The sequence below is a fragment of the Polistes fuscatus genome, unplaced genomic scaffold, assembly GCF_010416935.1.
Source record: "Polistes fuscatus isolate 324 unplaced genomic scaffold, CU_Pfus_HIC Scaffold5, whole genome shotgun sequence".
NCBI classification, from domain to species: Eukaryota; Metazoa; Arthropoda; class Insecta; order Hymenoptera; family Vespidae; genus Polistes; species Polistes fuscatus.
Window position 1 is genome coordinate 164,642 of NW_025113129.1, and position 72,089 is coordinate 236,730.

Here is a 72,089-nt window from a genome sequence, read left to right on the forward strand (position 1 = left end):
AAGAAAATAAAACTGGTGTGTGTACTTATGTACGCACGTAAGAAGGTATACTTCTTTGCCGTATCAAAACGAATATAACCTCAATAACCTTAAAAATAACTTCAAAAAAAAAACTTCAAAGAAAAAAATAACTTAAAAGAAAAAAATAATTATTATTATATATATAAGAAAGAATAAAAAAAAGAAAAAAAATATCAAAATATATATCAGTCCAAACTAAATATAAGAGAGATATATCGAGTTACTTCACGCGTCAACAGTCTTTGCGCTGTTACAGCATTAGTTCTCGCTCGATCATTTAAGTATAGCAGCGCTGAGTACGACTAGTATTTGGATGGGTGACCCGCTTGAGAAAAAAAGGGGAAGAAAAAGAAAAGAGAAGACAACTTCATGCCGTATACTTGAAATCGCTTTGCCATGCGTCGTTAAAACCGACAAACTTCATGGTGTCGTTTCTCCAGACGCTCCGAACAAAAGCACTCCCAACTACATTTCTCCCAACGCGCCAAAAGAAGTATACCTTCAAAAAGAATATTATACGTAAGTGTATTGCTATTTACGTCTTTTCTACAGATTTATAAGGTCTTGAAAAAATGTTGTAATCATGGAAGTATTACATGTTCTTAAATTTAAAAGAATTAAATATTTCGAATCGTTTATCCTGCAGTTCAAACGGAAATATATTTCTTATATAACAAACAATTAGAAGTCAAAGGTCATCGGATGCCGTGGGAAAGATTTCTTTTAAATGAAAGTACAATGACAATGCTTCATACGTAAAAGCATTTAATTTGCTAATTCAATGGCATAAATTAATATTTAAGCATAATTTAACAGTGCAGTTAAACCAAGAAAATTTTAAATAAACATTTTTTCGAGTTACAAAGAGTACTTGGTTTGAAATAGTTTTATCTTGTTCATTCTATGAGATTTCTATTAACCAATAGTTATTCTTACTCTTTGAAAATCTCATACGTATCTTGAATCGTTCTAATGCAACCTTCTCCTTACCATCTAAATTAATTATTGTTAAAGTGCCTTATGCGTGCAATATTACAAACTGGAAATATTTTTTTAAGTATTGCTATGTTATTAGATTAATGACTGGTATAATTTTTTTTTTAAAAAGAATAATAATTAAAATGTTGAATAAAATATTTTACTTGTAATTAAATTCTTTTAAATGTTATACATTGTTAATATTCTGTAATATTAAACTTTGATCTTGCATTAAGAATGCTCGAGAAGTATTTCTAAAGAACTATATTAGATAGAAGTATATTGCTATTTACGTCTATTTTACGGATTTATTAAATCTTGAAAAAATTTTCAAGTCATGCTAATAATAAATGTTCTTTAGAATATAATAAAAAAAGTATCTTGAATCGTTTACCCTATAGATCATACGGAAATATATTTCTTATATAGAAAACAATTAGAAGTCAAAGGTCATCGGATTCCGTGGGAAAGATTTCTTTTAAATGAAAGTACAATGACAATGTTTCATACGTAAAAGCATTTAATTTGCTAATTCAATGGCATAAATAAATATTTAAGCATAATTTAACAGTGCAGGTAAACCAAGAAAATTTTAAATAAAAATCTCTCGAGTTATAAAGAGTAATTGTTTTGAAATTGTTTCATCTTGTTCTTTTTATGAGATTTCCATTAACCAATTGTTATTCTTACTTTTTGAAAATCTCATACGTATCCTGAGTCGTTCTAATGCAACCTTCTCCTTACAATCTAATTAATTATTGTTAAGATCTTGAAAAAATCTTCAAGTCAAGCTAGTAATAAATGTTCTTTAGAATATAATGAAATAGGTACCTGAAATCGTTTATCCTGTAGTTTAAATGGAAATATATTTCTTATATAAAAAACAATTAGAAGTCAAAGGTCATCGGATTCCGTGGGAAAGATTTCTTTTAAATTAAAGTACAATGACAATGCTTGATACGTAAAGCATTTAATTTGCTAATTCAATGGCATAAATAAATATTTAAGCATAATTTAAAAATGCTGTTAAACCAAGAAAATTTTAAATAAAAATTTTTTCGAGTTACAAATAGTACTCGTGTTGAAATAGTTTTATCTTGTTCATTCTATGAGATTTCCATTAAACAATAGTTATTCTTACTCTTTGAAAATCTCATACGTATCTTGAATCGTTCTAATGCAACCTTTTCCTTACCATCTAATTTAATTATTGTTTAAATCTAGAAAAAATTTTTAAATCAAGCTAGTAATAAATGTTCTTTAGAATATAATGAAATAGGTATCTCGAATCGTTTACCTAATAGATCATACGGAAATATCTTTTTTATATAAAAAAAATTAGAAATCAAAAGTCATCGGAAGCCGTGGGAAAGATTTCTTTTAAATGAAAGTACAATGACAATGCTTCATACGTAAAAGCATTTAATTTGCTAATTCAATGGCATAAATAAATATTTAAGCATAATTTAAAAATGCTGTTAAACCAAGAAAATTTTAAATAAAAATTTTTTCGAGTTACAAATAGTACTCGTGTTGAAATAGTTTTATCTTGTTCATTCTATGAGATTTCCATTAAACAATAGTTATTCTTACTCTTTGAAAATCTCATACGTATCCTGAATCGTTCTAATGCAACCTTCTCCTTACAATATAATTAATTATTGTTAAGATCTTGAAAAAATCTTCAAGTCAAGCTAGTAATAAATGTTCTTTAGAATATAATGAAATAGGTACCTGAAATCGTTTATCCTGTAGTTTAAATGGAAATATATTTCTTATATAAAAAACAATTAGAAGTCAAAGGTCATCGGATTCCGTGGGAAAGATTTCTTTTAAATTAAAGTACAATGACAATGCTTCATACGTAAAAGCATTTAATTTGCTAATTCAATGGCATAAATAAATATTTAAGCATAATTTAAAAATGCTGTTAAACCAAGAAAATTTTAAATAAAAATTTTTTCGAGTTACAAATAGTACTCGTGTTGAAATAGTTTTATCTTGTTCATTCTATGAGATTTCCATTAAACAATAGTTATTCTTACTCTTTGAAAATCTCATACGTATCTTGAATCGTTCTAATGCAACCTTTTCCTTACCATCTAATTTAATTATTGTTTAAATCTAGAAAAAATTTTTAAATCAAGCTAGTAATAAATGTTCTTTAGAATATAATGAAATAGGTATCTCGAATCGTTTACCTAATAGATCATACGGAAATATTTTTTTATATAAAAAAAATTAGAAATCAAAAGTCATCGGAAGCCGTGGGAAAGATTTCTTTTAAATGAAAGTACAATGACAATGCTTCATACGTAAAAGCATTTAATTTGCTAATTCAATGGCATAAATAAATATTTAAGCATAATTTAAAAATGCTGTTAAACCAAGAAAATTTTAAATAAAAATTTTTTCGAGTTACAAATAGTACTCGTGTTGAAATAGTTTTATCTTGTTCATTCTATGAGATTTCCATTAAACAATAGTTATTCTTACTCTTTGAAAATCTCATACGTATCCTGAATCGTTCTAATGCAACCTTCTCCTTACAATATAATTAATTATTGTTAAGATCTTGAAAAAATCTTCAAGTCAAGCTAGTAATAAATGTTCTTTAGAATATAATGAAATAGGTACCTGAAATCGTTTATCCTGTAGTTTAAATGGAAATATATTCTTATATAAAAAACAATTAGAAGTCAAAGGTCATCGGATTCCGTGGGAAAGATTTCTTTTAAATTAAAGTACAATGACAATGCTTCATACGTAAAAGCATTTAATTTGCTAATTCAATGGCATAAATAAATATTTAAGCATAATTTAAAAATGCTGTTAAACCAAGAAAATTTTAAATAAAAATTTTTTCGAGTTACAAATAGTACTCGTGTTGAAATAGTTTTATCTTGTTCATTCTATGAGATTTCCATTAAACAATAGTTATTCTTACTCTTTGAAAATCTCATACGTATCTGAATCGTTCTAATGCAACCTTTTCCTTACCATCTAATTTAATTATTGTTTAAATCTAGAAAAAATTTTTAAATCAAGCTAGTAATAAATGTTCTTTAGAATATAATGAAATAGGTATCTCGAATCGTTTACCTAATAGATCATACGGAAATATCTTTTTATATAAAAAAAATTAGAAATCAAAAGTCATCGGATTCCGTGGGAAAGATTTCTTTTAAATTAAAGTACAATGACAATGCTTCATACGTAAAAGCATTTAATTTGCTAATTCAATGGCATAAATAAATATTTAAGCATAATTTAAAAATGCTGTTAAACCAAGAAAATTTTAAATAAAAATTTTTTCGAGTTACAAATAGTACTCGTGTTGAAATAGTTTTATCTTGTTCATTCTATGAGATTTCCATTAAACAATAGTTATTCTTACTCTTTGAAAATCTCATACGTATCTTGAATCGTTCTAATGCAACCTTTTCCTTACCATCTAATTTAATTATTGTTTAAATCTAGAAAAAATTTTTAAATCAAGCTAGTAATAAATGTTCTTTAGAATATAATGAAATAGGTATCTCGAATCGTTTACCTAATAGATCATACGGAAATATCTTTTTTATATAAAAAAAATTAGAAATCAAAAGTCATCGGAAGCCGTGGGAAAGATTTCTTTTAAATGAAAGTACAATGACAATGCTTCATACGTAAAAGCATTTAATTTGCTAATTCAATGGCATAAATAAATATTTAAGCATAATTTAAAAATGCTGTTAAACCAAGAAAATTTTAAATAAAAATTTTTTCGAGTTACAAATAGTACTCGTGTTGAAATAGTTTTATCTTGTTCATTCTATGAGATTTCCATTAAACAATAGTTATTCTTACTCTTTGAAAATCTCATACGTATCCTGAATCGTTCTAATGCAACCTTCTCCTTACAATATAATTAATTATTGTTAAGATCTTGAAAAAATCTTCAAGTCAAGCTAGTAATAAATGTTCTTTAGAATATAATGAAATAGGTACCTGAAATCGTTTATCCTGTAGTTTAAATGGAAATATATTTCTTATATAAAAAACAATTAGAAGTCAAAGGTCATCGGATTCCGTGGGAAAGATTTCTTTTAAATTAAAGTACAATGACAATGCTTCATACGTAAAAGCATTTAATTTGCTAATTCAATGGCATAAATAAATATTTAAGCATAATTTAAAAATGCTGTTAAACCAAGAAAATTTTAAATAAAAATTTTTTCGAGTTACAAATAGTACTCGTGTTGAAATAGTTTTATCTTGTTCATTCTATGAGATTTCCATTAAACAATAGTTATTCTTACTCTTTGAAAATCTCATACGTATCTTGAATCGTTCTAATGCAACCTTTTCCTTACCATCTAATTTAATTATTGTTTAAATCTAGAAAAAATTTTTAAATCAAGCTAGTAATAAATGTTCTTTAGAATATAATGAAATAGGTATCTCGAATCGTTTACCTAATAGATCATACGGAAATATCTTTTTTATATAAAAAAAATTAGAAATCAAAAGTCATCGGAAGCCGTGGGAAAGATTTCTTTTAAATGAAAGTACAATGACAATGCTTCATACGTAAAAGCATTTAATTTGCTAATTCAATGGCATAAATAAATATTTAAGCATAATTTAAAAATGCTGTTAAACCAAGAAAATTTTAAATAAAAATTTTTTCGAGTTACAAATAGTACTCGTGTTGAAATAGTTTTATCTTGTTCATTCTATGAGATTTCCATTAAACAATAGTTATTCTTACTCTTTGAAAATCTCATACGTATCCTGAATCGTTCTAATGCAACCTTCTCCTTACAATATAATTAATTATTGTTAAGATCTTGAAAAAATCTTCAAGTCAAGCTAGTAATAAATGTTCTTTAGAATATAATGAAATAGGTACCTGAAATCGTTTATCCTGTAGTTTAAATGGAAATATATTTCTTATATAAAAAACAATTAGAAGTCAAAGGTCATCGGATTCCGTGGGAAAGATTTCTTTTAAATTAAAGTACAATGACAATGCTTCATACGTAAAAGCATTTAATTTGCTAATTCAATGGCATAAATAAATATTTAAGCATAATTTAAAAATGCTGTTAAACCAAGAAAATTTTAAATAAAAATTTTTTCGAGTTACAAATAGTACTCGTGTTGAAATAGTTTTATCTTGTTCATTCTATGAGATTTCCATTAAACAATAGTTATTCTTACTCTTTGAAAATCTCATACGTATCTTGAATCGTTCTAATGCAACCTTTTCCTTACCATCTAATTTAATTATTGTTTAAATCTAGAAAAAATTTTTAAATCAAGCTAGTAATAAATGTTCTTTAGAATATAATGAAATAGGTATCTCGAATCGTTTACCTAATAGATCATACGGAAATATCTTTTTTATATAAAAAAAATTAGAAATCAAAAGTCATCGGATTCCGTGGGAAAGATTTCTTTTAAATTAAAGTACAATGACAATGCTTCATACGTAAAAGCATTTAATTTGCTAATTCAATGGCATAAATAAATATTTAAGCATAATTTAAAAATGCTGTTAAACCAAGAAAATTTTAAATAAAAATTTTTTCGAGTTACAAATAGTACTCGTGTTGAAATAGTTTTATCTTGTTCATTCTATGAGATTTCCATTAAACAATAGTTATTCTTACTCTTTGAAAATCTCATACGTATCTTGAATCGTTCTAATGCAACCTTTTCCTTACCATCTAATTTAATTATTGTTTAAATCTAGAAAAAATTTTTAAATCAAGCTAGTAATAAATGTTCTTTAGAATATAATGAAATAGGTATCTCGAATCGTTTACCTAATAGATCATACGGAAATATCTTTTTTATATAAAAAAAATTAGAAATCAAAAGTCATCGGAAGCCGTGGGAAAGATTTCTTTTAAATGAAAGTACAATGACAATGCTTCATACGTAAAAGCATTTAATTTGCTAATTCAATGGCATAAATAAATATTTAAGCATAATTTAAAAATGCTGTTAAACCAAGAAAATTTTAAATAAAAATTTTTTCGAGTTACAAATAGTACTCGTGTTGAAATAGTTTTATCTTGTTCATTCTATGAGATTTCCATTAAACAATAGTTATTCTTACTCTTTGAAAATCTCATACGTATCCTGAATCGTTCTAATGCAACCTTCTCCTTACAATATAATTAATTATTGTTAAGATCTTGAAAAAATCTTCAAGTCAAGCTAGTAATAAATGTTCTTTAGAATATAATGAAATAGGTACCTGAAATCGTTTATCCTGTAGTTTAAATGGAAATATATTTCTTATATAAAAAACAATTAGAAGTCAAAGGTCATCGGATTCCGTGGGAAAGATTTCTTTTAAATTAAAGTACAATGACAATGCTTCATACGTAAAAGCATTTAATTTGCTAATTCAATGGCATAAATAAATATTTAAGCATAATTTAAAAATGCTGTTAAACCAAGAAAATTTTAAATAAAAATTTTTTCGAGTTACAAATAGTACTCGTGTTGAAATAGTTTTATCTTGTTCATTCTATGAGATTTCCATTAAACAATAGTTATTCTTACTCTTTGAAAATCTCATACGTATCTTGAATCGTTCTAATGCAACCTTTTCCTTACCATCTAATTTAATTATTGTTTAAATCTAGAAAAAATTTTTAAATCAAGCTAGTAATAAATGTTCTTTAGAATATAATGAAATAGGTATCTCGAATCGTTTACCTAATAGATCATACGGAAATATCTTTTTTATATAAAAAAATTAGAAATCAAAAGTCATCGGAAGCCGTGGGAAAGATTTCTTTTAAATGAAAGTACAATGACAATGCTTCATACGTAAAAGCATTTAATTTGCTAATTCAATGGCATAAATAAATATTTAAGCATAATTTAAAAATGCTGTTAAACCAAGAAAATTTTAAATAAAAATTTTTTCGAGTTACAAATAGTACTCGTGTTGAAATAGTTTTATCTTGTTCATTCTATGAGATTTCCATTAAACAATAGTTATTCTTACTCTTTGAAAATCTCATACGTATCCTGAATCGTTCTAATGCAACCTTCTCCTTACAATATAATTAATTATTGTTAAGATCTTGAAAAAATCTTCAAGTCAAGCTAGTAATAAATGTTCTTTAGAATATAATGAAATAGGTACCTGAAATCGTTTATCCTGTAGTTTAAATGGAAATATATTTCTTATATAAAAAACAATTAGAAGTCAAAGGTCATCGGATTCCGTGGGAAAGATTTCTTTTAAATTAAAGTACAATGACAATGCTTCATACGTAAAAGCATTTAATTTGCTAATTCAATGGCATAAATAAATATTTAAGCATAATTTAAAAATGCTGTTAAACCAAGAAAATTTTAAATAAAAATTTTTTCGAGTTACAAATAGTACTCGTGTTGAAATAGTTTTATCTTGTTCATTCTATGAGATTTCCATTAAACAATAGTTATTCTTACTCTTTGAAAATCTCATACGTATCTTGAATCGTTCTAATGCAACCTTTTCCTTACCATCTAATTTAATTATTGTTTAAATCTAGAAAAAATTTTTAAATCAAGCTAGTAATAAATGTTCTTTAGAATATAATGAAATAGGTATCTCGAATCGTTTACCTAATAGATCATACGGAAATATCTTTTTTATATAAAAAAAATTAGAAATCAAAAGTCATCGGAAGCCTTAGGAAAGATTTCTTTTATACAATACGGCATTGACAATGCAGCATAATGCATAGTAAACGCATTTAAATTTCATAACTAAATCGCATAATTAACAATTTAAATTAGACTTACTTGATTGGCTATATAAAGAGCGATTTCAATGAATAGCTTTATTTGCCATACGAATTAGTGGTTGATTGTGTTGCTCGTGCTGATACATATTGCAAATATGAATTTAGAAGGCTTGGACGATAGTGCAGTTGTCATCTCTGGAATATCGGGAAAATTTCCAAAGAGTAACAATATCAATGATTTAAGGGAAAATCTAATAAATGGAGAAGACTGCGTATCTGCGGATCATACAAGATTTAAATTAGGTAAGAATATTCTTAATTTGTTTTTATACAGAATAAAATGTAATAATGTGCGTTATTTTTGATTCATTAAATTATTATTTATTAGGTCATTTGTGTAAGTATCATCGCGTTTAGGACTCATTTCTAATTTAACGAAATTCGATAACTTTTTTTTTGGAATTAATGCAATTCAAGCAAAATTTATGGCGCCAGAAATAAAAATGGCATTGGAAGTTACGTTTGAAGCGATCATTGATGCTGGAATAAATCCTGTAGAGTTACGGAACAAGAAAACCAATGTTTACGGAGTATTGGGTTTATATGAGTCAGATAGTTATACAATGAAAGATAAAACTCAAGTAAGTAAATAGAATGATCTAATGGATTTCATTTAAAGGTAAAATCATTTAATGTGCAATTGTTTTTATTTTCATTATAGGAGAATGGATATAGTCTACTGGGGTATTGTCGTGGTTTGCTAGCAAACCGGATCTCGTTTTGTATGGGTTTAACTGGCTCAAGCTGCACTATCGATTCAAGCAGCATATCAAGTTCATTAGCAATTCAAAAAGCTTACGATGCTATAAAAGCTGGAGATTGCGATTACGCGATTGTTAGTGGGGGAATCTTAAGCTTACTTCCCCAAACATCTTACCAACTGTATGAATTAGGTAAAATAAGAGTATACTAGGTATAATAAATTCCAATTCTTGCATGTAAAGACAAAAAGGCAGTTTTTTTATATTTTTTTCTTTCAATGGTAATTAAAATTCTTAGAACATCAAGTTAAATATTTTCTTCTTTCTTCTTCTTCATTTTCTAGTTTAGGATAATTGCCTGTTTCGTAACGACGTTTTTTTTTTTCTGCCTATTGCACTGTTAAATTGTCGCACCATCGTTTTCGTGGGCGCCCCGTGCTTCTGCGGCCAACCGGTGACTTATCCCGTGCAATTCTGACAATTCTTCCGTTGTCCATTCTGTTGATATGTTCGTTCCATTCTTTTTTCCTTTTTAGTATCCATTCGTTAATGTTTTCCACTTTGCATGTTCTTCTTATATCTTCACTTCTCTCTCGATCCAGTAGTGTTTTTCCAGCAATTCTGCGAAGAACTCTCATTTCGGTTGTCTCTAGTAACTGTTTCGTTTTCGCCGTGTCTGGTCGAGTTTCTGCGGTATGTGACATAATAGGTCTTATCATTGCCTTGTAGATTCTTGCTTTGGTCTCTATGTCCATGTTTTTGTTTCGCCATATTGTGTCATTCAAACAGCCCGCTATTCTGAATGCCTTCATTGTCTGTTCTCTTACCTCTGCTTCAACATCACCATATCCTGAGATTTCTATTCTAGGTACTTAAATCTCATTTCCTGCTGAATAATCTTCCCTTCAATTTCCAGTTTGCATCTTAACGGTGTCTTTGATGTTGTCATGCATTTAGTTTTCTGGGCCGATATTTTCATATTGAATGATTTGGCTATGCAGTTAAATCGGTGTAGTAGACGTTGTAGATCATCCTCATTTTCGGCCACTAATACAGCGTCATCAGCATAGCATAGATGGTTATTTTTCGCTGCCCATTTTATATCCTTTTAGCAGTCTTACGTTTCTTATTATTTCGTCCATAATGATGTTAAAAAGCAGGGGACTTAGGGAATCCCCTTGTCGGATACCACGACCTGCATCAATCGGTTCAGTCAAGGCGCCATTTATCTTTGCTTGGATCTTATTGTTTCTATAGATGTCCTCTATGGTCTTGATAAGATTATTCGGAATTTGCCGGTTATAGAGGAGGTGTATAACATCCTTTAACTGCACTCGGTCGAATGCCTTTTCCAAATCAATGAAACACATATATGCTAGTCTGTTGTATTCAATAGATTTTTCTGTTATCTGTCTTATGATGAAAACCGCGTCTGTGCACGATCTGCCTGATCTGAATCCCTGTTGTTCGTCTTCTAGATTCGTTAAGCTGTTAATTTTATTCGTTATAATCTTTGTTGTTAGTTGTAATGAAGTGTTTAAAAGATTTATTCCCCTGTAATTTGTAGGCAGCTTTTTGTCTCCTTTTTTAAACATAACTATAGTTGTACTAGTTCGCCATTCGTCAGGTATTTTGTGTTGGCATAGTATTTTTGGGATTAGGAATGTTAATTGTTGTGTGAGACGTTGGCCACCATATTTTAGTAACTCGTTTGGGATGCCATCTTGCCCTGAGCTCTTCCTATTCTTTAGTCTTCGAATAGCTGTTTCTACATCACTGGACTCAATTTGTATGTCACTTTTAGTTATTATTTCTGGCTTATTTAGTTCCGTTTGAGGTTCTTCTGATTTATAGAGCTCTGTTAGATAGGTAATCCAATTTTCTTTTGTGATCTGGTTTGTTTCGATCATTTCATTGACCTCCTTTCTTTGATTTCTAATAAATCGCCAGATTTGTTTTTGGAGTCCATAGAAGTCACTCTCCATTCTTTTCGAAAAAATCTCCCAATAATGTTGCTTTGTTTGCCTTACTAATGTCGCTGTTTGATTCCGGATTCGTCTATACGTTTCGTATGATTCAGGTGTTCTTAATGTCCTATAGTTAAGGTATGCTATTTTCTTTTTTTTGCATATTTCCTTAATCTCTGGGCGGAACCAAGGAATTTTGATCATTCTAGCCCGGTTTTTTACAGTTCGTGTTCCCAGGGCTTCATATGCAGCTTCTAAGATGTTAGTTTTTAGTTTCTTCCAGGCCGTGTTTGTATTATCTTCTTCTTTTATTGGGTTTATTTCGATTTTATCCTTTAACCTGTTCTCATTTAGTTTTTTTGTTTGTAAGTTCCATAGTGACTCGATGTTTATTTTCGATTCTTGAGTTGCTCGGGCAAGATTTCTTTGGGGTTTAAACATCATTCTTATCTTTGCTAATAGCAGGCTATGATCGCTTCCTACATTCGCGGAATTTAACGTCCTGATATCTAATATTTGGTTTGGTTGGACGTATCTGTTGGTAACAATATAATCAATTGTAGACCTGAAGCCTCTGGTGTTGCTGTATGTAAATTTATAGTGTTCCTTATGATTGTAAAATGTATTATTAATCCTTAGCTCGTTAAATGTGCATAACTGTGTCATTAGTTCTCCATTGTCATTTAACACGTTTTAGTTGAACCTTTGTTTTATTCCAGGTATTATTTCGTTTCCGATGAGGGCGTTAAAATCTCCAAGGATTATCATTTGTTGGTTACTTGGTAATGATCCGACTAAATTTTGTAGTTGGTCGTAGAAGGCTTCTCTTTCTTCTTTTTTATTATCTTCGGGTGCATAAATTGACACTATATTTAATTTTTGATTTTCCGCTTCCATTTTTAAAACCAAGATTCGTGAAGATACGTAGTTACATTCTTGTATGTTATTTTGATACTTCTTAGACACTGCGATGGCTACCCCTTCCTTTGCCCTGATTTGTTTTTCGACTCCACTATAGATCATTAAGTAGTCGTCGTACTGTATTTGTCCTTTGCCTTTCTTTTTGGTTTCTTGTAAGGCGCATATATCGATGTTATTATCTTTCAGTTCTTTCAGGGTTTCTTGATCTTTATTATTAAATGATTTGATGTTCCAGGTAGCCAGACGTATTATGTGTTCTTTTTTCCAATTCGTTGTCCTTTTCGTCGTCCTTTTCCTTGCATGTGTCGTCATCTATAGATCAATCCTATTCCGAGGCAGAGTGTCGGTTCTATGAGCCATAATCGTTTTTTTACGTTGGGTAGGGAGCTAACCTGATCCAACAACCTTCCTCCTTTTCCCGGGCTTAGGACATGATCGCTGATGTGCGATCATGCAGGCGGAGTTAAAAAATATTTTCGTAATTTATAAATAATTTTCTGTCTTATGCATTCCATTATTTAGGTTTATTGTCAGCAGACGGAGTAAATAGATCTTTTGATAAGAAAGCGTCTGGATTCACGAGAAGCGACTCGATAGGAACAATTTTCCTTCAAAGAGCCGAAAATGCAAAGCGAGTTTATGCCGAGGTCGTTAATCTTTCTGTTAAGTACACTGAAGCAATTCCAAGAAACACGTGTCTATTTCCCAAAGCCGAATTTCAGACTCAAATAATGAAACAGACATTGAAACACTGCGGTCTAAAACCAAGCGACGTAACTTACATCGAGGCCGATGGTACAGCAATCAAATCAATGGATCTCGAAGAATTAAAGGCAATAGATCTTGTTTATGGTCAAGATCGAAGTCTTTCTAATCCTCTTTTAATAGGATCTGTTAAGTCAAACATTGGTAACGCTTATAATAATAATGCAATAAATTCGATAATCAAGGTAAATTTACTGAAAAGACAAAATTAAATATAAATCAACGCAAATTTGGTTTAATATTTCACATTTGTTTATTTTTTATTTCTAGGTACTAATTGCTATGGAGACCGGAGTTATACCTCCGAATCTTCATTATTCCGAGCCTCCAGAAGAGGCCCAATGTCTTCGGGATGGACGCGTAAAAGTAATTAAAGAACCAACACCTTGGACGGATTGCTACGCTGCTGTTAACACAGCTGCTTTAAACGGTTCCTTCTCTCACATTATCCTAAAACGTCATTCAAAAAAGAAGCAAAGGAGAAAACTTTCACCATATAATATGCCACGACTTTTTGTAGCTTCTTGTCGAACTCAGGAAATGATATCGTCGATCTTTGATATTGTAAGATATTTATTTTACGACCGAACAGATTAAGCAAAATGATCGTGAATATATTCTATTTGTGTTTAGTTAAATTCGAACAGAGGAGATGATGAATTGGCTCAATTAATTACTGATATTACTGAGAAACCATTTTCCAATTCTCTGTATTCTGGGTATACAGTAATTCCAAATTTTGAAGCAGCTGTTCAGAGCAATTGATAGAAATGGTTCAAGCTAATTTGTCAGTTCAATCTCGAGAATCTGGTTCGTTTTTTCGGGGATGGGATCACAATGGACGGAATGGGTACTACAAATATTATATTTAAATAATTAAAAAATGTTACATCTCTCTCCCTCTCTCTCTCTCTTTCTCGTATATATTAAATGTAAAATTCTCTTTTAGGTGAATCACTAATGAAAATACCAATCTTTGCCGAAGCAATAAAAAAATGTGATGTAGTTTTAAGACCTCGAGGTTACGATATTGTGCATATTATATGCGATAAAAATCCAACAATATACGATAATATTATAAACTGCTTTCTGGGAATAGCAGCAATACAAGTAATAATATATCTAATGTTTCCCCTTCAGCAGTGTTTATTTTTTCTTTTTTTTAAATGAATAATTTCGGATAATTGTTACGTAGATTGGTCTGGTAGATACTCTATATGCTGTTGGTGTGAAACCGAATTACATGATCGGGCATTCTGTTGGTGAGCTGGGTTGTTCTTACGCAGATGGTTGCTTTACTGCTGAGGAAATGATTTTAAGCGCTCTTTCTCGTGGTTTGGCTTCAGTAGAAAGTGATTTGATACACGGAACGATGGCCGCAGTAGGTCTCGGTTACAAACAGTTGCGACATTTCTGTCCTGAAGACATTGATATTGCTTGTCATAATGGACCCGACAGTTCTACCATAAGTGGACCTACCGAGTCCATAAAAGCTTTTGTAAAAGAATTACAGGTAATGCTTAGGAGATATTTTCGATAGACATTAAAATATTAAAATTTTGAAACTATACTTATTTTTTCTTTAGTGTAAAGGAATTTTGCTAAAACCGTGCCGACTAGTAATATTGCTTTTCATAGTCGGTACATTTCTCCAGCTGGTCCAAAGTTGTTAGAATATTTAAAAAAAGTCATCTCTCAACCAAAAAATCGCAGTAAACGTTGGCTATGCACGTCTATTCCGAAAAATGAGTGGCATTTAATGAAAGCTCACCTTTCTTCACCAGAATATCATACGAATAATCTCCTTTCTCCTGTCTTATTCGAAGAAATATTAACAATGTTACCAAAAAACGCTATAACGATTGAAATTTCTCCCCATGGACTTTTACAGGTTTATTTGTTGGAATTAATATTTTATACAGTTTTTTTAATTAAATAACCTAATACTTTTCATTTATTAGGCAATTCTAAGAAAATCATTGGACAGTGGTTGCATTAATTTATCATTAACAAAACGAGGCCATAAGGACAATGCAACTTTTATTTTATCCACATTAGGAAAGCTTTATAATCTTGGATTTCCAATTACGCCAGGAAAGCTCTATCCGAGAGTTCCTTATCCTGTTTCCAGAGAAACCCCATCTATTTCTCCTCTTGTTCGATGGGAACACAGTTCTGATTGGTAAGTACAAAATAGACTTTTTTCAAATGGATGCTATAAACTATTATTGTGTATGTTTGACAGGCACGTGGAAAGTGGTAAATTTGGGAAACTCAACAAATAGAAGAACTGGTAGATTTGGAATCAGATAAATACAAGTTTTTACGAAATTTTAAAATAAACGGCAATGTTATCATTTCTTCAGCTGTCTATTTAAAGTTGGTTGTGAATATGTACTCGAATTTAATACCGAATAAGGCTAATAACTCTTTTATACTCGAGAACATTATTATTCACAATAAATTACTAGAAGTACCTAGAAATGGCAAAATTCATTTAATTATTATGATATTTAGAGGTATAAATAGCAATCCTATAAATATAATATTTTAAAACAATATTTGAAATAATGTAAATTTTCAGGTTCAGGAAAATTTGAAGTAAAAACTAAAGATGAAATTATGATAGCTTCTGGAACTATTCGCTTAGCAGAAACACAGAAGGAAGATATTTCAGAAATCATTTTATAAAAGAAGAAACGAAAATTTTAGACGAAGAAAATATTTACTCTAATCTACTTTTACATGGTTACCAGTATGAAGAATCTTACAATATTATTAGCGGACTTTCTACATCGTGTTCCAATGGAACGCTTAAATGGAGCAGAGACTGGAGGTTATTACTAGAAGGATTAGTTCAAGTCCATATTATCAGCAGTAGGAATAAAAATATGTTGGTACCGAGTAGGATACAGAAACTCGTCATCGACATGGAACAATTAACAGAAAAAATGAAAGAAAACTATGGTAAGATTTGAAACCTAATATTAACTTACTCGTTATTATTAAGATACAATATAGACCAAAAGTTCTAAAACTCTTCAAATTCTTTACCACGTAAATAAAAACTGAAATAAATGTGTAGAATCTTAAGAGCATTTTTGGACTAAAAATAAATAAATTTTAATTTTCTTTATTTACAATCAAAAATAAAAATTAAAATTAATATTATTTATTAAATTATGCTTTGATAATACATTATTTATGACTGTTACTTAACAATAATAATCTGCAGCAATTTTTTAACGTATAAGTACTAACATTTACAATTAGGAAATGTTACAATAGACAATTTGTTAAAACAAAAATGACTAGTATGCAAGAAGTTAATACGTATATTTTTTTTCAAACGACATAAAAATAGTTTTTACACCAAATATGCTCGTACATCAAACTTGTTATATTATTAAAAAACATTTTTCTGATCACTTATTTAAATATCGTGTTTATAAATGTTTCGACAAAAAATAATGTAATGTATCATAGTTTAACAAACTATATGAACTATACTGATTTTTTTTCGTAGCTTTACCGATGAAGTTTGAAAAACGGGCAAACGTAATTGCTTGCCCCGGAATTGCAATGAGTGGAATCCAATTTAAAGAAATAATATTTAAAAACAGGAATTGGAAAATTGTCGCGGATGAACTTCGGTTTATCCAGAATATCAATAAAACAAAGATGGATATCGACGACGTATTAAACGCAGTACTAGGATTAATTTCAAAAAATATTAGCATGAACAGTGAAGAAAAGATATTGTTAACGAATGAGTCAAAAAAGAAAATGAGAATATTTTGGATTTTCGAGAATATCATAAAAAGGACGAGGAAAAATTTCAATATAAAATTAATTGCTAGAGAGTTGCTTTATAAGACAATTCATGAAAATTATTTTTAACGATTATAAAACGCGCATTATACCGATGTAAGAAGACTTATTAGTACTCTCGGTAAAGAATCATTTTTATTGACAATCATTGAAACAAAAGAGGAAGATAATGCGATTTCTGTATTAACAAGTGTGGGATTAAACATCGTCCTGAAAATAAAAATTGCTCTCTGTCGTACAGCTCTTCTTTTACATAAAGAAAGAAATTTAGGAAAAACTGTTGTCGTTAATAACCACGAAAACTGTTTAGATCGGTTAAAAATCTGCTTACAAGACACAAAATATGACAATGTTATATTTGTGGTTAACACTATTATCGATAATGATATATTTGAGATACTTCGAGATATAAAAGGAGAACCGGCGTATAAAAAACTTCAAATTTTTGATCTACAAGATGCTAAGGCACCGAAATTCTCACTTCAAAATGAATTCTATGAATCACAAATAAAACTTAATCTTCGTGAAAATGTATTAGCCCCAAACGGGGTATGGGGCACATACAGATGGATGCCATTGCGAGTAAAGTCTACTTCTTCTATGCGTTGGCAAGCGAAAATTAATAAATCAGGCTCATTAGTATGGATGGAAAAATTACCATTGATTAAAGAAAAAAATAATAGGATGGTGAAGGTAAAATGTTCTGCATTTGACTTAGGTGCATACGAATATTGGTTAAAAAATGATGTCAGCCTAGAATCACAGATATCTATTACAGAATATTCAGGGACAGATGAGAAAGGTCGTAGAGTAATGGGACTAGTTGATAATTTTACTATAAGTAATGAAATTTCAGCCGATCCAGATTTTACTTGGATTATTCCAGACACTATGAGCTTCGAAGATGCTTCAACAATTCCCCAAGCATATTTGGCAGCTTTCTGCATTTTGCATTCGGATACTTGGAGGTTTAAAAAAATTAAAACTGTGTTAGTACATTATGGTGCTAGTGACGTAGGACAGGCTCTCATAAATTTATCCTTATCTTATAATTTTGATGTTTACACTACTTACGAAACGGATGCAGAAAAACGGGTGATCGAGTCGTTGCGACCAAGTTTACCAAAGTCTAATATTATCAAAGTTGAAGACTATACAATTAATATTAGAATATTACGAAAGGCAAAGGTTTTGATTTTGTAGTTGCAAACTATTCCATCTTAGACGATATGGAAAGTTGTTTGGACATTGTTAAAATAGAAACATTTGGTAATGATTTACGATTTTAAAGGGCCTAATTACAATCCATTACCACTATCTAATTTAATACGGTTCATAAGTGTATATAGTTACTGTTTACAAGACCTTATTAAGTTACCACAAAAAAGAAAGAGAGAATTAGCAGAATTGATGAGAAAAGCTCTACAAACGGGTATAATAAAACCAATTATATCACGAAGAATTATGATTCAGGGAGCAACAGAAGAAAGAAAATTAAGGCTTGTGAACGTTACGGAAAGGTAATTAATTATGTATAAACTTTATGAAATAATACGTTCGATTTGTTGACAATTTTGATACGAATGTATTTTTTTACAGGTTTTGGTCAACTTGCAAGAAGAAAAAAATTCTCTAACTTAATTCCTCAACTTTTCTTTCATAGCGATAAATGCTACCTCGTTATCGACGGTTTTAATATCTTTGGAAAAGTACTGATCGAATGGATGATCGAACAAGGAGCTAGAAAATTTATCATTGTTTCTAATATGTCAAAACAAAGTAACGAAAATTTGGTCCTTAAATGGCGCGAATATGGAGCAACGATCATTGTTCGACAAGAGGTTGACTTAAACAATGCCACAAGCTTTGAAAAATATTTAAAGAAGCTTTAACTATAGGTCAACTCGATGGTATATTCGATTTACAGAGAACGAAGATAGATTCGTCAATTTCTTCTTAAAGTATTTTAAAGTTACTGAAATACTCGATAAATATAGCAGAAAGCACTGTCATCACACGTAAAATTCTTCATTTTCTCCTCGCTCGACTTGGACGAAGATAGCTTAAGAGACACTAATGTGGAAAAATTATGCAAAAAAAGAAAAGAATCTTCCCTTCATGGGTTATTTATATTATTGCCTAATTTTGTGGAAAATACACTAACTGAGACTAAATTTCAAAATTTATATAACACAAAAATGTCATGGTTTTTAAAACGACTAAATGCTATATTTTGCGCAGACTCTTCAGTAATCGCTGTTCGTCAAATATTAACAGATAATTCCCCAGATGACGACGAGAAAAATATCTTCGTTGGGGAGACCGACGACGAGGTAATTCATTTTATTTTTATGTCAATAATGACATTATCTATTTTTTGTTTCGATTAACTCTTTTACGATAGTATTATTATTATAATTATATAATTATTACTGCGTTATTATAAATATATATTACTATTATTATTATATGTAAGCTTTATATCTCATTAATTTTGACTGTGTTTAAAATTATTTAGCAACAAATTGATGAAGGGAATCCACAAGACGAGGAAATACGGCAGTTCGAACAATATCTCTATAACTAAGATTAAAAAATTGTGTAAAATTATACAAGAATTATGTAAGTTTCGTTAAGTATACATTTACCTACTTTTAATCAGTCTTCTCGTTGTTTCCTCTTTATATACGCAAATTTTGTAACTTATTTTAGAAAAAGATAATGATATCGTATATGAAACGAAATATGAAATGAAATGTATTGAAATATGAAAAGTTAAAAGTGTACTTTAAAGATTAAACGAGTAAAATTACATTGTTTTCGACGTTTATTACTCTTTTCGCCTCTTTTTGACTTAAGTTATTCACTTGTTTCACGAAACACATTTTCTACTAACGTATACGTATATACACATAGTTTTGTCCAAAACACAAGAGTTTTCAGCGATTGATTCTCTCGAAATGCAGAAGGACAATTCAGTATGCGTCACAATGCTATGAAGGGATTTCCTTAAAAATTAATCTAAAACTATAGTTTATTATATCTATAATATAATAAATATATTATTATCTAAACTATATGTTATTTGATCATTCTTAAGCTTTCTTGAAACTCTAATATTGTTTCGTCTAAAAACATTTTTTTTATCTGCTACACTCAATATTTTCCTCATCAAATAGTCACGTAATCAAGGTAAGGTTCATTATTAACACAGAAAAACCAAAAAAAAACACGGATGTGTGTATTTATGTACGCGAGGAAGAAGTTATACTCCTATGGCGTAACAAAACATAATAACAAATAATTATATTTAAAAAATTTAAAATACTCAGTATTCAATGTGAATATAAATAGTATAGAAAATTAAAGGTTTTATTTAAGCAGATAGCAGACATATTTAAAATGAAAAATACTCATAATAAAAATATAATTTTATAAATCGTTAAAAACACGCACGTGTTTGAAATTCTCCTATCTAAATACGTACTTAATTTAAATAAATTTTTTCTTAGGTTATTAAAATTTTTCATAGGTTTGGAAATCCGTCTAGTTTATACCTAGGTGGTCAAAAGCCCAGATTATATATATATAAAGAGGAGGATCGGAGCGTGAGGCTAGAAACCTACCCTCGGTGAAAAAAAAACAAAATAGTCAAATATGAAGGAAACGCACTAACAGAGGAAAAGTACTCTGTTTAATAAAACATTAAACACAAAAAAAGTGCAAGTGCATGCCAATGGAAAGAGATCATAACAATACTCATATTCAATAAAGAGACAAAGAAATAAACCAAGAATTACCGCGGAATTAGCTTTCTAAGTGCAGTACAGAAGTTGATGACGAAAATCCTGGTGTAGGAAATAGAACAGACAGAAAAAAGCGAAGAACAGCAAGGCTTTCAACAGAACAGATCCACGGTGGACGTAATAATATTCATATTACGACAAATAGCCGAAAAATCAATAGAATTGAATAAACCAATATTCATATGCTTCGTTGACCTCCAGCAAACGTTCGAAAAAGTGATGCTTAGGGACGGCTTCTTATTAAGAATTGATCGTTTATATAATTCATCCAAGTGCAAAGCTTTTTCCTGACGAGCCAAATAAAGTGTACTTTTTAATCCTGGCTGGGCTCAAAAATATATCTGATTTATTTGTAACTTATAATCCTATTCTTATTCCCACCAAATATACAACTCTTGATAGTCACACGTGAAGGCATTTTCAAGTGATGATAAAAACACTGGAGTACTGATTAAGGCATTGGTCGTTCACCAAAAATAATAATAATAAGAAGAAGAAGAAAAAGAAGAAGAAGATCTTACCTAATTGTACGGAAAAGTTATGTCTCGAGGAAAAAGCATTAGCTTATCTCTACTAATAAATCGAAACTCGTGAGTAAAGATTTTTAATCTTTCTCTGTCGAGCAATAATGATAATTTTTCCAAGCCTGAAATTATAAATTTAAACGACTATAAAGAACGAAACTTAATTTTATTTTTGGAAGCACTTATTGGTTATTTCTATATATTTTAATACAGAGTGTACCTAAAAATTGGGTAAATATACCAAAGATCTAAACAATAAAAATTTACTTTTAATAGTGTCGTAGTTTGTTTCCTAATCAAAGTCTAACGAATATGTTCGACACCCATTAAGGACGGCTTAAACATGCGAGTTCATTCTGCAATAATAAATTGTTCGCATTATTTTTATATGATACGGATTCCCATGCGCGGTTTTATAGTTCTTTACCTTTATAGGCCAGTCAACGAGGGCCTAACATCGACTTTTCTAGCTGAACGCCTGCATATTTGACCTAAGGGTAAGTTGACGACGCTGAATCGAATGGTGCTAATTTTATTTAAATCTGACCCCGAGGTTTTGAGAAAATGGGTAAAAAAGGGTAAAATATAGCTCTATCTTAGAATTTTCAAATTTTGCACTAACGATATAAATTTTATTAAGAAATCAAAATTATTACGCGAGTAATAAAATTACTAATTATTAATTAAATAATATCCAATGAAAACCAAAAATTACTTTTTAACGTGCCGAAACGAGACATTTCTTAGGATGATATTTATATATTGAATATTTTTATATTGAATCAGAATGCATTACTGTTTTCTTATAACATAATAAAAATGAATTAAAATTATGTATAGACAAAAAATAAATTCCACGTTTTTAGAATATCCTTTCATAAATATCTTGAATTAATTTTATGTGTGGATATAAAATTCTTCTTTTTCAAATATGTATTTAATTTGATATACAAATAAATTTTTGTGAGGCAAAAATTAATATCAAATAATTATTCTAATTAATTTTATGGCGAGGCACAAAATTAATTAATTATTTTTACTCTCCACTAAATAATAATAGTTTCTGCTAAAATGAATTATTTCTTTTTTTATTCAAGGTTCATTATTTTTGACAATAAATAAAGAAATAACGTGCCATAAGCATCAAGATTCGATTTAAAAACGCCGCGCTTATACGCCGATATATAGATATACAGAACGCTCGACGCACGATGGCCAAGACGTAAAATTCTGTCTACCGAGTGAAAAAATAGAAAGAGAGAAATATCGGTCTTCTTTCTCACTCGCACTCGTATACAGAACGCTCAACAATCGATGGGCAAAACAAAAATACTAGTTATCGCATGATAAATAAAAAGAGAGAAATATTGGTTTGTTCTCTCACTCGCACTTTCATTCAAGACCGAGAGTCCCGAAAAATGCCGAAGATCCTTCGTTTGTGAATTAATGCACACGGACGCTCGCACGCACACTAGCACGCTCGCGTGTAAAAAGCGACGGAGGGATAAGCTTGCTTTCCCCCACTCTTACAATTTTTTTCCCATCTTCAATCCAATTTTATTCGCTTATTTTTGAAAATACGAAGATAACTCATAGAACATTTTTTATGTATATTTTAATTCTCTACAACTTTTGTTTGAAACTTTTTTCGATTTAATGCCTAGATTCTAAGATAAGGACATATCTTACCCTTTTTTACCCATTTTCTCAAAACCTCGGGGTCAGATTTAAATAAAATTAGCACTATTCGATTCAGCGTCGTCAACTTACATTTAGGTCAAATATGCAGGCGTTCAGCTAAAAAAGTCGATGTTAGGCCCTCGTTGACTGGCCTATTTAAGATTCTTACGTAAGACGCGTACTGGCTGGACGTAGTGGAGGGGAGATCTCTCTCTATTGTTTCTAGCATTGATTACGTGTTGATATCTAGGTTCAATGCTGATCCGACGCAGTTGTAGCTTGCCAAAGTCCAAGAAATGTTACCGTTCTCATTAGATAGGTGAAAGTAATACACGTTCTTATCATTATTTAATCGTTTGATAAAAACTGGCTAATCAAAAAATGATTTTATAACGATAAGTCATTACAAATTTTGGTATCACTAGAATTTTATATGCAAATATATATAGTAAATAGATATCTTATAACTAATATAATTTAAACAACTTTTCTGTAAAACAGATAACTAAGATTTAATGTTCCCAAAGCAAGTCTAACGAATGTATTATAATATATATGTATCAGTATTTAAGGAATTTATATACTTTTCCCGTTTTTAGTATTAGGCTAATATATTTATTCTATACACATATATGTTTCTTAAGCATATTAATGTAATGCATAAACACTTAGATTTGTTTGGTGTATTTTAGCCATTCTAGGGAATTTATAATTTGCGCTGATTGGTTTTTGCAGATGCGTCGTCAATAGAGTTGCAAAGGAGTGCAAGGCCATACGAGGTGCATACGAGAGCCCCTTGACACGCATGGTGGGGATATAGTGCGTTGGGCAATATGCATCGGAAGAAAACGTAACCACTTCAAATCTAGATATCTTACGATACAGATCGTAAACGGTCTAATATAGTTTTCTTTCCTCGTGCAAGTTTATCAAATATATAGATACAAATTGAATGTTATTGAAATATGCGTGAACCTGGTAAGAATAATCATGAAAGGAAGGAAAGCACAATAAAGAAAAAAAGATTAGAATTCTGAGAATGAGTATAAAGAAAGGTGAGACTAGCAACCTACCTGCGGTAAGAACAATAAATCGCTCCTAAAAATAGCAACAAAAAAGCTGTTATAACAGGACGAAGTCCTAATAAAAAAAAGGAGAAAAAGAGGAAGTATAAAGAAAGAAAAGTTCCTGTATGATTGTCAAAAAATACTCATTGTTAGGATAAATTAGAATCAAACATTGGTACATTAGATTATTTTCACTATAGAAGTTTTTTAAAAATTAGTGTGGAACAATGAATTTAGGCCATTCTTACAGATATCAGGAATAGAATGACGAGTCTTAAAAAAGCATTAAAAATCTATACAAATAGAGATATAAGATATATGCATAAATATACATATTTATGTTACGATAACAAAAAACACAGAAGTGCATTCATTTGCTTTCAAAAAATATGTCCTAAAAAATTTCATCTTTGTTCAGATTATTTATTGAACCTTGCGACAGGAAAATCCGTAAAAAGGCGCACCTAGACGTCACACGGCTAGATATTATGAAATATAACTGATAGATTACTAACTATGTATCTACATTATCATAGGTAGTGCCTGTTCGTATCCCCTAGATAACGACGAATTCGACAACCGGCGAATAGGAGAGGCTAACGAAGTCGAAACTAGAAAATAAGAGCAAGCGATTCGTAAATCAGGAAAGAATTGCGGTGGCAACGTCGAACATTGTTGCTAAAGATGGAATACTCTTTGTTAGGAAGGAAAAGATTGACACTCTTCCGCTAGCCGTCTGGTAGCTCGGTTTAGTTGAAACTCTATACGAACTTATTTCAACTGTTAACTTGTACATTTCTTTAATGGTAAGAAGGGCTATAATGTCAGTGTTTTTGATATTAGATTATCTAACAGTCTACTTTATATATTTGATTTTGTTGTAATATTCTTTATTTAACTTCTTGTCTTATCTTTTGTATTATATTTTATTGTATAGCTTTAATTGCGTTTATTCTTCTTCTTATTATTATTATTATTATTATTAGTTATATGTAATTTAATTTATCATTTTTTTATCAATTATCACATTTTATCATTTTTTAATTTATTACTTTTATATTATTTTATATTATTATTTTTCTTACATTATTTACTCTCGAATTACTTTTGACTAACTGCGAGCTCAACAGAGAGTATGAGTGTATTTCATTTTGTAATATAAATAGAGTTAATTGTAAAATCAGTGATCAGTGTTTTCTGCATCAGTCACGTAAGTTTCTTTCTTTCAGTCTTTGTTCATTCTCTTCTGAAATACCGCAATATTTTGGGTCACCAAACGACACCCGGGTGTGTTTGTTTCCTTCTCCTTCTGTTAGTCAAGACTGCATAGATTGGGTAATTTGATTAATGTATCTGTTAGGGAAAGACCTAACTAGCGCCTAACATTTAATTTTGTTCTGATTAATAAATTTTATATTGTCTGAACTCAGAGCTCTGGGAGCTACATGACCCAGGCCTCGCCAGGTGAAGGATTAAATTCTTCAGTAATGAAAAGAAATAACTCCTATCTCAACCTCAATTTATCTGGGTAATTTGTTCATCGATTAATAAGGTTAATTAAGGTTTTATTGCAAATATTCATCCGTAAATTTCATTTTTATGAATTCTAAAATCGCAGGATAATTACAAACTTTATATAAACTTTGCATGTAAGAACATGTGTTCATATTTACATATATACATTCATTATACACGAATACTTTTCTACAAAATGCCAAATTTTTCTAGAGTAAAACGTAATATCGTAGAGAAAATGTTTTCTGCAGGTTCTTAACATGACGAAATTGTTGTATCTCGAAGTAAATTTTCCTTTGATGTATAAATTGCAGAAATATGTTCGCTTTTCAGAATCGTATTAAAATGTATCTTATCGTAAAAGAAAGTAAACAATATCATAATATAAATCAGCAAAAGTTTATTATCACGTTTTTATTTCTATTTTTAGTTAATAGACATCGCAAATAACTGACTAAAAAAGTAAAAAAATAAAAAGCAAAGTACAGATAATTTGTTTATCGAGCAATTTTTACGCAAACGGTTTTTCTTTCAAAAGAAAGTGGTTTCCGAGTATGCGAAGCATCAAGCACGAGAAAGTGTACAGACGATAAAATGAAGGCTGCCTTTGAATACAATAGTAAACTAGTTCATAGGTAAAAATTTGATTTAAAAAAATCTCGTTTCTTGAAATAAAGCTCATTAATTCTGTTTGATTTTGCAATTATGGTCATTTAAAAGTTTAAAAAATTAGCCTTAATATAACTTTATAAACAAGCTTTAATTCAGCTAAAAATTATCAGTAGTGTTAGTTGAAGTACTTAGCTTAATAAATATTCGACTAATTGAATCTCATCAATTTCCATGGATATATACCACTCACACATAAATTCACGAATTTCCTGCAGTTATGAATAAGTAATAAATCTATATAAAAATTGGATAATATTCAAGATAAGTATTTTCCTTTAAAAAAAAGAACTTTTCATATTTGCATATGTTATTGCAAAACGGACGACCATTACTGCAACGAAATTCAAATTAAATTAACAATAAGATCTGTACTCATTATATGTGAAGTATGTTGCAAAATTAGGGGTTTTCTCTCTACTTTGTTTTTCGTTTACGAGATTTCTTATATAGAAAATAATTTGTCCTTATAAGAAAAATTTCAAAGATTCAGCATGCATGCTTTTAATTTTTGTAGCAGGAAGAGTCATTTGGAAAGAAAAGAAAAGAGAAAAAAAACCGACAGTTATTTAATAGTTTCTAGATGACTGTAATAAATTATATACAAAGTGTCTTAAAAGTCTCTTTAGCGAACTGAAAAATTTAAATTATTTCTTACTAGGTACTCATAATACATACTTTTAAAAAATACTGTAACTGGAGATTTTTACCTCGAAATGAAAAGCAAAATATTGGAATTCTATTGTTACACAAATATCTATTTATTTTTTTTGTTTTTATTTTTTTATGAAGTAATTCTTGGGACACTCTGTATATTTACATTTTATTGTTTAATTACAGTAAAGAAAATAACTAAGTGTTTTACCTATCTATTGCAATATATAAAGCATTCGTTATATAAAACGATAGCAAATGTTACAAAATTTCTCGATAAATATAAATACGTATTAATGCTATTTTCGCTGAAGCTCACTTGCCTTTTCGATAGATCTTAAAAAACAACGGTAAAGTATTTTTTAATTTGTAGAGAACTTTTGAATTGTTAAGTCTTTTCATTAGAGAAGAGATTTTTCAGAGATAGATTATCAAGATAGAATATTATTTTTAACTATTTAAATATAGCAATTAACCTTTTTTTATTTCTCAAATTACATATATAAGGTATATTCTATACGATTCTTATAAGGATTTAAATCTTGGAGATATAACTTCTTTGAGTTTCTGCAAATATGAGTCTCTCTCTCTCTTCTCTATCTCGATTATTTTATTAATATTATTTACACTAAACTACATTATCTGCATTGCTTTACATTGTATTAATACAAATTACACTTAAAACTACACTATGTACATTAGTTACATTACCTGCAAATAAGAGAAACAACATTTACAGATAATATTCATTCTTGTTTTATTGTCTTATTACTGACTTCGCAATTCGAACTCTAACCGTCTCTGCTTAGCAAACTCCTAAACGTTTTTATATCTTTTGTCCTGTTATTAGCGTTCCCGAATCTTTCTAACAAGGGGACCTTACACTGGGATACTCACGGATTTTAACGAGCTTTGGTATATTAGTAGTATACTTTTACGGTGATATCGTAGTAAAGGGTTTTTTCAAAATGCCTAGCTAATTTTGAGAAAAAAGGTTTTAAAGTTTTGATTTTTTGTTATATATGTATTTATACTATCTTAATTTCGACCGTCTATCAAGTGGCTCGCTAGCGTCAGTAGTAGCGATCTTGCTTTTCGTGCCGCTAGTTAGTGTTCGATCCTTCACGGAGGAAGTTTTTTTTAATAATTTTCTTCTGTCTGTTTTCAAATTATTTTTTCATATTTTTAATTTGTAAATATACACAGGAAAATTATTTATTACAAAAAAATTAGAAATAATAAATTTTTTTACATCTTGCGATAATAATAAAGGAAAATTTAATTCTTGAATTACAATTAACATTTTATTTTATATATTATTATATAGGTGGTGGATCGCAGAGGCGACAATTAAGGTGATATTTATATAATCATGATAACCGAGACGTAAAAGCGACAATTAACGGTGAGAAATATAATTTCTATTTCTTTCAACGTGATTACCCATCAGGGTTAATCGTGACGAGAAGTAGATCACGGACATAGTCCGTTGTATTTGGTAACAACCAGGGTTTTTATGCCGCAAGGCTTTCCCCTGACGAGCTAATAAAGCATTGCACTTATTGGCTCAACCAAGTGTTTTATTTATTTTAATTCACCTTTCCACTCTCCTCATAATTAGCTTAATCCCATCGCCGGAGGACTCCACGTTGGAGGAATTTTGGCATATACAAATTGAGTCGTCTCGATTTTTGAGAAATTTTTAATTTTTTTTTTTTTTTTTATGATTTTTGAAGTTATACTTCTTTTTAATTTTTGATTTCTTAATAATTAAATCGTCTTTCATAGATATTTCGTGTACAAAATAGTTTCTTTGTCTCACGTTTGCCAGGCGTCCCACGATGGCCTTAGCCTTTTTTTATATTTCATACATAAACTATTTTCTTAAATAATTTTAGATAAGTATGCGGTTCTACACTTTTTATTCCATATACAAAAACTGTAACACATCCAAGAAAAAGACTCCACTACAGCATCGGATTTATGCATATAAATTTCATTTTCAATGGTTCACGATATAAAGATTTCTTTCCACTAATGTTTCCTCCGTAAAGAGTCTATGTGAATTATTATGCGAATATAAAATGCAGCTGCAGTTACAAGGAATAATCAATACCAGAATCTGTTAAAAAAGGTAAACATTATATAATTCTCCTAAAAAATAATTATTTATAGCATTATTAAACTTATTCTTTTTTCATAGGTTTTCAATTATTTTACTGGAAAAGAGAGTATATAACTTTCCACAACAATAAGAAGAAGCTGACAACACTGCAATCATGAAAGATTTTGGAAGACATCATCTTCTTTTTACGTATAATGGGAGAAAATCAAATCTATTAATATTCTATCAAAGGAAGTGAAGAAAGAATGCATCTTACAATTAGATAAGCAGCGAAGAATTTACAAAGAAAGCGACGAACAAAGCGATTTAAGTTAGAAACGAAATAAGAAAAGTATAAGTATTCCTTATACTTCCATAAACGAGGTGAACCTTTTTGTTGAATCCGTATACAAGCGAAGCGAGCAAGAGGTGAGATACGTGTTTAATCTTTTGTTTAAACCGCAATTCCTTATTATATTTAATTTAACAACCAGAGCTTTTATGCTACAAGGCTTTTTCCTGACGAGCTAATATAATATTATACTTTGTATTGATTTACCCAGTGTTTTTCTTTTTTCTTATTTGTTGTTTTATTTTATTAATTTTTTTAATAATTGTATTTTATTTAAATTGTATTTAATATCTTTATTTTATTAAAGTTTTTATTAAAGTTATATTTTATTTTATTAACAAATGTAGAGTATATATTGGCATTCGGGAAAATTGTAGTTATTTCATATTGAATACAATGAAGATGGAGAAGTAAATGTTGTATGGCTTAAGTTTACAGATTCACCAAAGATTGGCCAGAAAATCGTACAGAAGGTTGCTGAGCACGTTGCGATTTAAATTAATAAAACAACAAAACGTGCCGATTGGACGTAGATCTTCAACTATTCTCCTTAGCAAAAATACAAAAATTAAGATTAAGCGTTCACATTTATTTATAGTTTAAATTTAATTATTTTAATTATTTTAATTTTGAAGTTATTATTAAATTATAATCTCTTGCAGCTTTCTTATTGACCAGGATCAGTATATATTTAAATTTCTGTTTTAGTTTTCAATATGCCTAAAACTAATGCAAAGAAATGTAGAGATTATTGTCTTCGTAGGAAAAGGAATAAGGAAAATACGGAAAATAATGAGAAAAATAAGGAATACATAATGCACGCTAATGCCAAACGTTGTAGGGTTCTTGGCTGTGAAGAAAAATGATTCAAAAAGGTTATGAATTGCCTGCGAATGAAATTTTATGTACTCCGTAAACTTCTAATTTACTTTGCGAACCATCAGCTAAGCCTGTGATTACCGGTACAAATTTAAATAATTTAAATGTTCCAGCAATAACTAATATTATTGCTAATTATTTATTTTTCTTGTTTGGTCTTTATGTTTTGAAGTTATTTGAAGTTACTTACATTTATTTTATTTAACATTTATTTTACATTTATTTCTTAAGGAAATCCAATTGTCTGCGAATGGAACTTTATGTGCCCTATCGACTTCGAATTTACTAGTGACTTCTGAACCATCGACTCAGCCTATGATTACCGGTACAAATTTATACAATTTAAAATTCACAGCAATAACTAATAGCACTGCTAATTATTATTTTGGAACTTATACTTCTTTTGGTACGTTTGGGAATTTGGTCTTTATTTTTTACATTTACTTCTTCAAGATTTGTCTACTGCAAAAGATGACTATCACAACTATATTACTGTGCAAGCTGATGTGCATATGAAAAAATTCTTCTATGCTGTGTCATCATCGTATAACATCAAAAAACATTACATCAACAAACATGAAGCAAAGTTCACGATCTTGAGCACGAAATAATAAATATTTAGCTTACGCTTCGATTATACATGTATTGTCTAATCAAGACATTGTACTGGATAAGCATTCTACTAGCGAGAAATTGATATGGATTCAGATCCTTCTTTACCATATAGCAATTATCACCAATTTAAACGAGCTCATAAGAAATTTAAAATAAAATTCTTGGGCAATTCATTTGGACATCCATGCTCAGTATGTGACAGATTGTGGTTTAAAAAGGATTTAAAAGAGCCATCTAATGAACATAAGGATATTCTAAGTCAATTTATACCTAATGTACTTATGAAAAATACTAAGCTTTATAATACATGCATACAAGCTTTAAACAAGAAGAATATTCCTTTAATATCAACATATAACGGCTTCAAATATCCAGATGTACCTCAGCATCTACCACCTTTAGATTTAGTTTCTGAAAGATAAATTTCGCCTCGTATTTCTTTTATGCAGATCAGACGTCTGAGACATGTGAATGGTCAATACGGCATTTATGGTCAAGTAATTAACGTGCATGTTTCAGTTAATACAATGGTCAAATCTCTTCAAAGAAATATTGATGATGATTATTGTATAAATGTACATATTAAACGTAAGAAATTTCACCGATTTAGTTACTTACATGGCATTGTTAACAAGCGTACAATTTAAGCTTGGCTACAATTTTTAACACCGTCTCCAGTGTATAGAATGTACGATATGAAAATTGATGATTCATTTTTTAATGATAATCAAATTCATGACAAAGTTGAACAAAATGATGTCAGAGAACACATTCCTGTAGAAGAGAGTCTTACGACGCACCAACAGACATTAATGTGGGACAAAGAACAATATCTACGTATTGCACCTGGCGAAGAAAATTTACCTCAAAGTTTATTATTTGATGAATTTTTTTATTTCTTATTTCTTATTTCATTTTTTATTTTTTATTTTATTTTTTATTACTTATTTTATTTCTTATTTTAATTAAACCCTTCTTCTTCTTCATGTATAAATAAACAAGATTATACTTATTTTTTTGAAGTTATTTTTGAGGTTGTTGATGCTATATTCATTTTGGTACGCCAAGGAAGTATAACTTCTTACGTGCGTACATAAGTACACACACCAGTTTTTTTCTATCTGTTTTCAAACCTTTTTTTCATATTTCTTAATTTTAAATATATACAGGAAAGAGAAAATTATTTATTACAAAAAAATTAGGAACAATAAATTTGTTAACATCTCGCGCAATTAATAAAAGATGACTTACTACATCAACAACGATTTTTTAAAAGATTGGTTAGAAAACAAACCAGATTGACGTTTAAAAATATTTCTCTTTCATTTGATTTTAATAATTTCAAAGCGTACCATGCATATCGAATCATTTTATGAAAAATTTTATATGACAATTGATGATGGACTATTGAATACTTTTACGATAACTATCACTCTGGAATCTTCGTTTAATAAATATAAATAAATGTACAATAAATGTTAAAACTCCTGGATATAAAAAAATTATATATGAAATTATTAATGATTAAAATATATACGATTGTTATATTTGTTAGTATATTGAAGATTTATTTATTTTTATATACCTGGTAAAAAATAAAATCTTCTTCTTCTTCTTCTTTCTTTAGTTTAGGCAAATTGCCTGTTCCTTAACGACGTTTTTCTGCCTATTGCACTGTTAAATTGTCGCACCATCGTTTTCGTGGGCGTCCCGTGCTTCTGTGGCCTGCCGGTGACTTATCCCGTGCAATTCTGACAATTCTTCTGTTGTCCATTCTACTGATGTGCTCGTTCCATTCTTTTTTCCTTTTTAGTATCCATTCGTTGATATTTTCCACTTTGCATGTTCTTCTTATATCTTCGCTTCTCTCTCGATCCAGCAGTGGTTTTCCAACTATTCTGCGAAGCACTCTCATTTCGGTTGTCTCTAGTAACTGTTTCGTTTTCGCCGTGTCTGGTCGAGTTTCTGCGGTATATGACATAATAGGTCTTACCATTGCCTTGTAAATTCTTGCTTTGGTCTCTATGTCAATGTTTTTGTTTCGCCATATTGTGTCATTCAAACAACCCGCTATTCTGGATGCCTTCGTTGTCTGTTCTCTTACCTCTGCTTCGACATCACCATATCCTGAGATTTCTATTCCTAGGTATTTAAATCTCATTTCCTGCTGAATAACCTTCCCTTCAATTTCCAGTTTGCATCTTAACGGTGTCTTTGATGTTGTCATGCATTTTGTTTTCTGGGCCGATATTTTCATGTTGAGTGATTTGGCTATGCAGTTAAATCGGTGTAGTAAACGTTGTAGATCATCCTCATTTTCGGCCCCTAATACAGCGTCATCAGCATAGCATAGGATGGTTATTTCTTCGCTGCCCATTTTATATCCTTTTAGCAGTCTTACGTTTCTTATTATTTCGTCCATGATGATGTTAAAAAGCAGGGGACTTAGGGAATCCCCTTGTCGGATACCACGACCTGCATCAATCGGTTCAGTCAAGGCACCATTTATCCTTGCTTGGATCTTGTTGTTTCTATAGATGTCCTCTATGGTCTTAATAAGATTATTCGGAATTTGTCGGTTATAAAGGAGGTGAATAACATCCTTTAATTGCACCCGGTCAAATGCTTTTTCCAGATCAATGAAACACATATATGCTGGTCTGTTGTATTCAATTGATTTTTCTGTTATCTGTCTTATGATGAAAACCGCGTCTGTGCATGATCTACCTGATCTGAATCCCTGTTGTTCGTCTTCCAGATTCGTTAAGCTGTTAATTTTATTCGTTATGACTTTTGTTGTTAGTTTCAATGAAGTATTTAAAAGATTTATTCCCCTGTAATTTGTAGGTAGTTTTTTGTCTCCTTTTTTAAACATAACTATAGTTGTGCTGGTTCGCCATTCATCAGGTATTTTGTGTTGGCATAGTATTTTTTGGATTAGGAATGTTAACTGTTGTGTGAGACGTTGGCCACCATATTTTAGTAATTCGTTTGGGATGCCATCTTGCCCTGAGCTCTTCCTATTCTTTAGTTTTCGAATAGCTGTTTCTACATCACTGGACTCAATTTGTATGTCGTTTTTAGTTACTATTTCTGGCGTATTTAGTTCCACTTGAGGTTCTTCTGATTTATAGAGTTCTGTTAAGTAACTAATCCAGGTTTCTCTTGTGATCTGATTTGTTTCGATCATTTCGTTGACCTCCTTTCTTTGATTTCTAATAAATCGCCAGATTTGTTTTTGTAGTCCATAGAAGTCACTCTCCATTCTCTTCGAAAAAATCTCCCAATGATGTTGTTTTGTTTGCCTTACTAATGTCGCTGCTTGATTCCGGATTCGTTATACATTTCGTATGATTCAGGTGTTCGTAATGTCCTATAGTTAAGGTATGCCATTTTCTTTTTTTTGCATATTTCCTTAATCTCTGGGCGGAACCAAGGAGTCTTGATCATTCTAGCCCGGTTTTTTACAGTTCGTGTTCCCAGGGCTTCGTATGCAGCTTCTAAAATGTTGGTTCTTAGTTTCTTCCAGGCTATGTTTATGTTATCTTCTTCTTTTATTGGGTCTTTTTCGATTTTTTTTTCAACCTGTTCTCGTATAGTTGTTTAGTTGGTAAGTTCCATAGTGACTCGATGTTTATTTTCGATTCTTGAGTTGCTCGTGCAATATTCCTTTGGGGTTTAAACTTCATTCTTATTTTTGCTGATAGCAGGCTATGATCGCTTCCTACATTCGCGGAGTTTAATGTCCTAACATCTAGTATTTGGTTTGTTTGGACGTATCTGTTAGTAACAATGTAATCAATTGTAGGCCTTAAGCCTCTTGTGTTGCTGTATGTAAATTTATATTGTTCCTTATGATTGTAAAATGTGTTATTAATCCTTAGCTCGTTAAATGTGCATATTTGTGTCATTAGTTCTCCATTGTCATTTAACACGTTTTCGTTGAACCTTTGTTTTATTCCAGTTATTATTTCATTTCCGATGCGAGCGTTGAAATCTCCAAGGATTATCATTTGTTGGTTACTTGGTAATGATCCGACTAAATTTTGTAGTTGGTCGTAGAAGGCTTCTCTTTCTTCTTTTGGTTTGTTATCTTCAGGTGCATATATTGACACTACATTTAGTTTTTGGCTTTCCGCCTCCATTTTTATTAACAAGATTCGTGAAAATGTATATGCATTCTTTTATGTTGTTTTGATACTTTTTTGATATTGCGATGGCTACCCCTTCTTTTGCCCTGGTTTGTTTTTCGACTCCACTATATATCACCAGGTAGTCGTCATATTGTATTTGCCCTTTGCCTTTCTTTTTTGTTTCTTGTAAGGCGCAAATATCAATATTGTTGTCTTTTAGTTCCTTCAGGGTCTCCTGGTCTTTGTTGTTCAATGATTTTATATTCCAGGTAGCCAAGCGCAATATATGTTTTTTCTTCCATTCTTTATTCCTTTTACTTGCATGGGTCGTCATCGTTAAATCCGTCCTTTTCCGAGGCATAATTTTGTCCTTTTGAGCAGATTTCCTTTTTTACGTTGGGTAGGGAGCTAGCCTGACCCAACAACCTTCCTCCTTTTCCCGGGCTTAGGACCGGCAACATGATCGCTGATTTCGATGTTCCATCGATCATGCAGGCGGAGTTAAAAAAAAAAAAAAAAAAAAAAAAAAAAAAAATAAAATGTTAACTGTAATTCAAGGATAAAATTTTCCTTTATTATTTTCGCGAGATGTGAAAAATTTATTATTTTAAATTTTTTTGTAATAAATAATTTGCTCTTTCCTGTATATATTTAAAAATTAAGAAATATGAAAAAAGATTTGAAAACAGATAGAAAAAAATTATTAAAAAAAACTTCCTCCGTGAAGGATCGAACACTAACTAGCGGCACGAAAAGCAGGATCGCTACTACTGACGCTAGCAAGCTACTTGATAGACGGTCGAAATTAAGATAGTATAAATACATATATAACAAAAATAAAAACTAAAACCTTTTTTCTCAAAATTAGCTAGGCATTTTGAAAAAACCCTTTACTACGATATCACCGTAAAAGTATACTACTAATATACCAAAGCTCGTTAAAATCCGTGAGTATCCCAGTGTAAGGTCCCCTTGTTAGTTCGCCTTTGGAGTATGTACAATCGGGATTGGTGCATTATTAATCTGCTAATTCAAATTCTTTTGTCATAAATAGTATTAACTTCTGCATTAATACATCCTGCAGTACATTAGATAGGATTACGAGAAGTTACAGTATAACGTCAATAATAAATAGTTGCATTTGAAGATCAAATAATTAAATTTTTACCATCAAAAATCGTAATCTAAAATCGAACGAATATAATAAATTAACAGGTAATTATAATTTGCTGATCGGCAGGAAATTACATTTTACATCTTATAACAAATTATTAATATGCAAAACAATAATGTAAACAGTTGAATAATGATAGAGTGTTTTACGGTGAGACAAAGATCGAATACAGGAGAAAAAGATCTAAGAATACGGTCAGCGTCTAATAATCAAGCAGCGAATACGTCTTACTGTATTATTATTAATATTATTTTTGTAATTTATTTATCAGAATATATTACATTTCCGTGAAGAGATCTTTCCTTCCATAACGAACCTATCATCAACATTATCAGAATTCCTATTTTTTTGTTCGTCAAATATCCTTTTGGAAGACTGACTAGTGAGAGGAGATCCCACATAGATTTAGTTTACACAAACTAAACTTAGCTATTGTGTTACGTTATTGAGTGTATTCACGTCCACTTCATTTAATTCCCTATACTAGGTGCTAGTATTGTGATAGGAAAAATTCAGGAGTGAACAATAAGTAGCAGTATACACGTTTTAGATTTTCTTCTCGCCTTTCCCCTTCTCCGAAAGACCTTTTCTGGCTACACAAACGGACCATCTTTCGCACCACTCTTTGACCTCTTGCTTACACCCAATCCAATAGAATTTTTTGCAAATTCTATCCAGGGTCTTGTTCATTTCGAAATGTTTCCCAGTCGAGCTGTCATGTGCTTCCTCCAAGAACTCTTTAGTCTGAGCGCTTGGTACAATCCCCTGCAAAATGAACTCATTTTTATTCGGATGCTCCCATCTCCTTGAGAGCAGCCCTTTCTCCACTTGTTAGTCTCGTCCTCCCTTAAGATGATCCTCTTTACATTTTCTTCAAGCTTTTTCTCCGCTTTTTCCCGCTTTGCACAATAAGAGCACCCGGTTTTTTTGCAAGTACGTCTGAACAGTACATCCGCGTTTCTATGGGTCTTCCCTTTCTTGTGAAGGATCTCAAAGTTTATACCGTTGCAAACGCTCGAATCATCGAGCCAGCTGTCTGTCAAACTCCTTGAATGAAACGAGCTACTGAATAGAAGCGTGATCCGTCCGCAAAATAAACTTACGGCTTGGAGACAGCACTCTTCCTAAGCCGTGCTCTGAAGCATCCACGTCTAAAACGAATTGGTTCACTGCCTCAAGGAAGATTAGAACCGGCGGCGAGATGAGAGACTTCTTCAATTCGTCGAAAGACCGTTGACATTCTGCATTCCAGGAGAATTTCCTTTCTTTCTCCGTCAGTGTATACAGAAGCTTGGCTATCATCGAGAACCCTTTTCACGAACTTTTTGTAATAAGAACAATGCTCAAGGAAGCTCCTCACTTGCTTTTTGTCTCGGTGTACCGGGCAATCTCTTGACCATACTTATCCTGCCCATTTTCTAATTTAACTCTCTACTTTCTTTATTTTCCTTCGAAAGTTTAACAGCGACTGCTCCTTTGGCTTTATGCCTGTATTACTTCTCGTATTCAAATTTCCATTCGTTTTTCCGGCCATTATAGTAGGTTTTCTACGATAAGACAGAAATCGTTGTTACTGACTATAAATCAGATGATAAACAAGACCCTTTGCCGACTTCACTTGCTACACTAGACGTCTGGTTTATCAGTTACCGGATTTTAAGGAATCTTTCTTATCTACTTTTATCTTTGTCTTCTTTATCTATCTTTTTCAATTTGCCGCTCTGGACACTTTTATACTCTATTCTAACCTCGGCTTTTTTTTCACCCGTCACTGCTCTTTTTTACTTTGTTTACTTATTTTAACACGTTTAATCACTGATTTTTTAAGTATTATAAAGTTGACATGGAACCTCAACAGCTAAAAAAAATGAATAAGTTCATTTTACTGCTAACTTTTTTAATTAATTATATTTAATTAGTTATTGATAATTGAAAATGTAAAAACTTTTTTTTATTTCTAAGTAAAGCAACGTAGTTTAAAAAACAGAAAAAAATGAATAAGTGCGCTAAATTGCTAACAAAATTCTTATTTAAAATCTATAATTGCTAACTTTATTAATTAATTATTTAATTAGTTATTAATAGTAACAAATGTGGAAATGTTTTGAGTGGGAGATTTTTTTCAAAGTGCGCTTGCGCCTTGAATTTGTGGTTGCGCATGCGTATAACATTTATCCCACTCATAGATGATTCAATGTAAGTAAAAAAAAAAATTTAATTGAGTGTAAGCATCTTTTGAAACTTTAAACGCGTTTTTCTCGAAACAGTGTTTTTGAAGTCGGTGATCTCGATTTCTTAGAAATGGCTCAATCGATCGGTTTCGAATTTTTACACAATCTTTCTAGATATATTCCTCGGCTATTGACGGGATTAATAGTATTTAAAAAAACTATTTCTATTTTTTTTTTACAATTTAGAGTAAAAATTTCACTCAAAAACGAAATATTTTTTCAAATAGATACCATTTTGTCTAAAATCAAAATTTTCATTATTCCTCTATTCAATACCTGCATTAATCTATCCTTTAAAAGAATCTACAATTTTTTTTATTTCGGATAATCCGAACCGCCGAAATGGAGATCACCGCCAAGCGTCTTTTTTTAGAGGTCATTTGGGACATCATCTACAGGAGCAGTGCACATTAATATTTTTACATGATCAATGTGCTATTGTATTGTTAAAAGTAGGCTCTATTTGAATTACCATCACTTGTAATTGATAAATAAAAACTGTTTCTATAAAAAATTCATAAAAAGACGTCTTTTTTGAACCCTTTTAAAAAAACTAGCAATTATGGATTTTGAATTAGCAAATATCTAGCAATTAAATGCACTTATTCATTTTTTTCAGCTGTTGAGGTTCTATGCCAACTTTTTAATGCTGATTTCTTTACTTTTACTTTATAACTCACCTTTACTAGTTATTCTTTATTTTCCTTTTACTCTAACTGCTTTTTACATTGGCACGTGTTTTCCCAACTTTACACGGTTATCTCCTTTCTAATCTCGCCTAATTTTTGTAATCCCTCTAAACTGCGTAATTTTCACTTGTACTCCAGCTACTTCTCCACTTTCTTAACTTACACTCGCTTTTATTTTCAGTGGTAATTTCTTTATCATTTAATTTTTCCAATGACTACTTTTTTTTCATGACCGTTCACTCGAAACGTCCGCTCTCCCTCTGACCATCCTTACCTTCTCTGAATTTATGGAAAGACCCTCTTCGGAGATGTGACCAAGATATCTCACTTTCCTCGGAAATAATTTACACTTTTTAGCATTGATCATCAGCTTGGCGAAACGTAGTTGCTCGAACATCTTTCCCAGGTTGAGCTGCAATTCCTCGAACGTTCTTCCGTAAATTATGATGTCGTCCAAATAGACCAAGCAGGCTTGCTCGAGACGATCTCGTAGAACTCGCCCTATGAGTCGCTCGAACGTTGTTGGGGCATTGCAAAGTCCGAAAGGCATCACCTTAAAATGCCAAAGTCCTCTGCCCACCGAAAACGTTGTCTTTTCCTTGTCCTCTCGTTTGAATACAAAGCTAATGAACTTCTGAAAAACAGAAGGTGAATTACATAACCCAAACGAAATTTTTAAAAATTCATAATGACCGTTCGACACCACAAATGCTGTGTTTTTTCGACTGTTCTTATTTACTGACACATAGAAAAATCCATTCTTTATATCTATTGTGGAAAAAAAGCGTACGTCTTGTAAAGCGTCTAACTGATCCTTGATCAGCGGTAATGGGTTAAATCTTCGCACAGTATGGAATTTACCAAATCTCGCTAGTTTTGTTCTAATGAATTGTATATAATGCAAACAGCTTCTACATTGCATTAATGATTCATCAATCGAAATGTTTTTATTTGATAAATACATGCGAATAAAAGTTTTTTGAAGTTTTACTTCTTTTTGCGCGTTTGGGAAAATGTGATGAAAGTGAATTTTTTCCAAGAGACATGGTAAAAATCGAAACCACGAGGTTTGATGGTATTTACGATGTGCAGCAAAGCGATTTCAAATTTAAAACAGCATGAAACTCGTCTTCTCTTCTTCTTCCTCTTTTTTTTTTAAGCGGGTCACCCATCAAAGTACTAATCGAACTCAGCGTTGCTTGACAATGATCGAGCGAGAATTAGTGCTGTCACCGCACCATTGCCGTGACGCATAAAGTAATACGATATATCTCCCTTATATTTAGTGTAGACTGATATCTATATTTTGATATTTTTTTATTCTTTCTTATATATTTATAATATATCGCGCGATCGATTGAAAATAATATGTTTCCTTTCTTTTTTTCGAAATTATATTTCTTTTTTGTTAAATAATTAAATAATAATAAAATTAGTAGCTTATCTTCTCATACTTCTAATCCTCCCCCTTCTTACCTGGTCACGCTATATATTTATAAAATTAAATAAATAAATGGATAAAAATATAATAATAAAAGAAAAATAATCGGCTCACATTAGCGAATATTATCGATCATCAAGCAGGGAGGGGAGAACAAATTTCTTTATCAACTATATTCTATGTAAAAAGAAAATTTATAATAATAATAATAATAATAATAATATAATAATAATAATATAATTAAAAAGTAACAAGGAAAATTAATAATGATATTATTATTAATAATAATAATAATAATATGTAATTATTGTGATAGTTGATCTGTAATTAATTATAAAAATATCGAGAAGAAGATTGGAAACGTATCGTGCGATGTAAATATTATTATTTTTGTTTTGAAGTTAAACTTCTTTTTCAATACTAAATAACGAGCGTAGCCTGACGAGGACTTCCTTTACAATTCGTGTTGCACTCAACGTGATAACGATTTATGTATCATTTGTAACGATTATAAATTCTTAGCGTATATTCAAAATACGCGCCTCAATCATTTTGAGAATATTGAAAATATTGAAAATATCGAAATGTTGTTATCGCGTTTTTCCACTATTCAAACTGTTGTTAAGCACGCACTGCTGGGCCATTAACAAAGACACTCGTCTTATTCTTACACACTAGTTTATTTTAATTATTACATATGGTGGGGATTGATATTAAAAAACAGTGAATATCTTCAAAAATATCATCAAAATCATTGATTAATTGTGAATATTAGTAATAAAAATCTTTTTTCAAGTTAATTGAGGTATGTATTATTATTTATTGGTTTTATTTAGTTTCATTTTTTCTCTTTAGTGATCATCAATTTAGGTTGAAAATGAATAAACTGGATAACATGCTGTACGACTTTTTTTATGCCTTAACTATACGATGAAATTTTTCTGATTTTAATCTAAGTATACCGATGAAATACAAATTGTTCCCTTCATCCTGATATTATAACAAACAATGGTAAGAAGAATATCTTAAAGTTTGGTGGTTTCTTTGGTCATGGTTTCTTCCAATGTGAATAAAAAGATGACAGTGTCTTCCAAAATCTTTCATGATTTCAGTATCGTCAGCTTCTTCTTATCGTTGTTGAAAAGTAATGCGCACTCTCTTCCAGTAAAATGATTGATCATCTATGCGGAGAGAATAAGTTTTCTAATGTTCAGAATAAATATTTTTTAAGAGAATTTTCAAGAAAATTATAATATTTGTTTTTTTCAGAAGCAAGATTATTATTTTAACCTCTTAACAGATTCTTGTCTTGCTTATTCCTTGTAACTGTGGTTGAATTCTATTTGCATGATAATTCTCATGAAATCTCTACGAAGGAGACATTAGTTAAAAGAAATTTTTATATCGTTAACTAATGGAAAATGAAATTTATATGCATAGATCCGATGCTGGAATGGAGTCTTTTCCTTGGGTGTGTTACGGTCTTTGATTTGAATACAAAATGTAGAGCCGCATACTTAGCTAAACCTAATCAAGAAAGTAGTTAATGTATGAAATATAAAAATATGAAAAGAGAAGCAGAGCACATAAATTGAATTGAAAAACAATATAATACATATTTTTTACTCGGTAAAGTATTTTAACTGAACTTTAAGATATTCTTCTTACCATTGTTTGTTATAATATCAGGATGAAGGGAACAATTTGTATTTCATCGGTATACGTAGATTAAAATCAGAAAATTGTCATCGTATGGTTAAGGCATAAAAGAAATCGCACAGCATGTTATCCAGTTTATTCATTTTCAATCTAAATTGATGATAACTATAGAAAAGAGATGAAACGAATTAAGACTAACAAATAATAATGCATACTTCAGTTAACCTCAAAAAACTAATAAATAATAATATAACTCAGTTAATCTCAAAAAACTAATAAATAATAATACATACCTCGATTAACCTCCAGAAAGACTTTTATTACTAATATTCTCAAAAAATTAATGTTTTTGAAGATATTCACAGTTTCTTAACATCAATCACCACCGTATGTAATAAGTATAATAAACCATTGTAAGAATAGGACAACTGTCTTTGTTAATGGCCCAGCAGGACGTGCTTAGCAACGGTTTGAAGAGTGGGGAGGCGCGATAACAACATTTCGATATTCTCAAATTCTTACAACGAAGCTATATACAAGGAGGACGATCGAGATACTCGTTTTCGTCGAATTTGTGTTGTTGAAAATAACTAAATACCGAGTACGATAATTCTTCACAAGGACGGCGTTGCAGATTTAAGTCCGTGTGATTTTATAAATAAACAAATGAAACAAATAGTTCTCTTTGATGTTTTTGTTGCGTTTTACATGCAGTATTATTCATTTTTATACTTATTAAGTTAAAGATTAATTGATTTCATTTCACAATTTTTTTACAGATATATAGGATAATTTATTGACATTTTTTTCATACTATTATTTTTTCGTTGTCTTTGCGATATTATAACCAATTATTCTATTTTCTTTAGTTTATAATTTTTTATTTACTTCTTCGACTTATTTATCTATTTTTTTCCTAAGTTTAAGGTAGGTTCTTTTATATTTGAAAAATCAGATCAAGCGAATCGACGTGCTTTCTAGTAGCAATAGAAATCATTCTCTCATTGCGTATGTCGTAGCCACATTTATAACACTGCGATCGTCTTTGTATATAGGCTTCGTGGGGAGATATACAGAATTACTTCATGCCGTAAATTTGAAATCGCTTTGCCAGCGCATCGTAAATACCGGAATAAGTTGATCGTTTTAGGATGTTTGTTTTGGTCGGGGTACGCACGCATCTTAAAATTTTACTCTCATCATTTTTTCTTAAACGCGCTAAAAGAAATATAACTTCAAAAATGTAAGTAAGGTAACGATAAGACATTGAAAAAAGCTTTGTAAGTTGTGTAAAAAAAACTTGATTATATATATAACTAAAATTTGGAGATATTCTCAAATTTCAAAAATAAATATACCCTTTAGGCAAAGTATCACAGTCTTACAAATGACAAATGAAATACTAACGGAAGACTTTTGGAAAATTATTGTAACTGAAGCGAATCGTTACGCGAACCAGATACTCCAAAATGAAACTCACAAATTAATAAAATATGAAGACAATTAGAGAGATACGAATGTTGATGAAATAAAAGCATATTTTGCTTTATGCATTTTGATGTCGCAAGTGAAAAAAACCTATATTCAATCTTATTGGTCAGAAAGAAGCATAATCGAAACTCCGATATTTCGAAAAACTATGCCATTCTGGAGAATTGCTCAATTACCTCGCTTTTACACTTTACTAACAACGATGTTGAAGACAATAATAATCGTTTATGGAAATTGCGAAGTATAATCGATTATTTCAATGAAAAATTTAAGACTATTTACACTCCCGAAGAAGATGTATCATTAGATGAATCGCTAATGAAATATACAAGTCGTATGACATATAAACAGTATAATCAATCAAAAAGAGCTCGCTTTGAAGAGAAATTTTATAAACTGTGCGAATGAAAGTCGATATATTGCATTCAATTAAAGATATACACAAATCAAGATAAAAATAAAAATGCAGATACAAGTGCATGAGAAAGTGTCACAATGTTTATGTGCACGCCAATATCCGGTTACTGGTTACTTAGGAACTGATGCACCATAATTTGCGAATTGGTTAATTTTCTCGGAGCTAGTTGGATGATTCGAATTCATACTGGTGGTCATAGTAGTTGTATATAATCGTAATTTTTTCGCCACGAAGTTCAAGAAAGAAATTATTGTTTCTATCGTTCTTGTTCCATTTAGATGTTCCCTCGTTGATGCTACTGTAAGATTCGTGATAAAATTAAAAAATGAACCGTGACTCGAACCACGAATTATTCGCAATTATTGTTGTGTAATTCAGAATCTAAAGATTTCTGCAAACACGAACGGTTTTGACGATTGAACGCGCAAAAGAGCTTTTGAAAAAATGATAATTAACTTTAACTGATAATTGCTACCTATAGCGAATTGCACTTTTGATGAGGACGATGTACTTTCCACAGCCATAATTTGTTTTTGCTTTTTTTTTCCTTTCTCTATAGATCGAAAATAATTCAAAACTAGTATGCCTACAAATATAAAAAAGAGAATGTTGAGAAGATAAATGACAGTTGAAAACGCACCAACGATCGAATTTCGTCGATTTATCGATATCGATGTAAACTCACGTGAATCGATTATTTTATAATATATGAGCACAAAATATAATTTTCTCTGTAGATTATTTAGATTACGTATTTCATAGTCGATTACATTTCTACACGAATTTACTTACTTCTCGAAGAATACTGATCAATCCTAAAAAACGACGAGAGCGAAGAGAATGAGAAATAACAGCCTCTTTGATTGGGAAGAAATCACCCCTCTGAATAAGAAGCAGAATGGTAATAATTCTAAATTACCATAAAATAAAATGTATCTACATGACTGAGCCGACATGGCGAACTGCTACGCGTTAAGCTGCCTAGCAATGCTTACCCCCACCATTACTGCGTTCGCATCACTCTCACAAGTCACGTGAATAGCGCTATCTGCTTAATAATTTATTTGAAATAAGTTAAGAGCATTCAATAATTTTACAATAAATTATATCATTTATAAAAGGCAACTTTAACATGTATATTTATAATATACCTTCCCAGGTAAACGAAAAGAGAATTTTATATTTCTTGTAAATTAAAATATAATTTTGTTGTAAAAAGAATTCTATATTATATAATATGCTTTATTTTACTAGGAAACTTTTCCAACCACATCTAAATAATCCTTTTGTAATGATTTTTAATTCAATCTCTTAAAATAATACTTTGATCAACGCTACTGGACTTGCAAAATAGGATTACTTAATTTCTGGGATTCCTATACAGTTATCTTTATCTGATATAAGATAACTACCATCTTTCATCTCTAAATCACTTGAATTATGAAGTAAATGATTTCTTCTCTATATAAAATATAAATAATAATTATAATATTCTTTCCTAAAACAAAAAATATACATTCGTAATGAATAAATATTTGTAAAAATCAAATATGTTAATATACATTATATAATATTTGTAACTTGTTATGAAATAGCTTCAAGACATTTTTGCATGATCTGTAACATTATCGATGAGAGGTTTAATATTAAGCTTTAAATTTATTTCTTGCATCGATATAAGTTCCTGCCCAGAAGTATCATTGGATGTAAAACTTTCTTCATTTGCATTATTACTTAAATAACCTTTAATCAAAGGTTTCAATTATTGCCTTATGCTATGCTATAAAATCTTTTTTTGGTTCCTTTTTTGTATAGGAGGTTGCCTTTCTATAATATGACTAAACGGTACTTCCTATTCACAATTATCAGAGAAATTCAATAGTTTTCATTCAATGAAATTCAAAGAAGAAATCAATTCAATAGTTTAATCAATATCTCCTTCGTCTGCTAAAAGTGCAGCTGTACTAGTTATTATTTCATTAGAAAAAGTATTACTTTGGTTAATATTTTCTGTATTATTATATAACTTTGGATTTTTTTTATTCAGTAATATCTTTGCTAGACAGTCTTACTTTCTTTGTACTAAATAAAAATTTATCTATAGTATTATCACACGCATTTAAACTCTTTCGTTTATTTATTGGTTTATTAAGCAAATTATTGCATTGATTAGTATCACGAGTATCATTATTGTTAATCCAATTTATGAAACTATAGATTTTTTTACAGGAGATTTACTTAAATTTATGTTAATATTTTCATAGGTTAATTTAATTCATTTGTAACGTTCTAATTAATTTAAATATCTTTTAATTGTACCAATAGCATTTTCTTACAATAGGATAAAGCTTTATTGAAAATATTCAATGATCGACCTCCTACTATTACAAAAGAATATGATAGAATTTTTATTTTTTGATTATTAAGTAAATTACTTTCATTGTTTAATTGAATATTCGTTAAAGATACAATGTCATCTATTTCCAGAAAAGATTTTGCTTTTGTTATAGCAGACTCTGATACATTTACGAGTTCCATTTGTTATAGTAAATCCTATAATATTTATTGATACATCTAATGTTATTCTACTATCATTATTAAATATTTTCTTTTCATTACATTCATTTTTTCCTACTTTATAATGTGTTTTTAATACTGTAATATTATCTACTAATACTTCTTTGAAGCGCCTATTTTTATTCATACTTTCAACGTTATGCATATCATTTTTGCAGCGAAGTACTAGCACAAATTTGATTTACGCTAGCAATCAAACATCAGAGAAAAAATCTTGTGCGCTATTAATTTTCAGAAGAATATTTTTCTTTTCTTTATCACTGCATGTATCTATAGCTACTATATCATTTTCACTATCTTGATTATTCAATTCAATTTTAACGACGTTCATGTTAGCAAAAGTATTCTTATAAATTTTCCTTTTAGTTCTTCCTCTCATTCTTGTATAATTTATCACAGTAGACTTTGAAGTAAATTCATCAAATATATTCTTAAAATAAGAATTATTTGGAGTACATTCTTTTAAATAAACAGTTTGTTCGATCTAAAATAAAATCAATAATATTACATTATTGTACACGTATGTAACCAACACATTAAAAAATATACATTCTTATTAAATGAAATCAAATTAATTACACTTTCTGATGATTTTATAGGAAAACTTTTATTCATTTGAGGTGTTTCTAAATCAGATGTCTACTGCTCATTAATCTTTGATATAAATGGTAATAAACTTAACGGTGTACTTGGAATAACTGCTGGTTTTTCTTCACTTGAAGTTATATTTCAAAAACAAATATATATACATACATATATACTTATACTATATGGTGCGTATATTTATTAAATAATAAAATATATAAATATTATATATCTTACTGGAATAGTTTATTGGTATCTAATAAAGACGTTTCAGAGATATTCAAAAACGAAGTCTCATTTTCTGAAACATTAGGTGTATAACATATCAAATCATTTTCATTTATATTCTCATTCTCATTATCTGAAAAATATTACTCATATATAAATATATACATATACATGATTTAAAATATTATAATGATAAATAAATTAAGTTAACAAATATTACCTGAAAATAATTCACTCGAATTAGCCGTACAATTAGTGTCTTCTGATAAATAGCTATTTGTTGTGTTTTCTGTAATATTTCCTTCACTAATTTTGATAGGAGTAGAATGTTTATAGGTAAGTTTTTCCTTATTGACATCCATAATCAAATTTATGGTATTGAGATATCATTTATAATATATTTCATATATTGGATTCACTTGAATTACATATACCTTCTATATCTGTAAAAATAAAAATTATTAAAAAATTAGAAATGATTTTAATTATTTTTAAATGATTCAAACAATGACCTAAAATATATCATTAAATCAGTTCAATACTCACCTGAGATCTAATTAAAACCAAATAAAAATTTTAACGACGTTCATGTTAGCAAAAGTATTCTTATAAATTTTCCTTTTAATTCTTCTTCTCATTTTTGTATAATTTATCACAGTAGACTTTAAAGTAAATTCATCAAATATATTCTTAAGATAAGAATTATTTGGAGTACATTCTTGGAAATAAACAATTTGTTCGATCTAAAATATAATTAATAATATTACATTATTAAACATGTATGCAATCGACACATACAATAATAGATATTTGCATTAAATGAAATCAAATTAATTAGTTTCACTGATGATTTTGTGAGAAAATTTTTATCCATTAGAGGTGTTTCTAAATCAGATATCCATTGTTCATTAATCTTTTATATAAATGGTAATAAATTTTACAATGTGCTTGGAATAACTACAGGTTTTCTGCACCTGAATTAGAAAGTAAAAAATATTCTGATAGTGAATTTACAACACCTATTAAATCAGAGTAATCATATAATATTAGGGTGGTCTCTATTTTTGGTATTTTTAAATTTATATGTTCCCAGTGTCTCATATAATATGAAATGAATGAAAAAAATATCTATCTAATAGGTCTTCAGAAACATGCACAGTGTTTTGGAAAGCTGAAGAAAAGTATAAAATACAAGCAGCAAAATATAGATGCAAAGCATGTAGACGACTGAGAAAAAAATTACACAATCAATTATACCGACCAAAAACGGATGTTGATGAACATAATAGAAGATTAAAACTTTAATTTAATGCTCTGTGAAGAAAAAGTGTACTCGCCTCAGTAATAAGATACGTTTATCACTAATGTATACAACTAAATGTTATCGTGAATCCAATAATTTCGTTTTTTTAAATAATTTTAATGTTTGAATTACAATATTACAACAATATTTACTACCATTAAGTAGATATTACCGATTGATTGTTTAGAATGAAACTCTGAAGCAGACCATCAAAGAAGAAAGAGAAAAATGTGCTGATTCCTCCAAAACTGTTATAGAGAAAGAAATACTTGCTCTACAGCCAATTCAACAATAAACCGTCAGAGCATACTTTGCAGCGGCTAAAATAAAGAATTGCAAGCAAAAAGATGCACTATTGAGTTGGTATACTAATGTCTTTTACTAAAAATTTAATGTGCGGCCGTTTACGAAAGACTGAAATCAAGACAAATTTTACCTTTACCCTGTAAAGATACCCTCCAGAAATACATCCAGAAATTAGATAGCGCTTTTGGTTTTTCCAAAGTTCTCTTTGAAACCCTTAAATTGAAAGGTTCTCGCATGGAAGTTAACAAGAAAAGGGGTATACCTAATATCATTTGTAGTTTGCGTGTGACAGCAAATTGTAGAACTAATTATTATTACAAAACATACTTGCAAATTAACAACTAAACAACACTAATGCTTTATAATAAAATACTTGCTGAGAATACTAATAATAGTAACAAGCTACTGAAGATAACTTTTCAGTAATTAATCTGCTTTTTGGTTCATTCTATCTTACCAGCCTTTGCTACTGCTATTCTTTCCTTTGATAATTGTATTTATCACTTTTTAGTCTTCTCATTAGCTTCATAAATGCTTACAATGTCATATTCCGAATTACACATGTATTGATAGATATTATTTTTCTCCATTTCATAGGTACTTTACTGCTCGATGAAGTAGCTTTAAGCGAAGCTATAAAATTAAATCAACGAACAATGCAGCTGCATGGTTTCGTTGATTTAGGCTCTTATACACTGGAAGAAGCTCTCAATACTACAGTCGATCATGCTCTAGTATTCATGTTTCAACCTTTCTAAAACGATTGGGTAAGTAGATTGTATAAGTAATTGCCTGCTTCCTGAGTGGAAGTGCTACTGTTAGTGACATATTACACAAATTAATAATTAAATGTGTAACACTATTGGAAAACGCTGGCTATAAAGTTGTTGTTGTTTGTTTATTAATAAATAATAAACTAGTTTTGTTAAAATTAGAAGCAGTGTTCAGTGTCTCCTGGACCGAGGAAAGTACTTAAGTTCTTTATCTCCCTCACCTCTTGCTTACTGAATTATTATCATCATCTCGTATTTCCTTTCATTGGGTCATCCAACTTTACACGATTTGTGTTTGTCTTACATCTTCGACTGTTAGCTGTGACTGCACGAACGGGCAATAGAATTTTATTAGTTAAGAAACTAACTGGTTCCTAACATATAGTAAACAAATATTAATATATTTGACGTTAATACGTCAAAACTAAAGCCCCGACAGTCACTGACAAAGGTCTCGCCAGGTGAAGGACAAAAGAAAATTCTGTTGCACTATCTAAATTTTAATCTTTGCCTCACAGTGATATAAATTTCCTGTCTATGTAACATGATTTTTCTGGCTTAGAATACAACTTAGCGGCTTTAATGAACATATTAACCCTTTCGGTACTACTGCTGCCATATAGCAGTATCCACGAAACGTTCTCCGGGTACTACTGCCGCCAATCGGCGGTGGCCGCGATACATTCTTTGGGATCTACTGCCGCTGATTGGCAGCGGCCGCGAACATTATCTGGGAATTACCGTTGCCTATTGGCGACATCCATTCTCTTGGTGCTATTTACTACTAGTTATTTATTTCTATTAGTTTGTACTGTTACAATTATTTCTAGTTACAATTTTGTGTTTAAAATTTCTTGTTGCTCTAATTGTTCTTTTATATAATTTGTAACAGTCAACAGCGCGCATTATTAATATTATATCTATTTTTTAATATATAGATAAAATACAGAAAACGAATAGATATATTTGCTTTTATCGTAAGCTTTTCGAATATTTTATTTACAATTTAAATTTCGCTCCCTTCAGAATAAGTGCGAAACGTTTGAATGAAGAATAATAGAGAAAAGAAATAATTGATTCAAAAAGTAATTCTGACGAAGGAAAAAAATACAATTTAGCATTTCGCAAAAGGAGGAAAAAGAATCCAGCACAAATACTTAGTTCCTTAGAATCTCAAGATACAATAGATCCTGAAATACAAATTGATAATTCTTTTGGGATCAAATGGACTTCTAAAAAACTTAATCAAAAAATTCATGATTTTTCTCCGCAAGATTCAGGAGTAGTAGGAAACAAATTAAATTATTCGTCAAGAACTTTAGATTTCTTCCGTCTGCTTTTTTTTCAGAATATTTAGGTCAATTTATTGTAGAAAAAACAAACAACCACTGGTGTCGACAAATTAAAAAAGATCATTTATTGTTAGACGTTTCAGAAGGAACAGAGTTAAAAGAATTATTTTGTTTTATTGCTTTATCTTTACTAATGACGTAAAACATAAAATTTTCTTTTAAAGCATATTGATCAAAAGATAAGCTTCTCCGAAACGATATTTTTAGCGAAATTATGAGCAGGGATCGCTATTTCCTATTATTAAAAATGTTACATTTTTCGGATATAGTCGGTGACGCTACTGATCGTTTATTCCAAATAAAGGAAGTAGTTGAAATTTTACGAACATCATTTAATAAAGTATTTCGGCCATACCAACGATTATGTATAGACGAAAGTCTCTTCCTCTATAAGGTCGTCTTTCGTTCTAACAATTCATTCCTTCAAAAAGAAGTAGGTTTAGTATAGAATCATTCCTCCTTTGTAATTGCAAAACAGGATTTATATAAGATCTAATCATTTATCGTGGAGCAAGTACTGCTGTTCCTACCCAATACTAATATATAGGAAACCAGGAACGTTGTAATGTTGCTTTTGCAACCATTTCTAAATAAAGGTCACACTGTTTTTATGGACAATTGGTTTTCCAGTCCCGCATTATTTAACCTATTTCACGTAGAAGGTATGAATGTTTATGGCACCGCGCAAAGAAGACGAAAAGATATGCCAAAAATAACGGATAAATTAAAAAAAGGAGAAGAAGTGTTCCGCTCATCAGAAAATCTGTTAGCAATGAAATGGTCTGATAGAAAACAATTTCATATGCTTTCTACTATCCATACCGCAGAACTTGCAGAAGTACCTAAAAAATCAAGAAAAAATAAAATTATTTTGAAGCCAAAATGCGTAATTGATTATAACTGTTCAATGGGTATAATTGATAAATCAGATATGGTCATAAGTACTATCGATGCAACTCATAAAAGTCTGAAGTGGTATCGAAAATACTTTTTTCACCTAATAGACATTTACGTATGGAACGCTTTCTGCCTTTACAAGCATACCACATAAAACATATTTCAATGGCAAAATTTCATCTGTATTTAATTAAAGAAATATTAAAAGAATACCACAAAGATAATACCTATTATCGGAGCAACAGATCAGGAAATAATAATCCTATAAGGCTTACTGGGAGACATTTTCCATCTGTATACTATTCGGGGAAAAAAAATAGAAAACGGAGATGCGTTATATGTGCGGCTGGTGGTATAAGGCGCGAATCCATCTATCAGTATGAGCAGTGTAATATGGGCTTGTGTGTTTCCCCTTGTTTTCAAATTTATCACACCAAGTTACGTTAAAGTAAGTTTGTTATTTATTATATTACTGACATTTATTACATTATTATAATATTAGTTTTGTTATTTATTATATACTGACATTTATTAGATTATTATAAAATTACTTTTGTTTTTAATTATATAACTGTCATTTATTACATTATTATAATATTAGTTTTGTTATTTATAATGTTACACTATTAGTTTTATTACTTATTTACATTTTGTGATATTAGAACAAATTATTTATATCAATGTTATTTACTCTAATTAATGTAACTGTGAAGAAATAGAAAACATTTTAAAACGTTGAGCACTAAGCCTGTTTTGTTCATTTTTCTTTTTCAATAATTTGAGAAATGAAATAGTTTTCAAAATATATATAAATGTTTTCTAGTCATAATTAATTTCTTAAAAATTTTTTTCTTATAGCTTACTGATCGAGGTGTATTATTTGTATTGTCAACAATCACATCTACTACAGCTTTATTATTCAAATTTCGGCGTACTGATTTTTATGGAAAAAATAAATCACTTGTCTTAATATTTCTCTATTTAACTTGTCTATTATGTTATAATTATTATTTATATTTTATATAGAGAAGAAATCATTTACAATAATAGAGATAAAGGATGGTAGTTATCTTATACCAGATAAAGATAACTGTATAGGAATCCCAAAAATTAAGTAATCCTATTTTGCAAGTCCAGTAGCGTTGATCAAAGTATTATTTTAAGAGATTGAATTAAAAATCATTACAAAAGGATTATTTAGATGTGGTTGGAAAAGTTTCCTAGTAAAATAAAGCATATTATATAATATAGAATTCTTTTTACAACAAAATTATATTTTAATTTACAAGAAATATAAAATTCTCTTTTCGTTTACCTGGGAAGGTATATTATAAATATACATGTTAAAGTTGCCTTTTATAAATGATTTTATTTATTGTAAAATTATTGAATGCTCTTAACTTATTTCAAATAAATTATTAAGCAGATAGCGCTATTCACGTGACTTGTGAGAGTGATGCGAACGCAGGAATGGTGGGGGTAAGCATTGCTAGGCAGCTTAACGCGTAGCAGTTCGCCATGTCAGCTCAGTCATGTAGATACATTTTATTTTATGGTAATTTAGAATTATTACCATTCTGCTTCTTATTCAGAGGGGTGATTTCTTCCCAATCAAAGAGGCTGTTATTTCTCATTCTCTTCGCTCTCGTCGTTTTTTAGGATTGATCAGTATTCTTCGAGAAGTAAGTAAATTCGTGTAGAAATGTAATCGACTACGAAATACGTAATCTAAATAATCTACAGAGAAAATTATATTTTGTGCTCATATATTATAAAATAATCGATTCACGTGAGTTTACATCGATATCGATAAATCGACGAAATTCGATCGTTGGTGCGTTTTCAACTGTCATTTATCTTCTCAACATTCTCTTTTTTATATTTGTAGGCATACTAGTTTTGAATTATTTTCGATCTATAGAGAAAGGAAAAAAAAGCAAAAACAAATTATTGCTGTGGAAAGTACATCGTCCTCATCAAAAGTGCAATTCGCTATAGGTAGCAATTATCAGTTAAAGTTAATTATCATTTTTTCAAAAGCTCTTTTGCGCGTTCAATCGTCAAAACCGTTCGTGTTTGCAGAAATCTTTAGATTCTGAATTACACAACAATAATTGCGAATAATTCGTGGTTCGAGTCACGGTTCATTTTTTTAATTTTATCACGAATCTTACAGTAGCATCAACGAGGGAACATCTAAATGGAACGTAGACGATAGAAACAATAATTTCTTTTTTGAATTTCGTGGCGAAAAAATTACGATTATATACAACTACTATGACCACCAGTATGAATTCGAATCATCCAACTAGCTCCGTGAAAATTAACCAATTCGCAATTTATGTTGCATCAGTTCCTATCGAAGTAAGTTATCGCTTTATTTATTTTCTTTTAATTTCTCTTTAATATCTTTTTTTTTTTTATTATCACATTACGTATCGTTATTGAATTCTTTCTTGTATGCTTTGCTTTTGTACCAAGATTAGGTTAAGTTACATAGAGACGTCATGATGGTTCATTTAAAAAAACTAATGTAAAATAGATACTAACATTATTTCCGCTAATTTAAACAATTAACTAATCAAATTGTCTACGATATTTTACCATGTAATTTGAAATTAATTAATATTTTTGTTCTTTTCTTTTTTATAGTCGGACCATTCTAACGTGAATATCGTAGAATTAGAAACACTTCGAAAAGTGAGTGTCGTTTTATATCGTTTCTTTTTTTTTTTAGAAAACAACTTTATATTATATTATAATGTTCGAATTTTTTAAAGGAATTTGGAGAGCAAGGAACATCGGTTGTAAAATATGTTTTTTCGAACCTTCATTTTTCTTGGAATCTACAGATATACGAAAAGATACAGTGAAACAATGTATTATCAATAGGTTGTATACCTTAAAGGTTGTACCCAATGTAGAACTACTTTAAGGAATGTAATATTTGTAGTGTGTAATCCGGATACTCGGATTAAATTTTTCTTTCACGAATATATTTTCATGTTTTCTACTGAACATTTTGAGGATGAAAAAATTGCTGATGGATATCTGCTAGGATATCTGCCACTTTCCCTGGAATACTTTAGCTGGTAAACTTGTCGCTTTTCCTTTTCAGGACTAAATAATCTTTTCTTAACAATGGATTAAAGGCAATAGGCAATGGATCGCTCTGTTTACATTCTGCGTACAAACAGTCTGATCTTTTGAATTTTTGTCTACGTTGCTAGTTTATAGTTTATACAGTTCTGGAGTTTACAAATGTAAGTAAGTTGCATGATGTAATGTGAGTTACAAATGTAAATCTTTTTTCTGCATGATACTTATTAATTTCAGTCTATTCCCCATTAAATGCGACTTTCCCTACTTTTATTCTTTTCGTTCTGTGTCTGATTTCAAGATGTAGTTACTCGTATGATTTAAATTTTGATTCGACATCCCACTTGTCTTTTGTGCTGGGTAAGACAACCTGTACGTTAACGATTCCAAATAAATCTGACGAGTATACTTTTATAGTATATCCGGATTGATGGAAGTTCTTTCCTCCAGTATAATAGTCGATAATCTTTCTACATTTTCATTACCTTTGATCCATGATAACAATTCCATTATTTGTTTAATGCTAGACATTATGTTACCTACCATTATTACTTGTAAGCGTTTATGTTGTAAGTGTTTGCCTTGCTCTTAGCTTTGTCTTCGATTCAAAATATGTTGTATGGAGCTCCTCTTTTATGCACGTTATCTAAATCAATTCTCCGTTATTCTGTTATTAAGATTGCTTTGTTAACTGTTTCTTTAGTTAGGTTCTCCCAACTTGTGAGTAGGGTTTGCTCTTGTTGCGGCGGCATCGTGATCCTTTCCATATGCATATACTAAGCTTTTTCTTTTCACTTTTGATCATAGGTGATGATGCAATGTGTGACCTATAATATATCTATCACATAATTCTTTCTCTTTTTCTGTAAATATTTTGAAAAACAAATTAGTTGTTTATCGCGTGCAAGAAAATTAATAATAAATAGATTAATTATATCTCAGGGAAGTTGGACAAGTTACCAAATTCGGAACATCATGTTTTGATCTATCGAACGTTTAATCCCTTTATTGTGACTTCTTCAGCAACTGTAAAATATATAATTACAATATAACCTCAAAAATACATAGTTCATCAAAACACTAAATAAATAGATATTCAAGACTTTGTACCTCGATCTTAAATGTTCAGAGTCTTCTATGTATTAATAAGACATACATTACTCAGTTTTAATAATAAAATTTTATTAGCATATTTATAAATCGTAATTAATAAAAATTTGTAAAATCATAAATAATAAATTGAACATGTAATTATACAGTACTAATTCAATCTTGACTAGTGTATAGTAGCCTAAGTATCATAATACTGTAGTGCAACCTATAATTATTGTGTTTTATTATTTAATGATGATTGAACTTTAAAATTTCATTATAAATGCTACTTTTAAGTTATTTTTGTCTGTTCTAAATGTGAAATATTTCACTTATATTTCTCTTATACCAATTGTCTTCAACATCTAAAATGGTTACTATATCAAATTTGAAATTATGTCCTGTTTTAAAATGATATTTAGTTAAAGCCGTGGTATTTGTTTTTAGTACATTAGTAGGTTTACAGTCATTCCTATGTTGGTCTAATCTTTTTTTGAGTTTCTGTTTTGTTTGTCCTATATAACACTTGTCACATTCACATGGTATTTTGTACACTAAGTTCGATTGATCTAGTTTGTCGACCTTGTCCTTTAGTTTTGTGTAAATAGAATTTATTTTCATTAAGTTATAAAATACTAGTTTGACATTAGTGTTTTTAAAACATTTATTTATTTTGTTCGACAGAGGTTTAATAAAAGGGAACCTAATGACTTTTTTATTATTATTCGGATCTTTTATACGATCTTTGTCTATTTTAAACTTATTAAACACCATGTGAATGAGACTCGTGGGATAATTATTATTTTTTAAAATTGACTCAATTCTTCTCATATTTTCGGTATGGAATTTCTCTTTACTTAATGTTAGTGTTCTAAATAGTAAACTTTTAATGATCCCAATTTTTTGACTTATTGGATAGTTCATTATCTTTTAACTTACATTAATGTAAATAGAATTAACTTTCACTAAATTATAAAACATTAGTTTTATATTAGTATTTTTAAAACATTTATTTAATTTAGCTGGTAATAGGTTGATAAATTTGTTATTATGCTGAATATTAGAATCCCTCAAATTACAATTCTTGTCTAGTTTGAACTTATTAAATACCATGTAAATGAGACTATTAAGATAGTTATTAATTTTTAACAATAATTCAATTTTGTTCAAATTATCAACGTGAAACTATTTGCTACTTAACGTTAGTATTCTAAATAAAAAACCTTTAATAATGCCAATTTTTTTATTTATCGGATGGTTAGAACACTAATTAATGCATCTACCAAAGTTAGTTGGTTGAACATATTAATTTGTTTATATGGAACTATTCTTGTTTCTTATAACTTTCATATCCAAAAACGGTAAAGTTCCATTATTTTCAATTTCGATAGTAACCTGATACTATGTTCACTTCATCTTTAGGTATTGAATTGATAATGTCATAAACATAAACAACTTTTAAGAATGGAATTGAGAATGGTAAAGAACCTTTAATCTTCTTGAGTATATGATTCATTACAATGTTAGCTAAAGCAGGACTTACTGGATTTCCCATACTTGGAAAAGAGTTGTTGATAAAATGATCCATTGAATTGGAAATAGCTCGATTCAAAACAAAATTTTATTAATTCTAACAAGATCTTCTTCGGGATCTTTATGAAGTTTGAAAGTTCTTGCCAGTCATCATTATTATTTGTGTCACTAGTTGCTTAGGGATGTTTGTAAAAAGTGAAATTACATTTAAAGATACTAAAATATAATTATCTGGTATTGTTGTTTTTTGTATGAACTCTACAAACTCAAAAGAATTTTTGACAGAAAAAACAAATTTATTAGAAATTGATGTAATGAGTATATGATATAGGAATTTGGCTAACTTACAACACGGTGAACAAATAGAGCTCACAACTGGTCCTATAACAAAACCTTGTTTGTGAGTTTTTCTTAGTCCATACAGTTTAGATGAAACCGAATTATAAGCTTTGAAGCTTTTTTCTAAATCTTCAGAAATAATTGACTCCTTTTTAATGTTGAAATCAAATCATTAGCTAATTTTTCAAACTTTTTAGTAGGATCTATATTTAACAATAGGTATGTGTTCTTATCCTCTAACAATTTAGACATTTTCTTTAGATATTCATCTTTATTCATAATAACAGTATTATTACCTTTATCTAATCGTGTTACTATCATATCAGGATTACATTTCAGGAAACGTTTTGCTGTTAAAAAATCTGTTGTTATATCATTATTCAAAGATCTTTGACTTTTCTTGTAATTATTTGATTTCGAATTTACAGCTTTTGATCTTATGTTATTCTGTTCATTTTTCGTATGTAAATGTAACGTTTTGAAAAATGTTCCTCCAGTAACTTAATTTGTTATAGTATATTCAGCTCATTTTCTCGTGTTTTTATACTCTTGACTACGTTCTTCACTATCCCTGTTTCGAAAAGTTTTAAATGATTCTCTTTCGTTGAAAGGTGTTCCGGGAATTCATAAGTTGTGTCCTCTTTTTCCAATTGAATCGTACGGACTCTCAGAATGGTGATTTTTGTGTCTAATGCCTCAGAGACAAAGTAGAATCTTGCTTGAACAAGTAGTATTAAATATGTATATATTTCCTTATCAAGGATACGTACAATAAATTAGAAAATAAAGTGTCGAAATAAGTAAATTGCTAATTGTAATTACTAGGTATAACTTTGAAATCAATAAATTCATCGTATATCTTTATTCGTTTGTCCCAAGATTAGAAACAAACGCTTTCATCTATCATATACAGGATAGATTTTTCTAATCGTAAGTGATATTTAAAAGTTATTTTTTTAACCAAATTTTTCTTTAAAAATTTAAACAAAAATTATGTTAAAAAGTATTTAAAAAGAGTAATTGATTGTACAAATTATGTAGAAACTTTTGAATCATTTTGCATTTTTGTTGTTGTTTCATTTGATCATAGTATGTTTCATTGAAAAAGTTTTCCATTCAAAAGATCTTTGATTTTTCTATCGTACTTATGTTCTTTTTCTATGCATATATGTATGAATCTAACATAAGAATGTTTTACAAGATTTGCATTTTCTTGCAACGTGAAACTATCTCTGTAGAGACCCTGTTTGAAAAGATGAGACCATTTCACAGTAATAACAAACCTGGTATAGTGAGATCTGGCACGAATACGCATAGTTTTTACGACGAATGACGAAACTCCAGAATTTTCTGAGCTTATTTTACAATTCTATTGTCCGTACACTTGGATAGAAAGTATATCATTGTTAAATTATTTCAAAACACTGATTATATACGAATTATAATAAACTTATGCTTCTTTTTAATATATGAAATGAAATATTATATAATAGGAAATTTATGTCATTATTGATATTTAATAATTTATTATAAATCCTCGAAGGGGAGGTTGAAAACAAGTAGAGAAAACTTGTAATATTATTCATAAAAAACTTTATAGGAAAGTAAGACAAGAAAAATAATAAAAAAAATAATTAAGAAAAACATTTCATTGAAGGAATTGAGTAAAAAAACTTATCAAACGATGATCGATCTCATATTATATCATATATTTTTCCGACAATAAAATCACGTTTTAATGTTTCTACAAATATTTATTCGTAGAAATTTCTCAAGAGTAGAATTGATTTCAAAGATTTTCAAAGAATTGATTTAATTTGATCATTAGTTGGTTCCTTAATGATCACAGTGATTACCCAGTAGTCGACGACTCTGGAAAAACAATCGATTCTTTGCAAAAAGAGGATGGTAAGGTGATGAATGAATGAGGAGGAGACGGTGCAGATGGATACAATATCTCTAACGATTATTAAATGCACTGACGTTGAGAGAGAAATTCTCCATGCTTTGTGAATCGTTACAAAACGTACGATCATTATGCCAACCATATACGTACAAGTATATTATATGAATATATATACATATACTTTGTTGCGAATCTTTACCTATATCTCTCTTGTCCTTCTCATAGTACTTTCATAGATGAAATTCAAAGAAACAATTCTATCTTGAGAACATTTTGTTAATCGAATCAAAAGGATGAAATTAATCGATGATTATCAGGAAGCTTATATGATATTTTTCGTTAATCGATTGTTAACAATTTTGGTCACTTTGAATAAAAAGTGAGATGTATAGAAACGATTTAAGGTTTTTGATTGTAAGTTGAACAAGAAACTACTTCTCAATACTTTTGAAGTATTAACGAAAATAATATTACATAATCGCTACATTATATTTGAAGAAGTAAAATAATAATATACTTTAGTTTTAGAAAAATTTATCAACAATGGTTTTGCTCGTAACAAACGTATAAGAAATTGTAATTATTAGCATAAGTAATAAATATATAAGTTTAGACAAAATATGAGTATATCAGTTGTTTAGAGATAATTCAACAATAAGGTACATTTATAATATTTTGTATTATTTCATTATCGGTATGACATTTAACTGTTGTAATGTGAAACAAAATTTGAGAAATTATATTAAAGAATCACACAGAAAATAGACGATTATTGTTGATTAATTATGGTTTGATAGGTAACTGAAAACAAACCAGCATATTTTTCAAGTTACATTTTTGATTAATGTATTATGTATATACCCAAAAATTTTGTATATACGTACATGAATATTTTTATGAAGTAGTTTTTTTAAAATAGAGTATATTTTCACGCTTCCATGCGAAATAAATTTATGCTATGGTTTTCACCATTAATCATTTTGATACATGTTATCATGTGTGTATACATTTATAAGAAAAGAACGAAGTACGGAAGGAAGCTTGAAGAGAACAGAAAAAAAGATAAAAATAAAGTAAAATAAAATGTTAGGCGTTTGAAATTTCCCAGCAGCCGCCAACTTTGTTGGGATGATCGAATCAATAAAATTTTTCGCTTTTCGTAATTATGTTAGTTAGATTATTATATAGATGCAGCATAAAACGGTCTTATATACGTTTGTACAATCCTGATGCATATCTAACGTTTTCGAGATGTTAGCTATTTAACTGACATATATATATCTTGCTGTCTTCAATGTCTTTATTAATTACTTTTTACTAGTTGAACAAGAATATTGTTAGTGTTAAAACCTTGAAAGATGAACGAATCATTTGGTTTTATAATTTTCTATAAATCATCGTTATAGTTAATAACTCGAAAAGGCAAATACATATTGGCTTTTTGCCCCTTTGGAACTCGAGCAGATGACACAATTCATTAAATCGAATTTGTTTTGAAAAAGATAGAGATAAAAAGAGAGTGTATCTGTGTGTGTTTGTGATAATAATGATGATGATGATGTTGATAATTATGATAGTAAAGAAAAATAGATAAGGATGAAAAGGATTGGAGAGTAGGTAGAAGGAATATTTGTAGAAAATTAATAAAAATAAAACTTTCGATGAAAGCAAAGCAAGTAATCGAGTATTAGCATTCGAAAAAGTTCAAAATAATCAATTATTTTTTCCGATCTGCTAATGTTTGATATAATTCCTGTATTTTCTGGGGTAAATGAATGTAACTTAGGGATGAAGTTGTTTGACGACCATGAATCGCAATAGTCGTTATTGTTTCTCTCATTGTTCTCTATTTCTGAGTCTGAGGTATTACATATGTACCTTCTTTTTTTGCGCAGAGTGAAATTATCCTCTTTTTCACTCTCTGAATCATTTTCGGAATCAGTTAATCCATTCAAAAATAGAATTCTTTTTGAACTCCGTCCTGACATTCTAAGAAGGGTGCAAATAAAATTTAAAAATAAATTTTACGCAAACCCACAACTAAAATTTGTAGATAAACGTTTATAACCTCTGAATTTACCTCTACTGTAAAAGTAGAAAAGAATCTTTTCAACCTATATGTTGTCCGACTTAGATCGGTTCAAGATAGATTTTATATTATAATCCTTGTTTTCTATTATAGATTTGTGTCTTACAAATACTTCACCATCCAATAGAAAATAATTAAAGACACTTATTTCGTATGTCGAATATGTTTTTAGCGGGATTTAGTTCAGTAAATTATATTATTATAATATTATTATTATTATTAGTTTTTATTCAACCAATAAGGTAGATTCTGTTGTACCAACGGAGTAGGCGTAGGTGTTCACGTGGCACCGACTATAGTCGGCATTCGTACACACAGCACTTCGCGTGGCCGCCGACTATAGTCGGTGTCCGTAGCGAAAGGGTTAAATCCATTTGTCTTTCCTTCCTCCTAAAATAACACAACACTTCGTTTATGTATTCTGGACAAGCCCCCAAAAAATGTTGCGCTATCCCCGTACACGATTTAAGAAACGAAAGGAAGCTTTATTAGCTAAATCAATACAATAAATAAGCTCGCCAATTTCCTCTCGTTATAATCGCGCTCGTTTAGACATCACGTCCGATTACTTGGGCCACCTGTCAAATACTGATTCCGACTTCAGCCAGTCAACAGACTCGAGTCGCCTGGAAACTGCTTTCAATCCCTTCATCCCAAGGCTACCCAAACCGGCTCATAACAATACTTTTTTCGAAGCTATCAATTCTTTGAATATTAAGTTAATAAACTTCTGAAAAACGGAAGGTGAATTATGTAACCCAAACGAAACTTTTAAAAATTCATAATGACCGTGCGACACGACAAATGCCGTGTACTTCCGACTGTTCTTAATTACTGACACATGGAAAAATCTATTCTTTAAATTTATTGTGTAAAACACGCGTGCGTCTAGTAAAGCGTCTAACTGATCCTCAATCAGCGGTGATAGATTACATCTTCGCATACTATGAAATTTACCAAATCTCGCTCGTTTTGATCTAATCAATTCTTTATAATGCAAACGGTTTCTACATTGCATTAATGATTCATCAATCGAAATGTTTTTTTTTGGTAAATACATGCGAATAAAAGTCTTTTTTATTATTTCAGAAATTTTTCAAATTTTTATAAGTAAATCCTTAAAACTATTATTACTAGAAAAATTTAAATTTTAAACAATACAGAGAAATCGGTTACGACACATAATATTCTTAAAATATGATGTTTCTATACTTTTATCTGTGGTCCAATAACTCTGAATAGTAGGCTTAAGAACTAAACTCATTAAAATATTTAAAGCAACAAATATTTTTAGTTCATCGTCTGAAAGAGGTGTAAAATCTACGTCAGTCACGCCATATTTATTTGTCTGTGTTATTGTTTTCGTAACTAGTTCTTTGATAAAAATAATTCAATAATTCCATCATTTTAACCATTCTATCTGTCAGGTCACATACACATCATTCTCCTATTCACCCAGAACTTTTGGAGATTTGCAGTTTTCAACAAACGATTAATAAATTTTTATATATCTATAGATTTTAATGCCCCTGTACAATGATGGCTTTTTGGGTAAAATGATCATGTAATATAAGTAGCATGTATTAATGGATTAAAATAAGGGTTACTTAATCGATAGGAGTGTCAATTGTAGCTTAAAAGCTCGAAGTATACCATCTATGTATAATATTCCCGTCAATATAAGTAGAGTACATTAATGCATTAATACAGTATTCAATTATTCGAGGCAAGTGTGTATCTTTTATTGAAACTTTCGTATAAGCTTTCGGTAAACCGTCGTATTCGTGATTCCTCCCCACACTGACCCGTTATCCTCTCTGAAATTTTTGTTATTAAAATTGTTTATATGACTTTCCGAACATTGCACATATGTAAAAAGGGAATAATGCACCTAATCAATAAAATTTAAGATTGTAACGTTCTTATTTTCACATTTAGATCTTTTTTTGGTAATTATTTTAATGCTGCTGCCCACTGATAATTTCGAAGATAATATTTCCCGTCAATATAAGTATAGTACATTAATGCATTAATACAGTATTCAATTATTCGAGGCAAGTGTGTAGCTTTTATTGAAACTTTCGTATAAGCTTTCGGTAAACCGTCGTCTTCTTGATTCCTCTTCACACTGACCCGTTATCCTCTCTGAAATTTTTTTTATTAAATATTGTTTATATGACTTTCCGAACATTGCGCATATGTGAAAGGGGAATAATGCACTTAATTAATAAAAATTAAGATTGTAACGTTCTCATTTTCACATTTTGATCTTTTTTTTGTAATTATTTTAATGCTGCTGCCCACTGATAATTTCGAAGATAATATTTCCCGTCAATATAAGTAGAGTACATTAATGCATTAATACAGTATTCAATTATTCGAGGCAAGTGTGAAACTTTTTTTAAAACTTTTGTATAAGTTTCCTTAAACCGTCGTCTTCGTAAATCCTCTCCATGCTGACCCGTTGTCCTTAATAAAATGTGCTTTATTAAATATTTTTTATATGACTTTTCGAACATTGCACATATGTGAAAAAGGAATAATGCACCTAATCAATAAAATTTAAGATTGTTACGTTCTCATTTCCACATTCTGATCTTTTTTTGGTAATTATTTTAATGCTGCTGCCCACTGATAATTTCGAAGATAATATTTCCCGTCAATATAAGTATAGTACATTAATGCATTAATACAGTATTCAATTATTCGAGGCAAGTGTGTAGCTTTTATTGAAACTTTCGTATAAGCTTTCGGTAAACCGTCGTCTTCTTGATTCCTCTTCACACTGACCCGTTATCCTCTCTGAAATTTTTTTTATTAAATATTGTTTATATGACTTTCCGAACATTGCACATATGTGAAAAAGGAATAATGCACCTAATCAATAAAAATTAAGATTGTAACGTTCTCATTTTCACATTTTGATCTTTTTTTTGTAATTATTTTAATGCTGCTGCCCACTGATAATTTCGAAGATAATATTTCCCGTCAATATAAGTAGAGTACATTAATGCATTAATACAGTATTCAATTATTCGAGGCAAGTGTGAAACTTTTTTTAAAACTTTTGTATAAGTTTCCTTAAACCGTCGTCTTCGTAAATCCTCTCCATGCTGACCCGTTGTCCTTAATAAAATGTGCTTTATTAAATATTTTTTATATGACTTTTCGAACATTGCACATATGTGAAAAAGGAATAATGCACCTAATCAATAAAATTTAAGATTGTTACGTTCTCATTTCCACATTCTGATCTTTTTTTGGTAATTATTTTAATGCTGCTGCCCACTGATAATTTCGAAGATAATATTTCCCGTCAATATAAGTATAGTACATTAATGCATTAATACAGTATTCAATTATTCGAGGCAAGTGTGTAGCTTTTATTGAAACTTTCGTATAAGCTTTCGGTAAACCGTCGTCTTCTTGATTCCTCTTCACACTGACCCGTTATCCTCTCTGAAATTTTTTTTATTAAATATTGTTTATATGACTTTCCGAACATTGCGCATATGTGAAAGGGGAATAATGCACTTAATTAATAAAAATTAAGATTGTAACGTTCTCATTTTCACATTTTGATCTTTTTTTTGTAATTATTTTAATGCTGCTGCACAGTAATTACTTCGAAGACAATATTTCCCTGCAATATGAGTAGAGTACATTAATGCATTAATATGGTATTGAATTATTCGAGGCAAGTGTGTAACTTTTTATAAAACTTTTGTATAAGTTTCTTTAAACCGTCGTCTTCTTGATTCCTCTTCACACTGACTCGTTATCCTCTCTGAAATTTTTTTATTAAATATTGTTTATATGACTTTCCGAACATTGCACATATGTGAAAAGGGAATAATGCACCTAATCAATAAAAATTAAGATTGTAACGTTCTCATTTTCACATTTTGATCTTTTTTTTGTAATTATTTTAATGCTGCTGCCCACTGATAATTTCGAAGATAATATTTCCCGTCAATATAAGTAGAGTACATTAATGCATTAATACAGTATTCAATTATTCGAGGCAAGTGTGAAACTTTTTTTAAAACTTTCGTATAAGTTTCCTTAAACCGTCGTCTTCGTAAATCCTCTCCATGCTGACCCGTTGTCCTTAATAAAATGTGCTTTATTAAATATTTTTTATGACTTTTCGAACATTGCACATATGTGAAAAAGGAATAATGCACCTAATCAATAAAATTTAAGATTGTTACGTTCTCATTTCCACATTCTGATCTTTTTTTTGTTATTATTTTAATGCTTCTGCGCAGTGATTACTTCGAAGATAATATTTCCCTGCACAATAAATAGAGTGCATCAATTCTAAAAATATTAATTCTTTAATCAATGCAAATGTATATCTTTTTCTTAAGACCTTCGTATTAATATTCTGTGAACCGTCGTCTTCGTAATTTCTCTTCAGACTGACACGTTTTCATTTTATGTAAATTTTTGATTAAATATTGTTTATATGATACTAAACAGGTACTGCAGTTAGGGGGGCAAATAATTAGATAGCTACGTAGATCACTATTGTATAATCGCATTGTTTAATAATATAACAAAAGAAAAGAAAATGTTTGATAGAATGAGGTGCGTCTTGCAAAGCAGCGGTAGCAATGAATGCAGGACACGTGCCTGCGAAGAACGATATGTATATATCAAAGTAGAACGCGAGAAGGCAGCTCGTTATGATCTTTATACCACGAATCGTCACGCTGCGCGAGTTATGAATTTTATCTACGTTCGCTAATACTTCCCCTTGATTTAGGGAGCTTTCCGATGGAAATCTCAATCTTCTCAATGTCGAGGAGACCCAGACACTTCAAATGCTTCAGTCTTCACGTCTTTGGTCAAAAAATCGGCAACTATGTACTCTGTGGACACATATTTTATCCCAATTTCTCATCCCTCGAGAGCTTCTCGTATGTAGTTGCAACGAACGTTGACATGTTTACTTCGGTCGTGAAATACCGGATTTTCCGCAAGTTTTCGAGCGCCGTTGTCGCAATAAATCTCGACCTTTTCTCCTCCGAAACTGAGATCGACAAGAAGACGTTTTAGATACACAGCCTCTCTAGTCGCATCGGACAGAGCCATATATTCGGCCTCTGTGGATGATAGGACTACTGTCTTCTGCTTTCTGGCCTCTAACGTGATGGAACAGCCTCCGAGAAGGAATGCGAAGCCAGTGTATGACTTCCTGTCAATCGGGCAATTCGCGCAATTTTCATCGACGAAACCTTTCAGTGTTTTTCAGTGTTTACATACATGCTCGATAGCTTCTTCTTCACAATAGTCCTCGAAATCTCGCGATGTAAACGCGGTTCCTCTGTCCGATATTATCCGTCGAGGGTTACCGAAAATAACTGCCTGCTTTCTAAGACGACTTAATACCTCGTTCGATGCCGTCGTCTTAGTCGGATATAACCACGTGAATTTGGAAAAACTGTCGACCACTACGAGAATATAACGATACTTTTTCCCCATGGATGGATTAATTTCGTTATACTCTTTTACTCTTTATACTTGTCAGCGCTTACAACTCTTTACTCGTTAACTCGTCAAAACTCGTCAAAAACTCTTACTCATCCCTCATTCTCTCACCTTATATCCTTTTTCTCCCTCTTTCTCTCCTCACACTCACGCTACACACACACGCTCACTCGTACCCTCTCGTTCCCTTCATGCTATGATATTACGCGCTATTTTCTTATATTTCTCATTACCTGCCGAATATTCGATAATGATCGTTCTCGAACTTTCGAACAACAGCAAGTATCCTTTTAGCAACTACCATTTCTTGACTTATTCGACTCTTGGTGTTTTTATTTACGTTTCTTCTGATCTATGCCTTTATTCCTATCAGAGATATGTCTAAATTTATCTGTGATCGTTCTCGAATATTCAACAGCTTTCTTTCTTCTATTTCAAATCCCACACTCGGCCATTCTGCACGTTCATTCGTCCTCGAATGTATATCTCTCTCTTTCTTTCACGCATTCATTCATTCCTAACATCCCTTGTTCAACTATCAGTCTCACTTCACTCTTTGTCTCTCACTTATCCTCATAAACACACTCATACAAATACATAAGCGTACTCGCTTATAATTACTAATACATCTTGGTACAAGTTTTCCGATTCTACTCTAAGTTTCGCGTCTCACTCATCCTCGCACACATACTCATACAAATACATAGGCGTACTCGCTTATAATTATTATTACATCTTAGCTCAAACTTGCTTTTCTCTCGCTTTTACTCTCACTCGCTTTCACTTTCGCACTCACTTTGCTCACGCGTAAAGTCGATCCACGGCTTCAAATGATCCGCGAAGACCGTTGTATTGATCGGGCCCTCGTGCTTACCAATCTTTTTAACTACATATCTGTCCCCCCGCAATACACGCGTTATCCTATAGGGACCTAAATACGCGGTGGCTAATTTTAATCCCGGTCCGAACTGCGTTCTTTTGATTGCTACCATATCATCTTCCTTTTTGCAGTTTGTTTGAAATAATTGGTACATATTTGCGGTTTTTTCTTACGGTACCACAACTATTTGTCTGTTTCAAGTTTAATGTGTTAAATAAAAGTGGACTCGTGTACCAGTTATCCACATATAAACTGTGACCTTTCCCGAGATAATCTTTCATGAGAGTCATGACTATATTACTGGATTTACCCAAATTTTCTTGAAACACAGAAATTTCTTGTTTCCGAACCTGAATATACTATCATGTCAAAAATATACCCCGTTTTACAGTCACAAGCAATGAAAGACTTTATACCAAATCGATTGCGTTTAGATGGTATAAATTGTTTAAAGGATAAGCGACCTTTGAACAATAATAAACTTTCGTCTATACAAGTATTTTGAAACGGGTAGAAATTTTGTTTTAAAATCAATCGAAATCTATCATTTAGTTCAAGAATTTTGAACAATTTATCTCTACAGTTTAGTACCTCGGGATCGCTAAAATGTAAGCACTGCATTAAATTTAAAAATCTATCTCGAGACATAATATCATGAAAAATGTCAGTTTTCATAAATTTGTCTTTCGACCAATATTCCGGGTAAGAAATTTTTTTTACGCGCGACATTAGTAATACGGTACCTAAGAAACAGTATATTTCATCTACATTAGTATCATACCATGAATTTATTCGCGAATTAGCCTTCCATGTACGCTCTTTTTTTAAATAATTATGGTATTTATTAGTTTCATTTACAATACAATTTACTAATGATTCTGGGAAAAATAATTGAAAATAATCTAATGGTTTTGATTTTTTGTTTAGGGCTGCTTTGCATCCAGAATCTTTATAATCAAAGTTGTGTACTTTTGGAATTAAATTTTCATGCGACCAACAGATGTTTACAAATGGATCTGGCGATGTAAATTCATTGCCATTATTTTCTTGCAACTGTGAAATATCTTGCTCTCCAGTTTCTGATTCGGAGCTTGAACTTAATAAGCGCAAAACGCGTTTTGATTTTTGAACAATTAAATTCTCTTCTTCAGACGAGGAAAATATGTCGTCAAGAAGCTCTATTTTTTCCTCTTCACTACTCCTTAGGTACATACGTTTTCTTTTTTTCTGGCCAAACATTTACATGGGGTGTACTATATTATTTAAAAAAATAACGAATGGATAAATTCAAAAACTAATCACAAAATAAAATAAATAAATAAATACTTACATATGCTGTAAAGAAACAGGTTTACAGGAATCAATGCACGAAGAGATTATACGAGAGCGTAACGTAGAAGAGCAGTGTAATATGAAGGCAATTGATTGAACGATATTGAAACAATTGCCGATATTTAGTTGCTATGTTACATAAGACAACAAATTCCATGTTGAATCAACTGGTAAAACAGTAATAAAAGTGTTATGGCTAAAAAATACAGAGGGCGTATATATACGCCTTTCGTATATATTGATGGACTTGCGAGGGCGTATATATACGCCTTTAAAGTCAAAGGGTTAATCCCGGTCCGAACTGCGTTCTTTTGATTGCTACTATATCATCTTCCTGGTAGGGGTGGGAACTCAATCGTTTTTGTTATACGATTTCCGGTTTATGGCCTGCAACCTCATTATCTTTTCGGCGGCCAGCTTGCGTAACTCTTCCCGATTGTCGTGGAAATCGCCTAACCACTCTTTTTCCAGATAGTCGCGAATCTCTAAGTTTTCGCGTAAACGTGCATCTACTCCAAACGTTACCTTAAATGGGGTGGTTCCGATACCGCTGTGCTGTGTAACATGTAAGTATTGCAGTGCTCGGTCCACAAAGCGATACCACTCCTCTTTTTTAGGGTGCGCAAGTTTTGTCAGTAACGGAATAAGAGTTCGATTCACTCGTTCGACCTGTCCGTTTCCCCGTGGTACTCCCGTGGCGATACATAGATGCTCGATAGCTTCTTCTTTACAATAGTCCTCGAAATCTCGCGATGTAAACGCGGTTCCTCTGTCCGATATTATCCGTCGAGGGTTACCGAAAATAACTGCCTGCTTTCTAAGACGACTTGATACCTCGTTCGATGCCGTCGTCTTTGTCGGATATAACCACGTGAATTTGGAAAAACTGTCGACCACTACGAGAATATAACGATACTTTTTTCCCGTGGATGGAAGTGGTCCTAGGTGGTCTACGTGATAAATATCCAATGGTAATACGCCCTTGTTAATAGGGTTAAGCAAGTCCTCGTACCTTCCCTCTTTTCTCGCGGATAGAATGCATTCCACACAATTGCGGATTACTTTTTCTAATTTCGGTTGAAGACCGGGAATCCAATATTCCTTCTCCAAAAGTAATTTAGTTTTGTTCGCGGCGAAATGACCTATTTCATGATATTTCTTTATAACCGACTTTTGCATTTTTCTTGGCACTACTACACGCACGTCGTCCCCCACTTTCTTGAATAACACGCCCCCTCGTATGATGTACGTTAACATCTTCTCTCTGCGCTCGCCGTAACCGTAACGTTAATGAATCGATTTCTTGGTCTAACGTAAAACACGAAGCGATCGGATTTCTGCTTAGGGCATCCACATGTGACATCCTCCTACTCAAACGATGCTCTATATGATAATTAAACTCTTCTAGGGCTAACGCCCAACGTGCCACTCTCACGCATAAATCTTTTTTCTTCATCGTGAGTGTAAACGCCTGACAGTCCGTGACTATTTTAAAAGGAACACCCAATAGATAGATTCTAAATTTTCGTAACGCTCTTACTATCGCGAGCACTTCTAACTCGTAGCTTGCGTATTTACTTTCTATCGGTGTTATCTGCCCGCTCGCGTAATATACCAGGTGTAATTCTCGCGTTACGCTATCTCTTTGTATTAATATTGCACCGAACCCGCGTGACGATGCGTCGGTATGCAATTCCGTCTGTCACATTACGCCGAACCGGGCAGCCCACCGCATGAAATAAAACTAATTGTAACGTTTGAAACGTTATTTTAGTGCTTAACCATTAAAATGGATCTTTTGAAAAGGAAAAGAACAATGGCTCGCGCTGCATTCACAAAAGCGTACAACACCTTGAATGCATTACTGGATCCAGCAAAGGGATCGAGTAGGAGAGCGATTTCAAACTCCCTAGCACAATTGGAATCCAAGACAAAACAACTGACTTCAATTTCGCAATCATACTTGGATCTGAGAATTGAAGGAGACGATTATTCTGAAGCAGAAATCGAGCAAGAGACGAACGAAACCGTGGAATATGAAGCAAAATTCTTTGATATCAAGTCCCAAGTCGAGGATCTCTTCAAAGAGACAGAAAGTTCGTCTACCTCCGCACTAGCAGCCGTCGCCCTTCCAGTACAACCAGACATAAGAGTGTCTTGTAATTTACCGATGATATGGTTGCATCAATTAAGCGGTAATATAGAAGATTGGCTA

The 72,089-nt window shown here is 30.6% G+C and overlaps 4 protein-coding genes and 4 long non-coding RNA genes across 10 annotated transcripts in view; 6 read left to right on the top strand and 2 right to left on the bottom strand.

The window, feature by feature from the left end:
* Window positions 1-8,896: 8,896 nt before the first annotated feature.
* Window positions 8,897-13,920, top strand: LOC122521981 (fatty acid synthase-like). Its single transcript, XM_043642743.1, has 7 exons — window positions 8,897-9,044; window positions 9,130-9,138; window positions 9,219-9,382; window positions 9,463-9,694; window positions 12,913-13,340; window positions 13,426-13,719; window positions 13,789-13,920. Exons 1-7 carry the CDS (start codon window positions 8,897-8,899, stop codon window positions 13,918-13,920), a joined length of 1,407 nt encoding a protein of 468 aa, XP_043498678.1.
* Window positions 13,921-13,925: 5 nt separating this feature from the next.
* LOC122521982 (fatty acid synthase-like) lies at window positions 13,926-14,695 on the top strand. The gene is made up of 3 exons (XM_043642744.1): window positions 13,926-13,965; window positions 14,105-14,265; window positions 14,351-14,695. The coding sequence occupies exons 1-3, from the start codon at window positions 13,926-13,928 to the stop codon at window positions 14,693-14,695; spliced, it is 546 nt and encodes a 181-aa protein (XP_043498679.1).
* Window positions 14,696-14,759: 64 nt separating this feature from the next.
* LOC122521920 (fatty acid synthase-like) lies at window positions 14,760-15,843 on the top strand. Its single transcript, XM_043642669.1, has 3 exons — window positions 14,760-15,046; window positions 15,117-15,337; window positions 15,740-15,843. The coding sequence occupies exons 1-3, from the start codon at window positions 14,915-14,917 to the stop codon at window positions 15,753-15,755; spliced, it is 369 nt and encodes a 122-aa protein (XP_043498604.1). The 5' UTR covers window positions 14,760-14,914; the 3' UTR covers window positions 15,756-15,843.
* A 20-nt stretch (window positions 15,844-15,863) lies between these two features.
* Window positions 15,864-16,894, top strand: LOC122521921. Its single transcript, XR_006304955.1, has 2 exons — window positions 15,864-16,122; window positions 16,682-16,894. It is a non-coding gene; the product is annotated as an uncharacterized LOC122521921 (long non-coding RNA).
* Window positions 16,895-18,996: 2,102 nt separating this feature from the next.
* LOC122522379 lies at window positions 18,997-19,798 on the top strand. Its single transcript, XR_006305042.1, has 2 exons — window positions 18,997-19,319; window positions 19,505-19,798. It is a non-coding gene; the product is annotated as an uncharacterized LOC122522379 (long non-coding RNA).
* A 26,744-nt stretch (window positions 19,799-46,542) lies between these two features.
* Window positions 46,543-47,382, bottom strand: LOC122522358. Its single transcript, XR_006305038.1, has 2 exons — window positions 47,244-47,382; window positions 46,543-47,148 (listed from the first exon to the last, which is right to left on the bottom strand). It is a non-coding gene; the product is annotated as an uncharacterized LOC122522358 (long non-coding RNA).
* Window positions 47,383-47,492: 110 nt separating this feature from the next.
* LOC122522357 lies at window positions 47,493-50,492 on the bottom strand. 3 transcript variants are annotated; one of them, XR_006305035.1, is made up of 5 exons: window positions 50,081-50,492; window positions 49,217-49,840; window positions 48,024-48,220; window positions 47,698-47,920; window positions 47,493-47,610 (listed from the first exon to the last, which is right to left on the bottom strand). It is a non-coding gene; the product is annotated as an uncharacterized LOC122522357 (long non-coding RNA). The 3 variants fall into 3 exon arrangements; XR_006305036.1 differs by lacking the exon at window positions 48,024-48,220 and adding an exon at window positions 48,953-49,100; XR_006305037.1 differs by lacking the exon at window positions 48,024-48,220.
* A 21,198-nt stretch (window positions 50,493-71,690) lies between these two features.
* Window positions 71,691-72,089, top strand: part of LOC122521983 — a 3,226-nt gene continuing 2,827 nt past the window's right edge. The window contains exon 1 of the mRNA XM_043642745.1: window positions 71,691-72,089. This exon is cut by the window's right edge and continues 2,007 nt beyond it. Coding sequence (XP_043498680.1) covers window positions 71,691-72,089 — 399 coding nt within the window.

Coding starts and splice junctions, on each gene's coding strand:
- LOC122521981 (XM_043642743.1), top strand. CDS start 8,897: ATGAATTTAGAAGGCTTGGACGATAGTGCAGTTGTCATCTCTGGAATA. Junction 9,695..12,912: donor TTACCAACTGTATGAATTAG/GTAAAATAAGAG, acceptor TCCATTATTTAG/GTTTATTGTCAGCAGACGGA. Junction 13,341..13,425: donor CAATAAATTCGATAATCAAG/GTAAATTTACTG, acceptor TTTTATTTCTAG/GTACTAATTGCTATGGAGAC.
- LOC122521982 (XM_043642744.1), top strand. CDS start 13,926: ATGGTTCAAGCTAATTTGTCAGTTCAATCTCGAGAATCTG. Junction 13,966..14,104: donor AGTTCAATCTCGAGAATCTG/GTTCGTTTTTTC, acceptor ATTCTCTTTTAG/GTGAATCACTAATGAAAATA. Junction 14,266..14,350: donor TGGGAATAGCAGCAATACAA/GTAATAATATAT, acceptor ATTGTTACGTAG/ATTGGTCTGGTAGATACTCT.
- LOC122521920 (XM_043642669.1), top strand. CDS start 14,915: ATGAAAGCTCACCTTTCTTCACCAGAATATCATACGAATAATCTCCTT. Junction 15,047..15,116: donor CTCCCCATGGACTTTTACAG/GTTTATTTGTTG, acceptor TTCATTTATTAG/GCAATTCTAAGAAAATCATT.